At 43.3% G+C, this 72,089-nt stretch overlaps 1 long non-coding RNA gene across 1 annotated transcript; it reads left to right on the plus strand.

The window, feature by feature from the left end:
• Positions 1–1,082: 1,082 nt before the first annotated feature.
• On the plus strand, positions 1,083–56,900 carry LOC124080058 (uncharacterized). Its single transcript, XR_009225159.1, has 4 exons — positions 1,083–1,301; positions 49,830–49,966; positions 54,054–54,154; positions 56,432–56,900. It is a non-coding gene; the product is annotated as an uncharacterized LOC124080058 (long non-coding RNA).
• The last annotated feature ends 15,189 nt before the right edge of the window (positions 56,901–72,089 follow it).

Here is a 72,089-nt window from a genome sequence, read left to right on the forward strand (position 1 = left end):
TGGAGAGGTAATATCTGAATGCAGACTTAGAAAGATGAGCAAGTTGGCTATAAGAGTATTTGGGGAAGGGTGTTCCAGAGAGAAGGTACAGCCAGTGCAAAGGCCCTTAGAGGTATGTCTGGCATGTTTAAGGAAAAGCAAGAAGGCAGAATGGCCAAAGTGAAAGGAGCATTGTAGAGGGAAGTGGAGTTGGAGACAAAACAGGGGACAGATTGCAAAGGCTTTAGGCACTGTCAGGACTTGGACTTTGTTCTGTCCCTACTTGAGTCAATTGATAAAGACCAATATCCTTCATTAATTAGGTTAGACTTCAAGAAATTCAGTATTTCTTGAATTTTCATGCTGCTCCCCAAGGACACAACAATGAGGGCAGTCTCTGCCCTCATGAAGGTCACATGTAAATCCAGGTGTTTGTGGCAGTTTGTGCAGAGGAGAGATCACTAGGCTAGAGGTTAGGAAAGCTGAGGTTCAGTCCTGTCTTTCCGTTTTACCTTTGCCAGTCACTAACTTCAGCTTCCTGTCACTGGAGATAATTACCTATGCCCTGGTCACCTCCCCAGAGCTGTAGTGATTGAATGAAATAAGGAATGTAGAGGCACAGGAGTGGGTTAGGGAATCCAGTTAACATGGCCTTCGTCCTACGCCCCTTTCCTCTGGCAGTAGGCTCAGTCTGTGTTGTCATCTTTGTGATGCCCTCTGCTCTCCCTGTGACCTCATTGCCACTCACTTTGCCTAGTGAGAACCAGTGGCTGCCATTCATTTCATGCCAGCAGGAAAGAAACACATCCAAGGATGTCTGTTTTGCAAAGGAAATTTACCCATTCCTTCTATTCCATGCTTTCCTGATCAGATAACCCTGCATTTGGTGCTAATTTTTAAGTCAAGTATGTAAGGCTCCAACCAACAATAACAAAGACAGGCCCACAGGTTGCCAAGCACAGGGAGCTTTTAAAATGCATTCAGACAGCGTGAGGATATTAATAGGGAGACACGTATCTCATTTCAGGTTCCAAAGCACATCCCGCAGGGGGCCATGGGAACGCTGGGCACTTCAAGGTTAGCTTCAGCTGAAGGGAACTCAGTTGGAATACAGTCAGCCTGAGCCGAGGCCCAGACGCAGTGCTTCCAGCTGTAATGGCACAGTCTGTCAACTCAACTCTGTTTTGAATGGAACTGGGCACTTACCGATGGCCAAAACCAGCAGTTGACTAAAATAATTAAGCTATGTGCAGACAGTGATGGAGGTGGAGAAAGATCAAGCCGGACAAGCCCTTTGGAAATTATTTGCCTTTGTTTTACAGGTGAGCACACCAAGGCCTGCAGGTCACATTGTGACTTGGTGATAATGATGAGACTTAAGTTTAAGTTCCCTGGCTCTCACTCCAATGTCATTTTCATCACAGGCACCTTTGCCTCCTCTGGAGTTTGAGTGCTGTATATGTCCTTCACTCTCCTTCTGATGAGACAGTGGCCCTCTGCACCCAGAATCGGCAGAGTGGACACTTGGAGAATTTTTATGTCCAGTGATGGCAACAAACTGTGTTGGTCTCAGTGGACATTGGATAAAGAATCCAAAGCCTGGGTCTGAGGACTGTCTCTGTACTTATTTACTGGGTAACACTTTTTTTTTTTCTATCTCTTCTCTCAACTGTAAAACATGAAGTGTAGCCAAGAGAAAGTGTGCTATTGGGCTCTGAAAACTAAAACCATGCATGTAGATTTCATGACCGTTATTTTCTATCTCTTTCCCAGATGCCAGCTTGTCATTTGTAAGGATTGAATTCTGATTTAGCGTCCTGGTCTCTGAACAGGGGATGTGGGGAAGCTGGCTGTCCCTAAATGAAGCCACTGGGGAACCCAGGCATGGTCAGAGTACAGGGGCTTACCATCATCAGTGCTTCCCTCACCCCATCCCACTGTCATACCCCAGGGGACAGCCTCCCAGCCTTCTCATCAGTCCCCAAGCACTCCTTGCCCACGAGATTGTCCTCCAGTTTGCAAAGGTCTTCTCTCATTTGGGGATCTCTTCCTGTCCTTTAATATGGCAGCATCATTGCCTCATTAAGACCCTTCCCAGCTCCCCCAGACAGCTCAGTCACAGTCTCCTCGGCTTGGTGGTAATGACAGTGATCACTAGAGCCAGCCTCTTTGGTGTAAATCCCAGCTCTGCCACTTATGGGTATTTGTCTTGGGCAGAGCACAGGGCCTCTCCGTGCCTCAGGATCCACAGTGATAAAAGGGAGATAATAAAAGAATTGATACCATAGGATTATTCTGAGAAGTGAGTTAGCATGAGTTAAAGAATTTAGAGCAATGTCTGATTCATAAGTGCTACCTAAATATTTGGTTGTTAATATTACAAATATTAATATATGTTAGTACTTGATATATAGTACTAAAATAATACTATAATATTATAGTATTATAATATATAGTATGCAGGGAAACAATATATAGTGTGCAGTATAATGGATTATATATCTGTCTCCCTTACTCAGACTGTAAGAGCTGTAGTGGAATCCCATTTTCTCAGTGCTTAACATCATGTCAGGATCATATTAAATGCTCCATAAGTGCTTGTTGAATAAATGACTGGAATAATCTACACAGTCACTTCTGTGACATCATTCATGCCATTCCCCCTCCCCACCTGTAATCTTCACAGGACAAGCAGCTTATTCACACTACCTCTCTGGTCTTCATGTGAATTGTCTTGTGGTTTTAAAAACACTAAGGTCTTGTTTTTGTTTTAATAGCAAAGTTGTCCTGGGATTTTAACCAGCAGAAGTACTATATGAAAACAAGTGCTATTCAATTGATAATAAATATTTCCTCTTGGAGTCCTAATCACACTGTCCTAGACATGGCTTCAAGAACAGAGTCCAATCTGGGTTCTATCTGAAGAGTAATTTTAAAAAATAATTTCCTCATCTCCCATGAGTTTTGGGGGGGGACATATGTGGGACATATGCTCCTTGGGTTTATATGGTGTGACAAACTACATGATTTAGAAAAGTAAGTAGAGCCCTCCAAGAAAGAAACAGACAAGCTAAGGATAGGCATCATGAGGGGAAGGTCAAAGTTAGGTTGGGGTTGTGATTTCCTGGAAGAAGTAAGTTTTAGGGCACTAGTTGGACTCATGGCCCTTGACCTCATTCCTGTGCATTACATCCTGAAACTTATACCCAAGAGACTGTGTCTGCCAATTTTGGTTCAGGGTAAAAGTACCATGAAGGTAAACTATTTTCCTATTGTATTCTTAATTTCCTATTTCCAATCATATTCTGATATACAACAAAATACAATCCCTCCAAGAGATTACAGGGCTAAAACTTGAAAATATCATCTCGTACTGATGGTTACTGGTACAAGCCATAGTCTAATAAATGATACTAATTGGCAACATTTAGATATCAAATAAGGCAATGATATAAATATAGGTATTTGTGAATTGTATGTGTATGTGTGATTATATTAGTAACTTAAATCATTTAAATTAGGGATGGATAACCAGGAATATCAACTTTTCCACTTCAACATTTTCATAATATGATTTTCAGGTGAAAAGATGCACAATAGGATCATCAGATGGGCTGAGTAAGGGATATGGGGAATTGTCTGCCAAGATGGCTACAAACAATCTCCCCCGTCCCTGGATGTGTACTGTTATGGTTTGGATCTGAAATGTCCCCCCCAAAATTCATGTGTTGAGGCTTTGTCCTCAGGCAGTGCTCAGAGGTAGGCCCTTGGAAGGCGACTGGCTCACGAAGGCCCTAACCTCATCAATGGATTCCCCATGTACTTGATGGAGGAAGTGGGTCTTTGGGGGTATTCCCTGGGAGCTTTATCTTTGTCCCCAGCCCCTTCCTCTTTCTCTCTGCTTCCCAGCCAGCAGGAGATGATGAACTTTCTTCCACCATGTCCTTCTGCCCTGATATTCGGCCTCACCACAGGCCCAGAAACGGTGGAGCCCAGCGGCCCTAGAGCGAAACCTCTAAAACTATGAGCCAAAGCAAAGCTCTTCTTCTTTAAGTTGATTTTTTCAGGTATTTTCTCACAACAATAAGCTGATACACACATGTGTGTTGGGCCTTCCATCCAGAAGTGGAATCTATTTCTCCTCCTCTCAAGCCTGGCTGGCCTTGTGACTTGCTTTGGAGAAGGGAACTTTGATTCTCAGAGACCCGTAAGTGGTCTAACAGCTCCCACTTTCTCTCAGAGCCTTGGGGCATCAAGTAAGGAAGTTTGACTCACTTGCTGCATATTCCCAACCCTCTCACCTGCCATTCCAGCTTCCCCCCAACCCAGGCGACAGACATGGGTGTGAAGTCATCTTGGATCCTTCAGAGTTGATCACAAAAAATCCCTGCCTTAACACTACTTGGAAAGAGATGAGCTGTTTTTCAAAAATTCCTGTCCAAATTACACCATCATGAGTTAATGGTGATTGTTTTGATCGACTATGATTTAGAATGTTTAGTTATACAGCAATACACACCTGAAACAAAGAATAGTAACCTTTCTGTATCAGTGTCTGAGATGTCTCCCGTATGATCTTCTTTTTGGATTAGGACAGGTCAGGGAAGATGTCCAGTGCCTGTCTCTCCCCATTGCTCATGGTGACACTGCTGATTGATCTCAGCTCTCTTTCCCATTCAGCCCAGAGATTGCTGTAACGTCACCATGGTGCTTAGCCAGCCACCGCTAAACCATTGATGTAGGTCTCTGCTGTTCTAGGATCAGCCATCATGCTTCCGGGGTGCCTGTCAGTGGAAGGAATAGGAGATGGTACATGTACCCTAGTAATCTATCAGCACCCCCCTAAATCATGGAAATGTACAAGATGATAGAACTATAAAGGTCATCATCACCAGTGGTTCTGAACTCCAGCTGCAGATCAAAATTATCTGGACTGAATTTATCTGAATGATAAATTATCTTGGACACATCTCTGGGCCTTACCCCCAGAGATTCAGATTCAACTGGGCTTCAATATTTAAACACATACATATTCCTTAGAAGTGAAGACATTCACAAACTGGGGCTTGAAGGTATGGGTCACCATCAGCTGAGCCCTGCTGGAGAGGCCAGTTTGGTTGAAGAACTGTGTATGGGGTTCTAGGGATTTCAGGGACAGCCCGTCCAAGGACTTTGAGAACCAGAAGGGAGAGGGGTTCCTAACATGCAAGAGAGGAATCAAGTAAGGAAAAAGGAGAGCCTGGGACCAGGAGAGCCAGCCTCTTGGTCAGGAGAAGCTGGCCGCTGGTCTGAGAGGGCACTCTCTAGAGTCTGACTCCAGATGTAAGTGGAAGGTATGCTCCATGTTTTGGGGGTTTTCCTGTGAGAATTTCTTAAACCTCAGACCTGACTGTCAAAAAGAACTGAGACAAGGTTCGAAGCACAAGAGATGTGTTTGACACAATAGGGTCAGGAAAGTTCAAGGCTCCTTCCCTCTCGGCAAGCTTGGCAGGAACGCTAAAACACAACGAGGGACTGGAGACCTTATGACAGTAAAATTTTAAGGCATCATTTTTGGGTAAAATATGACTTTCTGTCAGGTATATGAGTTGGTAGCTTTGATGCAAATATATAATAAATCTCACCTCTTTACTGAAATCCGAAGAGATTTTCTGCATATAAATAAAACCATGACTGCGATAAGATTGCTTTTGATCACTTCACATGAAAGGTGTTAGGAATTTTCAAACTGTTACCATAATTAAAGTACTGTGGGATGAAAAAAAGAACCACTTTACTTGAATATCTCTTCTCCTGCCCCCGTTTAAAAAGACATTTCTGGAGAAAAGCATGCTCACCCACTTTGGTATTGTTTTGACCTTCACTTTGTAGTTTGAAAAAAAAAGTTACAGCTTTTAGTGACGACAAGAAAGTTGTTTTGCAGTTGAAAACTACACACCAAGAATGACACTGGTCTTTGAGAAGACAAACCAAGTTTCCTCTCTCAAACTTGATATTGGGATTGAACCCAGGGGTGCTGTACCCTGAGCTACTCCCTCATCTCTCTCTCTCTTTTTTAAAAACAGGGTCTTGCTAGGTTGCCTGGTTGAACTTGTAGTCCTCCTGCCTCAGCCTCTCAAGTTGCTGGAATTATAGGGTGTGAACCTCAGTGCCAGCTCAGAAATGGATGACTTCCAAAGAGCTCAGTCTTCTTGGTAAAGCAGTTGCTTGAAGGTCTTCCTTCCCTCTTTTCCTGGGACTATTTCTTGGTCTCCTGTTTGTAGGATCACAGTGAGGAGTCATTTTTGCCTAAGTTGTTCTATTGGTCTTTTTAAAATTACTTTTGCATATGCTTTTTATATTAATCACAGTTTATGTTCTACTATCATAAGCTAAAAATAGTAGAGGTATCATACTCAAGTGCGCATTCCTGTCTCCTCACACCCACTCTGGAGCATCACTGAGGCTGCTGCATTCATTGCCAGGGCTCCAACCCACCAGCTCTCATTCATCTTGGACTGTCTCATTAAATAGTCCATATGCTGCTGCTCCAACTCAAAGTCACTAAGGGCTTCCTGTTGAGTACAGAATAAATAAACCCTTTAAGCTGGTGTTCAAGACTCTATAGAATCTGGTCCAACTTTGTTTCTCAAACCTACCAAACTTGAAACCTCAGATCCAGCCCTACTGATTCATTCCCTGCCTTTCATGCCTTCATGGCTCTGTTTCTAGATTCCCTTTTGTGATCTATTGAGCTGTGTTTTAGCCCATTTCTGGAATTTGACTGTCATCCTGGCAGAGATGTCCTCCTCCCTCTGGTAGGACTCCTGCAAGGCCCAGCTTACTACCACTTCCTCTGAAAATCATTTCCTAGTTACTCCATCCATTTCCCTGAGCTTTAATGGAAATTATTGATACTTAGCCTATTCTGACTTATAATTTCATTTCTATTTAATGTATGTGTTTTATTTTTCTTTCTAGATGGTAATATTTTATTCATTTGTTCAACTAATTTTATTGTGGCTGGGGATATGGCTTAGTGTAAGTGCTCCTGGGTTTAATCCCTAGTACCTGTCCCCCGAAAAAAAATCTCACTATTATTTAATATACAGTAAATGAGCACTGAGCATGACCTTTTTTATTATGCTTAGTACCAACATGTAATTTGTCTTCATGAACTACCAATTCATATATCCCACCCATTTTTCTATTGGGTCACTTGTCTTTTTGTTGAAGGAGTTTCTTACATATTTTGAATACCAATTCTTTGTTTAAAATGAAGCAAATATTTTTTTCCTAATCTGTTTATTTTCTTTTAATATATTTATGGTAATTTCTTTTGATAGTTTTATAATTTGGCAAAGTGAAATTTAGCTGCTTTTTTCTCTATAGGTTTTGCAAAGTTTTTTTCCTATGTCATACTCTGATATTTTCTTCTGCTGTTTTATATTGTATTCAGGTCTTTAATCCTTTTGGAACTCATATATTTTTTGAGAGAGAGAGAGAGAGAATTTTAATATTTATTTTTTAGTTTTCGGCGGACACAACATCTTTGTTTGTATGTGGTGCTGAGGATCGAACACAGGCCGCACGCATGTCACGCGAGCGCGCTACCACTTGAGCCACATCCCCAGCCCCTGGAACTCATATATTTTTGAATAGCTAAGAGTAGTCATGTCAATTAATATTTTCCAAATGAACAAATTGCTGAAGTCAGTGCCATTCTCTGAATAGTCTGTCTATTCTTTCCCATTGATTTGAAAAGCCACATTTATCATATGTTTTCATGTCTTCATGGCTCTGTTTCTAGATTCCCTTTTTGTGATCTATTGAGCTATGTTTTAGTCCTTGATCAAAATGTTTTGTCTCCTGTTACTTTACATTATGTTTTTATAGGCTATGGCCCGTCTTGTCCTGCTCACCTCCTCCTAGTATTAAAAAAACTGACATGCCTGCCTGAAATTTTGAAAAGGGAGTTCTAAAAGGGAGAACGTACCATCCTACCTTTCTGAAGTGGTCCAGCAGAGGATGGGTCTGAGAATGGGCAGTGAGGATAACCAGGCATCTCACATGGCCTGTCAGATTGTCTTAGGTCATCCTGGCATGTGTGGCACGTGGCTGTTATCATTTCATTTGTGTTTATAGCAACATAGCAGAAATTGGACTTGATAACTAATCTGGATAATGTGGTTTGCCAAAAGTGGTTTTGTAACCATTTTGGAGTTCCAAGGTATTGTGCTCCAGAGAAGGCTGCTGAGGACTTCCCACCACCTGGCAGTTTCTCCTGGCAGGCTGACCATGGCCAGCACTCAAGCCTGGTGCTTGAGGTGGAATAAACAGAAACCAGGAAGCTGTGCTCTCCTGCTCAACACAACCTCACGTCCTTCAAGGTCAGGGAGTGACATGCAATTTGCACACGGTATCTGTGCGCCCTTCTCACTCATCCTCAAGGAGGCCTCTCCTGGATTATTTGTGAAATTCAGAACAGTATGTCCTCTTTTTTAGGTCCTCTTTTCCAAAACTTCTTTGAATATTCTTTCACGTATCTCTTCTAGAGGATTTAATAAGTTCTTTGAAAAACCCCAGTGAGAATTTGATTGTGATTTCACTGAAGGTATGGAATGATTTGGGGAATGCATATCTTTGCAAAGACAAATCTTTTCTATAAGATACATGCACATTTTCTTCACTTATTTCAGTTTTCCTTTATATCTTTGAGTACAATTTTATTCATTTTTTTCAGTCATATCTCACATATTTTTTGCTTATTTTAAAATATTTTATAGTTTTAGGGCTTTTGTGAATAGCTCTTTTTCATGAAATTTTTTAGTAGTTATTATAGAATAGAGCAACTATACTTTTCACATGTTAATATTGTGCTTAACTCAACCCCGCGACCAGCACGCTAGCTTCATACTAGAGGTTCTAAGCATAGACGTTAACTAGTGAGATCAAAATAAACACACATGAACTCAATTTAGCTTTTTCTTTGACCAGGTCTGAGATGGCTCCCCCTCTGGCTCCTGCCTCGAGCCACCCGGTGGGGCAGGGAGGTTTACACAAGACTAGCAGGAGAGAGAGAGGCAGGGCTCGCCAGAGAGTGGCCTTTTATTGGGGAACAAGAAATTCAGGGGAAAATTCCATCCAATGAAGGTCGAGGGGGACAGCATTCCAAGGTCAGGGTCAGTGATTGGTCTCAGGGTCAATGGTCAGTCACACCCCCACACGGATGGGCTCTCGCATCTAGAAAGGGTGGGGATTAGTTCTGACACAGTTTAGCCGGAATGTCTCACACCCATTCGGGGAGGTACCCAATCACGTGGGAGAACGGCTTCCCACACTTAACCTCCAAGTTGAACCAACTCTGTGATTCTGATAGTTTTCTTCAAATGATTCTCTTGGATTTTTCTACCTACATGATTCTATTATATGCAAATACTTAAAGGTTTGTTTCTTCCTTTCAAAACTTTATATCTTATTTCCTTGTCATTTAATTGTCTAGGAATTCCAGGCCAATGTGGAGCAATCATGGTGGTCATCATTATCTTATTCCTAATACCATTAGGAATAATTCTCTTATTTCTTATTTAAGTATGATTTTGCTCCAGTTTCCAGCTGGCATTCATTATCAAGGAAAGAAAATTTTTCTTCTATTTCCAACTTTGTAGGAGTTTGTTGAGAATGGGTGTTAAGTTTCATGAATTAATTTTTCTGCTCTGTCAAAATGATCATAGAATTTTTCCCTTTTAGCTCATTGATTTAACACTGTTTTGAAATGTTGATCCAACATTATTTATTCTTAGGGAATAAATTCTATTTGATTTTTGCCTTTATAGTAATGATACTTTTAAATTGCTTATACATCTAGAATAGGCAGTATGATTTGCTTGAAGACTGCTTAGCGGGCTTCTCTGGCTCTTTTTGTTCTGTTATTTTGCTTCTGGTTTTATTAGAGATTATATAAGAGAAACTCAGGGTATTTAGGATATAGTCTTAACTTTTTAAAGTTGACATCATAGAGTACAGTTCAGGCTGGTGATTGGTGCCTGTCAGAAACACAACCATACATTTGAGATGGACTGAGGGGTTGGTAATGGTCTGACCATGACTCATGAGAATACTGAGGAGTTTATACTCACATGAGAAAACAAGGAAAAGTGCAAACAAGGGTAAGAGTGAAGAGACGACAGCGCCGTGGAGTTAGAGAATCCAGAACCCAGGACACAGGCAAGAGGCTAATGAACCTTTGGTTTCCATGACAACTAGAGATGGCTTCTCCATAATGCTAATGAAGCTGATGCTTCCAGGCCTCTCACTTGCACAGACTCCTTCTGAGGCCCTGCTCTTCCTTTTACATTTGTAATTTTGCATAGTTTTCCTTAAAGAGAGATCTTAGGCTTTATAAACTTTAGACCCCACAGAGCTTGAAGTGTCCCCCTCATGACAACTCCAGGTATGGCTCGTATGCCAGTTACCAAGCCTGGAACAGTGCTCTGAGAGTCCCCCCACCCTCCTTTTTTTGGCAGCCCTGATAATTCTCTCAGTTTAACGATTAAAGTGGGGGGCAGATTAAATTACTCTGTTGCTTCCCAGCTGGGTGGGGGAACTGTGGCCTGACATAGAAGCCGGTGGGTGTCACGTGGAGCAAGTGCTCAGCTCGCTCACACTTTTCTCCCCGTGGGGGCACGTGACCAAATTCATTATTAACGCTGAGCTGATCTGGTTACCTTGATTGACACTAAGTGATTTCAGCCTGGGCTATATTTGTCTTCGTGGGGAAAATGAGTGCCGTGGAGCTGAAAGGTTATTTCCCTCTTCAAATACGTTTGGGGCTGTCACTGTGGAGCTCCGCACCCTGACATCAAAATCAGACCCACGGGCTTTGGAAGACAGAAAATGACATCATGGGCAAAAAATGGTGTCAGCTTAGTTTTGTTTTTTCATTCTCTTTCTGAACTCTGACAGAGGAGTAGTTTGTCTAGAATTTGCAAGACTTTCACACAAGGAAAAAGAATTAGTGCTAGCTGTACTTGTTTGCACACACGAAAAATAGTTTCCAGGACATATTTTTTAGCCCTTGTGGTGTCTTTGTTACTACTAAGCTTAATTAATTTTTTATTTGTTAAGGCTTTGGTATCTAATTAAAAAGTCTAATGAATCATTTAGCCTGCTATTGAATAAAATTTTGAGCTCTTAGTAGAATAAAATATTGCTTAATGCAGTACTTTCTTTTGTTTTAGTACCAAAAAGAAAAATATGACTTATAAGAAACTCTACCTTAACCCTTCCCATGGTTGCTAAGCACACAAGACAAGTCTGTGAATGACCTAACAGGATTACAATGCTCTGCTGTGTGCATTCTGAATGTGTGTAAGGTGTACATTAAAGTTAGTAACAGACAAATATTGGATCCTGCCAGCCCATCACTTCAATTAGGAAATTTAAATTAGATGGAAGTGGAATTTTAGTCTAAAGTGTCTATAGTAACTTAAAGTGAACTATTGCCTTGCCTCATAGGATTTAATTTTTGGGCAAAGTAAAAAGTTAAGTCTAACAGGCAGTTGTTTTGATGGAAGATTCTCTGGCTTTGAGAATAAAAGAAAGTGTTAGGAAATAAAAAGTGGGCTGGGAGTATAGCCTAGTGGTAGAGTGTGTGGCTAGCGTGCACAAGGTGCTGGTCAAGCCCCACTACCAAGAGAAGGAAGGAAAGAGAGAAAGAAGGAGAAAATAAAGAAAAAGAGAAGCCCTTCCCTCTGTCATGCTCTGGTTCTAACACATGTATCTGGTTCTCTCCTACTGCTAGTTTAGGGAGAAGGAATCTTCTTGCAGGGCCCACAGGGGCAATTTGGGGGGGTCAGAGATGCGATAAAGCTCATTCCAACAACTACCTGCCTTTGGAAATAGTTCTTATGCCAGATAAGTCTGGGGAGTGGGGAGGCAGAGCCCATGGTTAGCTTCAAGTCAATTCTCAACTACCAAATCGGCTCCACCCTCTTGGATATCTGCCTTCTCTCCAGGGGCCATAATGATGGGTTGGGCTGGTTCAACATTAGCAGAGAAATGGGAGGGAGTGCCCACTGACTGAAGGAGAATATGTCATGAAAACATGGTTTCTTTTATATAGAGAGGCAAATAAAAATGCATGTAAACAAGCATTTTTTATTTGAACATTAAATTTTATTGGTACAGAGCATGTATTTTGTTATACTGGTGACTAATGCCCTTTAAAAATGAGATTTTGAAATGCCGTTCTGCTTATGTAACTGAGATAAAGAGCTTTTGGAACACGGTTCTGGTGTGAACCCCTATAATAATAGCTGATTAGAAATAAGACAACTTGAGATGCCAAAATGTTTTCTGCAGAGCCTTCTATTAAGTCTAAAAAAATTTTTCCAGAAATTTTATCTAAATGGTGTTTGTCTGGGAAAGTTTTCCAACTAGACTTCAAAAGTCATCAGTTTGGATATTTTGGAGTGCAAAAATATTTATTTATATGTAGATACCTTGCTCAGTCCCTATTTCCCTGTCCAATGTGGTTAATAGGGGTCTAATTTATCAAACATCTAGTTAAAAATGAATTAATTTGTGAAAGAAAGAAGAGGGAAAATCCAGGAATGAAAGTTAATAAACATAAATGAAGTTGTTTATTGCAAAAGAAAAAAAAAGTCTTAACCCTGACTGTATCGCAGACTTTGATGATGACCCGTAATCCTAATTTGCCCTGAGTGAGAGAATGCTTTTTAGACTGCAAATGAATTCCTGGATGTTAGCTGTCATGACAACGATGATGCACATCGCACTTATGGGAGTACACTTGTTCGTGGAAATAACAGGAAGAGCCAAAGAGGCAAAGTAAATTTAGTAAATACTTTCTAAAAAGAAAAGAAACAATAAACGTTTTCCAAGTGAATATTTTCCCAGGTTAGTGATTTTCTTGTACCAGAAAACTTAAGGATCGTGGAGCTGCTAGCCACACGTGGAGTCACAGGGGTTGGTGCTCTTGGGCTGCTCTGGGACCCCAGACCTGGCTTCCCTTGCAGAGGCTCATGTCCTAACATCATTCCAGCCCCTGAGAGCTCTGGACCCAGGCCACCAGGGAAAGCCTTCCAAGTTTTAGATTTTCATAAGGGTCCTAGTATCTGCAAAGTATGTGTAGTGAAAATAAAAAGTGATTGGATTCTATTAACACAATGCAAAACCAGCACTAATTTCACAGGAGAAAGAGTCGGATTTTGGTTCAGCTCCATTTTTGAAGTTGATGTCATTCAGGATAATTTTGTTTTCATCAAATTGTTCCTGATTCTGAGTTGAGGTCCAATCGGTGTTCTGTCCCAAAATAAAACAGAACAAAACACTCTCAGTTTATTGTATAATACGAAAGCTCGCGGTCTTTGAAAACAGACAACACTGAGATTGAATCTGGGTTCTGCAACTGCATGTTTGTTTCAGTTTTCTCACTTATGAATGGGCAAAATGATACTTTCTTTCCTCTACATTGTGAGGATTAAATGAGATAATATATGGAAATCATCTGGCACATAGTAGACACCCAATTAATGTTCACCCTTGTCCTTCCACACCTCTTTTGGGGGAGCCCTTTCCTGTTTGGATAAATCAAAATTTTCTAGCATCTGAGGACTCTTAACAGCTCTTATTAACTTACAAAAGATTTTCTCGACTATTTTTGCATTTCTAAGTTGTCAAATCATAAAAATGGTGTTTTGATTTGACATTGCTCTCAGGGTCCCCACAGTCCTTCACAGTCTGAATATCATCCATGGGGAAGACCAAACAGGTTGGGAAGTCTCTGTGTGGCGATGCTCTCACCTTCATTTGCTAAGCTGCTTCCTCTTCTCTACCCATTTGTTTTTCACTCCTGGGTTCCTCCTGGAAGAAGGAAAGAGTTCTATAAACCCAGGCACTCTGAGCTCCTGCCTTAAAAGGATGTGGGACAGAAGGAAGACTGTTAGGGGAAGATGCTTTGGAGAAGCAGGGCATTCCCTGAACCCCAGAATGCCACCACGCAGAAGGTGACCTATTTCCTGCCAGCTCTACCAGAAGGTATAAGAGATGGCTAAGGAGGGATCTTGGCCTGATCAAATTCAAGGTTATTCACGGATTCAACCAATGTTTACTGAGCACTTTTCCCTCCATTGCTGCACGGTAACCACCATGAAGAACCCATTGTTTAAGTCCTACTGCGGCAGGACTCCGTGGATAAGCTGCTGGGAGAAGCTGACGCCCTGAAACTATGTGCAAAACAGACGTGCATCGCATAGGCCTTTGTGCATTTCTGGGGAGAACATCCAGAACTCTCATTAGCTTCTCAGAATGTGAGGAACCACCTGCTGCTTGTGAACTGAATGTTCTCCTTGTACTCTGCTGGGGCCAGTGGGAATCTTGGCTCTCGGAGTCCCTCCTGAGTCTCCAGATGATAAAATACCACCACAGAGGGTGCATTCACCTTTCCATGAAAGCTGTGCCCAGTGACTGTGGCATTTGCTGGACTTCCTTCGAACCCCTGCTCCCTGGACCATCCCCCTGGTAACAGGCTGGCTTGCATTCAGCTAGAGATAAATCATTTTCCAGCCAACTGGTACTAAGCCATATCTGGGTAAACACTGCAGAAAGAGCACGGATGAGGCCCCAGAGGGCCAGGCCTAGCCACCTTAGCCAGGCCGCTCAAGCCTTGCTCTCCAATTGGGATGGGAGCTTCTGCTGGCAGGGCCCTGGCTTCCTCCCTCATTGCACCCTGCACAATGCCTGATACCACGGAGGTGCTCAGTTCACATTTGTGGACTTGAAGTAAAAGGGGCAAGTAATTCTTGCCCCAGGCTGGGGGAGGAATACCATTTAAATAAGCATGAATTGCAAGTCAGGGGCTCAGGGACTGTAGCTCAGAAGATGGCAAAGGATCTTTGGCTCACGGGCCAGGTGAATTGGTGGGGAACCAGAGAAGCCTCTATGGAGGAGAAGCTGTAGAGGTGGGACTTGAAGAGAGGCCGAAGGTAGCCATGGGAATGTGAGAGCAAAGTGCACCTGGGGACGGAGGGGCGGAGCCAGAGCGTTGTTGCCAGGAGAGCCTAGAAGAGAGCAGCCAAGTGGTGGTGTTCAGTCCTTAGACACCCACAGCTCTGCATCCCTCTTGTGCAGCAGAGGAGGGCAGGGTGATGGGCTGTCCGCCTCAGCCACACCACAGAGCTGTGGCTGGACCCAGGTTTTGTGGATTCTTGGGCCGAGGCCCCACAGCAGAGCTGCCCAATGAGGCTCAGTGCTGTGCCGTGTTCTGCCTTTTCCCAGCCAAATGGCCTCAGTGTCAGCAGAAGGTGACAGATCATGGCACTCACACAGATCAGTACGGAAGGCGGGCAGAGAGCAGATCTATAATTACCTAGGCAGCTGACGGGCTTTTCCCAGGGGATCACATTTCAGCTTATGCCGTCATTTATAAGCCCAGTTTGACTCTGGTAATGAAGTCAGGCAGTGTTATTGGGTTTGAGATTAGATTTTGTTTTTTCTCTTCCCACTCCCCCTCTCACCTGCTTTCTCCAAATTTCACTTCATCTGTCTCCATCTGGTCTCTGGCATTTTCCAGGTTGTAACTCTTTATCACAGAGGCTACATTCTGTGGGGAAAGGCTAGTCATTGGAATTGTTGCTGAATAACTTCCATGAGACTCAATGTCTCTTTTAAAAAGTGTCTCTCTTCCTCCAGGGGGTCTTCCTGGATTGTCTGTCCCTAAGATTTTGCTTCCTTTATTATGGCCATGCCGTGGGTGGTTCTCTCCTTTTGTAGATGATTCTAAAGGATCATAGAGAATATTCAGGACCTAGACCTTTTAAAACATCCGTTCTTCAGCCACCCTTTTACATAGGAATGGGGTAGTGGTGGTGGGAATTCTGGAGTACCTTCTCAGAGTCTGTATGGGAACTGTCTCCTCCATCAGCCTGGGTGCTTTGTTTGGTCCTCCCATTCTTTTTCTCCAGAATGCTCGTTCAGGGGTGCAGGGGTGAAGGCTGGGCTGTGCAGTGGGTGGGTGGAGGGCTACATGTGTGTATGCCCGTGTACACATGCATGCAACCCAAGCCCCACAGCCCACTTCCCGGCAGGAATCTAAGCATCACTGATTAAGGCAGTGGGCCCCGGAAGGAAGGGTTTGTGCCTGAAAGCCCTGGGGTCCCTTGGCATGTGTGGACACTGCTGTTGCTGTCCTCAGCTCAGAGGGCACCCTCCTGAGGGAAGGCTTGCAACTCTCCGCTGCTTGGCTCTTGTGGGGTGGGGGCAGCCCAGCACAGGGGACGGAGGCAGAGAATGACCCCTGGAGCCTGCCCCACTTCACCCCTGCCCCAGGAGGTGTCTCCTCTTGAGACCCCTTCACACTGGGCCACATAGTCCCTCTGGGCTGTGCGCTATACTAGCCAGGAGAGGAAGGCTGGTCCAGATAAGGGTAAGTGCTGAGCCAAGGCCCAGAGGCGGCAGCAACACACGGACAATTACATATTTTCTTATCCCAAAATTGAATAGAAATTGCAAAGGGTACAATTTCTTTTTTATACAAATACCTTTATTTTATTTATTTTTTTGTGGTGCTGAGGGTCAAACCCAGTGCTTCATACATGCCAGGCAAATATTCTACCACTGAGATACAACCCCAGCCTTTTGAGAGTGCAATTTCTGCCATATTGAAAATTAAGCAGTTATAAAATAAATCATTTTCAAATGCCATCACTATTTAATGCATTCAATAGAATATAAATACCATAGCAGTTTGACATTCACCATGACCTGTTTAAAAACATAACAGCAAGCTCTTCTTTCGCCTTCAGAAATTTTACGTTGTTCCTATTTCTCCTTGAATCTGCAATTTCCATAAAATTTTATCCTACTCTGTTTATATTCATTCCTCTGTCATTCAAATGTATGCATATTGTGAAATTAATTTTACAAATTTACTGTGAGCATGAGCTCTAATTGTTAAAAATTTTTTTCTAGAGTATCCATTAAAATAATTTTTATTATGTAATTGATCAAAATGCTGCAGATACAATGCAATTTTTAAAAGATAACAAAAATACAATATTATTAGAAACTCACCTCTTAATGACATGGAAGAAACTTTCTTTTCTCCCATGTGCTCTTCTGGTCCTGAATGAATACTACTTATTATTAGAATAACATGGTACAGAGCTTCAATTCTAGTCCTATTTTTTTCTAATAGATATGCTGAGAAAAATGTGCCCACAAAAATATGATGGGCATAATAGGAGTTTTGTTATAGTGTGACACTCAATTCTTTGAACCCCTTTCGAGTTGTATATCAAAATCACACCAAAAATCATTTTTAATGATCTATCAGCTGACAGTCCAATTAGGTACTGAATCAATTTGGTTGTGTGAAAGGGATGGAGAGTTACCTGACTGGGAAAATTTATTAGTCTTTATATTCATTCAGATTTCAAATTTCTGGAAGGTATATCAAAAAGGTTCAGATATGAATTATATCTGGTCACAGTTTCCCCATAACAGTGCCTTATTTAACCTGGTATGTTCTGAAAGAGAAAAATATTTTTGTTAATGTACCTTACAAATGCAAAGTTTTTCTTTTAATAAAAAGTTTCTATAAACACACCCTTGGAGCTGCAGATTAAGCTCATTTGATTTTTGGATTTTGTCTACCTTTTAACTAAATTAGTAAACCTTGCCATCAAACCAAGTGGTCCAATCAGACTGACTCTCAGTCAGATTTCATTTTGTAATCCAAGTAAATGTGTCAACATGCATCCCAGAGATGGTCTCATTTTATGAGTTCTATTTCTGGTAGAGTGAGAGATCAGGCACAGAGGCTTGCCCTGTGTTTGTCACTGTGGGAAATAAGGCCTTGCCACCGTTAGCATTTCTCTAGTGCTCTCTCTGCCCCACTCTTGGGGACTCTCCCACATACACCACTCTTACAAGACAGGGGATGGAAGAGTTGAGATTATTAAATGAATGTGTCTTAAATTGTCACTTAGTTTGATGTACTGGAGGCTTCCGTCTCCTGGGAACAATGTACCATAGTAATTAAGGCTCGGGATGGATTAGAGAAATCCCTTGCTTTTGTGAAGTGCAATTGTGAAAGGGGAGTGGGAAAAGAAACCCCACAGGAGCTTTGACTATGAGGCATTCTCAGGCAGATGTTTTGGAAAAAATAACCATAGAAGTTGAAAATCTAGAATTGGATTCGCTTAAACCTATGTGTCCACATATCTTCTGGAAAGTCTCAAGTTACCGGTAATATACGTCATGCCTTGGTTTGAAGGCCACTAACCTAACCCAAAGAAGCATTGTGGCTGGCCCTGCAGGAAGGTTACATTGGTCCTCACCTCTCATTTCTAATGTCATTCACCAAATATTTGTTGAGAGCCAGACACTAGTCTGGATCTTATGGGGAAAAGTATACTCTGCTCCTGTCCACACATTGAAGGGATTCAGGAAATAAACCCCAAATTTGCCACTTTGTTATATGGATTACTTTGAGCTGAGAGTTCTTGAAAAACAGCAAATGCCAAGAGGTGTCTACTTGTTGGCCTCTTAATTTATTTGGTCTGGAAGTAGGTTGAATAATGCCCTCCCCATTCATGGCTACGTGGAACCCCATAATGCAGTCTTATTTGGAAATAAGTTCTTTGCAAATGTAATTTGTTAAAAGATCTTCAATTGATATCATTGATTTATTGTGAATGGTAATCCAATGGTGGGTGTCCTTATAAGGAAAGGAAAGACTACAGACAGAGAAACACAGAGCAAAAGGTCAAGTGGAGACAGTCAGATCTGAGAGTCACCTGCCACAAACCGAGGATCACCTGGGGCCACTGGAAGCCACAAGAAGCAAGGGAGCCTTCCTCATTAGAGCCTTCAGAGAGCATGGCCCTGCTGACATGTTGACTTTGTACTTGTAGCCCCCAGAACTTGAAAGAACAAATTTCTGGTTTTTTAAGCCTTCCAGTTTGTGGTACTTATTACAGCAGCCATAGGAAACTAATACAGTCTAGAATGCAGTAGTTCTCTCAATTTATAATCTTTTTTACTTTTAGGTTAGAATTTTGATTATTCTTCAAGTTTCTTCTTCACATTACCTATAATTCACAAGTAGAATTTCTTGTCTTTCATTTCTCTGGGGTCTCTCTCATTGTTTTCATCTCTTTGTCCTTTCCCTGTATGTTCAGAGAGAGTTTCTGAAATGTCAGGAAGAATCATTGAAGACTGAAATGGGCAAAAGATTACTGGGTGGAACAGTAATAACGGGACATTGAATATCATGTGGGAGATCTCTTCAAGATTATGTGGTCATATAAGTCCCTGAGAATTTCTTTTCTTTGCTCTAGGTCATGTTATGACTCATAATATGTAGAAAACTGGTAATTTTGGAAATGATTCCTGTTAATGGAAATGGGGAAAGGAAGGAGGAACCCAGTGGGACAAGAAGGAGGCCTGAGTACCTGTGGGTTCCCAAAAAAAAAGTGTCTACAGAATCCTACCTTCCTCCCAAACAACTGCTTCTTTGAGGACTGGCCCCATGCCTACTGGAATCCTTAATTTTCCCCTATCATCTTGACTGTCACTCTTAAATGATTCACTAGGTCTTAATGTAGCTTAAGCATTTGCCAAAGTGCACAAAAAGAAAAAAAAAATGGTTCCTGGAATTTTGGTCTTTTAATCACTGCTCCAGACTGGTTCTGGGAACTGACAGGCACCATCTGCAAAAGGTTTTTGGAGGAAACGGGTGGGAAGAGGGGTGGGTGAGGTCCTCAGGAAGAATATGTCCCCAGATTCATTAGCACAGATGAGTCTGCCGTCCCCTAAACTGAGCAACCGCTGTGAGGAGAAAACCAGGCTGTGGTGTCTTCTCCAAGCCTGGATATTTTAACTTCATTTCCAGACTCAATCTTGCCACTCCTTTCTTGATTTATTTTCTTGCTTTTTTGGCTGTTGTCATAGAAAAATATGTTCTCTTTTCAAACAAACAGCTCTGAAAAAGATAGGACAGGAGAGAGGTCTCATTTTTAGCCTCATCTCTAAGCTTCCAGAAGATAAGCCACTCTTTCCAGTCCCAGGCTCTCAGCTTCACACTATGGTCCTGGCACATGAGGTCCGGCCAAGTTCCATCTTCCTTGTGGGGTCCTCCCTGGCCCCCCTGAACTTCTACTTCACTCTCCCCTTCACGGTTTAATTTAATTCTAGACTTAGGTGAATTAATTAAATAAATTATATAAATCTTCTGGTGATATGGAATTCCCCTTTTTTCCAGCTATAAACACCTAGCAGCAAGAATCGACTCTGGCTTCCTTTCCTTTCACCATGGCCTTTAGCATGACACTGGACTCTGGTAGGAGTTGATAGATGACTTGACCCGAATTCAGGCCTTGCCTGACCTTTTGAAATACTATAGCATGATTTACATTTCCAAGGTTAGGCGAAGGGCACTGGGAAGTGGGCAGACTTCCATCTCCCCAGATGCCCCACAGGATCATATCATAGGGAATTATACCAGAGTGTTACTCCAAAACTCCCAGGTGGGGGCCTGGCACTGAGGCATTAACTATTCTACCCACCGTAGGATAAATTGTTCAACCTACTGTAAGTTTCTGTGCACTTGTAGAAACTTCTTTGTGCTTGGGCATCTGGGGCTGAAATTTCTTCCCCAGTTCTTCAATCCTTCTCTCCGGTTAAGTGAGGGCTCATCATTTCTCATTTTCTCTCTGGCTGTACCCCATTTCTCCTTCCTATGTCTTCTCTGGATTTTAGAGAAAGTATATCCTCACGAGCTTTGCCAATCATCTTTCCTTTCCTTCAAAAAATGCTTTCAAATCTTTTCTTCCCCAGAAAGTCCTTCATGACTGAGCTGAGGGAAGAGAAAATGGTTTTTATTTTTCTTGTGCAAATTTTTCTGCTGTGGTTAGATTGAGAAAACACCAAGCTCAGTCTATAATGCGATCATTCTTTCATAAATAAGGATATTACTTCTTTAATTCTATTTTGCTCTGGGTCTAGGTCTTGGACCTTCCTCAAGTTTCCCTGAGCGTGTGCTTTTCTAGATCAGCTAAGTCTCAGAATGGGCTTTGAGGCTAAGATGTCCCAGTATTTAGGACAGTTTGTTTTCTGTGTCTTCACTTCCTCTACTCTTTGCGCTCCTCCTTCTGTAGGGTCTCTGTCCCTGACTTCTCTCCTCTCCTGTTCATTCTGCCTCTTAAGAAATGAGTTGTACCAAGACCCAAATACATTGTTTACTTGTCAGAGGGCAGGTGATGCAGAGAGGAGCCAGGTGAAATCAATTCACCAAAGCCCATGAAGCCAAACCAGAGACTGAATGGCAGTAAGAGCAGGGCCATTTTGGGGCACAGGGCTTTCCTAGTACCTCACAATGGCACCTACCGGGTCTTTACTCTTTTAGACGCTTTGCCAAACTGAGCTGCCCTGGTCTTGTTTGGAGTGGACTTGGCACCAACTGAATCTAGAATATTTGCACTGACAATCTTATAACAGAATCGATTTGAAAATTATAACAGAATCAAGCAGAAAGTTCTAGAGTTGAAAGGAAGGTTAGACATCCTCTAACCTGGATGGAGTGAGTGGTGCCTCACTCTGCTGATGAGAAACTTCAGCCCCAACAGAAATGAAGAATGGTCCTTCAGTTTGCTAGGGCAGAGCTGGGTCTACAGCTCCAATCTCTTGATTCTCACTCCAAAGCTTGCTTTTTTACTCCACTTTCTCTAGTTCTCGTGGCCATACTTGTTTGTTTAATTTTTCTATATGAACTTTAGAATCAGCTTTTTTAGTTACATACACACACACACACACACACACACACGTCCTGTAGGTATCTCTATTGAGTAGTATTTGATTTAAAAATAACTGAACAGAGAATTGACATTTTCATGATGATGTATCTTCCCATCTAAGAATATGGTACACATTTTCATTTTCAAATCCCCTTTTATATTTTTAAAGTTTTTTATACACTTCTTATACTTTATAAGGATTAATAACAGCTATTTTATATGTTAGTTGCCATTGAAAATAGAGCCTTTCATTCTACTATATCTTTGAACCAGTCCTTACTTATATATATATAAAGATGATTGTTTACAATATTAATTGTATAACTTGTTTCACTATTGAATTCTCTTGTTTCCAACAGTTTTTCAGTAGATTATCTTGGATTTTCAAGAGAGAATCATGTTATCATGATCATTTTGCCTCTGACTTTTATACCATATACAAAAGTTGCTTAAAATGACAGAAAATTAAAAACTTTTTTTGTTTAAAAGGATACCCCTAAGAAAGTGAAAAGACAATACACAGAATGGGGGAAAAATTTTTAAAGCATATATCTAAAGGGAATTTGCATCTAGAATATTAAAGAACTCTTATAACTCAATAATAAAAATACACATAATCAAAAGCAAGTAAAGGATCTAAACAGGTGTGTCTCCAATGCGACTATACCAATGACCAATAAGCACATGAAAAGATGTTTAACTCATTAGCCATCAGGGAAATGCAAATAAAACTACAATAAAATACCATCGTATACCTGCATAATCAAAAACATAGATGATAACTACTGTTGGCAAGCACATGGAGAAATCAAACCCTCTTCTGCTGGTGGTAGAATTTAAAATGGTGGTACTATTTCTGAAAGCAATCTATCAGTTCCTGAAATAGTTAAATATAGGGTTACCATAAGACTCAACAATTCCACTCCTAGGTATCTCCCTCAGAGACGTGAAAACATGTCCATACCAAAACTTCAAAAATAAATGTTCACAGCAGCATTATTTATAATAATCAAAAAGCAGAAGCAATCCAAATATCCATCAACAAATGAATTCATAAATAAAATGTGCTACATGTGTACAACGTAATATTATTCAGCAATAAAAGGAAATGAAGTTCTGATATATCCTATGACAAAGTGGACCTTGAAAACATTATGCTAAGTGGAAGGAGCCAATCACAAGGGACCACATAATATATGATTCTATTTGAATTAAGAGAAGCAGAAAATAGATTAGTGGTTACCTGGAGTTGGAAGGGGGATGAGGGATGGTAAGTTGGGGGATGGTAGCCAAGGGGTGTGAGATTTAGAGGGGTAGTGAAAATGCTATTCTAATATTGATGATAGTGATAGATGCCATTGAAATGCACACTTAAAATGGGTGTAAATTTTGTATTGTGCAAATTATATCTCCGTAAGGTTGTTTGAAATTGTGCCAAGGAAAGCTGGGCACCAATTTTGGATCTACAGTGCATGTATGTATGTGGGGGGGCTGATCCTGGTATTGGCATCATAAGAGATAAGGGTAAAGAACAAGAGCTCCATCTCAGAGAAAGGGGAAGGGCACTAAATGCCAAGTTAAGAAAAATATAGTGTAATGGTTGACATATAGATAGGTGTCCATCCTGGGTCTAATCTATAAATGAGGGAAAGTAAGCTGCCGTTTCCTCAAAATCATGCAGCTGGCTAGTGGCAGTCTCAGGATCAAACTTTAGAAGCCTGACAGCAGAGTCCTCCTTGTTAGGCAACAGTGACCCCTCAGAGCATGAGGACTTATGTTTTAAATCTACCATCTGGTGGCCATCATCCTCAAGCCAAAGGGGTGTGGCCTTAATACTCTCTTCCCTTCACTAAGCCTGTGGTGTGGAGTCCCCAGAGGCTTCCTGTCTTGGGTTGGAGTTAGCTGCTCAGGGTCCCTGAGAGGAGTCACAACTCATCCATGGACATCTTCTGGGGATTCATAGTTACTAGCTGAGCTGGGGGAACAGAAGCCAGAGAAATAAAGGGTAGTGAGAGCAAAGTATGGGGCACATGAAAACCCCCCTCCAGCCCCAACAATGATGAACTTCAGCATCTGGAAATTTTGCCTGAGCTCTTCCTCATGGGTTCTCAGGAACCTCCGAATCTAGGTTGGTAGCTCAGAGGCCTCCACCTGGACAGCAGTGGCATGGGCTGGATGTAGATGTGTTTGGCTTCCCTGGGTGACCTCAATACAAAACACTACATTCCTCAGTAGGCCTGGGGACTTCTCCCTTATTTAAGAGGCAGACGAACTCCCTGCCCTAACTCCTCACATGGGCCTTCCACTGACACTGGGTAAACTAGGAACCCATCAAGGCCCAGTGCCCCATGGAGTCACCCCCAGCGGGGTGCAGGGAAGAGCAGTGACCTGAGCCTCTCTCCACCAGCCCAGCCTCTGAACCCTCCTCCCAACCCCCAAGTCCCACCAGGCTGTCCTACCGTGTGGGGGAGGGATGGGGAGATGTCCAGGCAGAGGTCAGGCAGGGGGAGGGATATCAGCAGAGGACTAGGGCAGGAAGGTGTTGACTGGATGTCGAACAGGAGGGAGAGCATAACCAATGCAGGGAGAAATTTGAGAAAAGGTGAAGGTGGAATTTGTGAAGCTGGTAGGCACAGGTACAGGTGTAGGTGGCCCCTCTCCCTGGTAGCCTCAGCTTGCTCTGAGCTATCTTGGGTTTCCCTCTGCCCTCTCCTCTGGTTTGTTCTAAGTTTTACCTGGGTTTATGTATCAGCTCGGTTGCTTACTGCTTGGGGATACACAATTCAAAGGCATTAAGTACATTCGCAGTGTGGTGCAGCCGTGGCCACGACCCATTTCTAGTACTTTTTCATCATCCCAAATAGAAACTCTGTTCCGATGAAGCAATACCTCCCCATCTGTTGCCCGCCCCCCAGCACCTGCTCACCTTCAGCCTATTCTCTGTCTCTAGGAATTGGGCTGTTTCACATCATGGAAACATACAGTATTTGCTCTTGACTGTGTGGCTTATTTCACTTAGCATGATATCTTCAAGGATCATCCATGTGTCAGACTTTTCATTTTTTAAAGATAAGAATAATAGCCTGTTGAACATATAGACCACGGTTTCTTTTGTTGGGGGATTACTGGGGATTGAACTCAGGGGCATTTGACCACTGAGCCACATCCCCAGCCCTATTTTGTATTTTAAGTAGAGACAGGGTCTCACCGAGTTGCTTAGCATCTTGCTTTTCCTGAGGCTGGCTTTGAACTCGTGATCCTCCTGCCTCAGCCTCCTACGTCTCTGAGATTATAGATATGTGCCACCATGCCTGGCAAGACCGAATCTTGTGCATCCATTAATGCACATTTGGTTTCAGCTTTTGTCTATTATAACTACCAGAGTTATATATGCTCATCTGTTTGTTCTGAGGGTCAGAACCCAGACTCTGGGAACTCCTCTGCCTGAGACCTGTCTTTTGCTTACTACTCTGGATGTTGGTGAACATCTTAACCTCTAAGTGTTTCAGTTTCTCACCTGCAAGATGGAAGTTTCAATTTGTTGCAAGGAGGAAATGAGTTAATATGTATGAAGCAGCTCCAGTAATTTCTGGTGCCTGGTCAGCATTTCAGAAGGTTAACTGTTACTGTGCTGGGAGTTCATGTTTAGGTACCACCTACAGTGAGACCTATTGGGGGACCCAAGTTTCTAACTCTGAGAATTGGTGGTCAAAAATGAAGAATTTAGGAAAAGAAAGTGTTAGAGGTGGAAGTGGCTTTGGGGATCACCTACTCAAACCTCCTCCTTTTATCAGTGGGGAAACTGAGGCCCAGAGAAGAGGCACCCAGAGTGACAGAGGCAAAGCTGCAGCCAGACCCCTGCACCCAACCTCCAGACAGGGCCTCTCTGGGCCTTTGGTCTTATCTGAGACACAAGGCCAGCAGTTTGCTGAGCTCTGCACAACACATGTCCTTTGTCTTCCGACTTCTGCATGCCTGGGGTTGGGGGAGTGTCTCCACCTAGGACGGTCTTTTCTGGTAGGAGCAAGGAATGGACAGGAGGAGCCCAGACCTGGCTGGCCCACTGGTGGCGAGACTTTGGTTATTTTAGGATTAGCAACCTGCTCTGGGTAAGCACATCTGTTGTTGGGGTGTTTGTGTTCTCTTTGTTCATTTCATCGATTTTCTGTGAGGTTATTTTTGGAGAATTCCAACCTGTCTGAGCTTGGCAGAGGGGGACAACAGGATTGTAGCCCACATCTGGGCCAGAGAACAAGGCAGACAAGGTGACCTGGTGCAAGTTAGAACAGCAGGGTAGTGCCAGTGGGGACAAAAGATCGAGGGGAGGAGAAGGGACCAGCTGCCAAAACTGTCACCTCTTCCCGGGAGGCCTGCTCTCTAATGCTCTTTGGTGAAAGAATCATTTGCTTGTTTATTCAGAGAGGAAATGCACCCCCTCCCCATCTCTTCTAAGGGATTCATTTAACATTAGGAAGTTTTCTGATCTTGGAATGGTGAGGGGAACTCTCTGCTGGTGCCCACCATCCATTTGGAGAGGACTATGGAGAGAAGGTGGTTGCAGGGAGGAGAGGGCCAAGGGAAAGGGCAGGAGAAGGGGACACTGCACAAGGAAAGGAGCAGAGGGGAATATGGCCAATTTTGAAAATCTAATGTCTATAACTTTAGCATAAATCTTTGCTTTTTCCTTCTCTATCAATTTCTTTCCCCTTTTTCCCTGATGTGTTAATTAGGAAAACAAAAACAAAAGCCACTCACACCTTTTTTCATCAGTGACCCTGAACTGCTGGTGGCATGGGCTGGACAGTTATGCCTTAGCTCCCTCCTCACCTTTCAATGTACACTCAAACTGGATCATCTGCAACTGGGTCTGGGAGGCAAGAGTCACAGTCCAGCTTTGGAGATGAGCCATGATGACCAGGTGGGTCTGACCAGGGTCTTTACCAGGTCGGGAGACTGTTCTCCTCTGTAGTCCAGGCTATCTTGAAAACAAACCCCGAGTGAGGCAACTGATTGGGAAAGGACGGATCCTTCCCTTGATCCAACAGTGAAAGTGAGAAGCTGATAATATCCAGAGGCCTGAAATGCACCCGTGGTAATGGAGCTGTGCTTGGCATGGGCCCGACCAGAAAGGAGGCCACATCTGGCTTGCCAGGCTGCACTGGGCAAATGTGGGGTGCAGCTGTTTAGAATCAGCAACAATCCTTAACTGTGCCCTGAAGCTGGGAGGCAATGGGACCAATTCCCAGCTCTTAGGGTGAGGCCGGGAATATCCAAGGCCACCTCTTCTTGGCCCCAGGTCTGCACAAGCCCCAGCTTTCCTGGAGATTCAGTCCTTGGAGCTTTTTATTAGTGCATATGGTGGTCTTGAGCTTCATGGGCTCCAAAACACAAGTGGTAGTAACAGCAGACCCTTATAAGGGCACTTACATAGTGCCAGTCACAGACAGCTTTGTCTAACTCATCTCATTGAATCTTCCTAACAACCCTGTATACAAGATAGGAATTAGCTGTATTTTATAGATAAGGAGATTGAGGAAGGAAGAGAGGGAAGAGCACTTTGGCTCCAGAACAGTGTCCTTTACTGCTGGGCAGCACTGCCCTATGCTTCATATAGCACAAGCCAAAGTAGGGTTTTGCCTGAACTGTTCATGAAGGAACCCAAACATCTGTGGGTGCTCAGTGCACAGCTGAGAGCATGTCATCAGCACTGACCATCACTTTACTTAGAGCTGGGAGGGAGTTTGTCCACAGACCCTCCTAAAGTTAGTGTATCCAGGTCTGGAGAGGTCACCTGGGGTTGAAAAGCTAGAAAATAGTGAGACAAGAATGGGATCCAAGGTCTCCTGACAATCTTTTTCATATATTCTAAATTTTTCTTCTTTATCCAGAAAATAAGAGTGCTTAATTCTCCCCACCAACACTCTAGTCCAAGACCCCACAGTGGAAGGCAGGGCTGGTAGGTGGTAGGTGGCAGGTGTCTGCTAGAGGATTCCTGTGAGGGAGGGTTGCCAGCTCCTGCCCTGGTTCTGACTCCCAGAGGAGTCTTGGGCCTGGTTAGGGTTCCCTCTAGACCTGAAGGAGCTTTGCCAGGTAGTCATTGCAGGTAATGGCAGAGCTTTGGAGGGAGTGTCCAAACTGGTTTAACACCCTTTTGGTATTGCTCTCGTTTTGTGGGTTTCTTTCATTCACCTGTTAAGGACCTGCCCTGCATTAATCTGTGTTCCCTGAAGAATGAAAAGCCAGTTTGTTTGTTTGTTTAAGGGCTGTGCTCCTGCCTCTGGCTCTGGGCTCACCTGGTCTGCCCTCTGGCCGCAGCCCATCAGCCCCTGACAGCAGACTAGGTGGAACTCCAGTGACGCAAAGTGCATTTCAGCTGATATAATAGGGGGCCCACACTTAGTCAAGTGACTGGAGGAATCTGGGACAATTCCTTGACTCAGAATATTCCCTCTCGACTATACCTGAGGAACCTAAATGGCACCAAAAGTCTGAGGTGGTATTCCTTCTTCAATCAACATTTTTTTCAATCTTTAATAATTTTTTATTGTGTTAAAAAAGCATGAAAATCTATCTTCTTAACAAATCAACTGTATAGTACAATATTGTTAACTATATGTCTATGGTTTTTGCAGCAGATCTCTAGAATTTTCTCATCCCACGTGACTGAAACTCTAGCTATTAAACAGCAACTCCCTGTGTCCCTCTCCCTTGAGACTCTGGCAACTGCTTTCAGCTTCTAAGAGTTTGACTAATTTAGATCCTTCTTACAAGTGGAATCATGCAGCATTTGGCTTTCCATGACAGGCTTATTTCACTTATGTCCTATTTCTATTTCTATTCTTTCCATTGGTCTACATATGTCTGTCCTTATTCCAGTACTATATTGTTTTGATTACTGTCATTTTGAAATACATTTTGAAGTCAGAAAGTGTAAAGCTCCAGCTTAGCATTTTCTCAGGGATGTTCTTTTTTCCAATTTCATATAAATTATAGGATTGTTTTTTCTTATTTCTGAGAAAAGAATGCCAATGTATTTTTTTTAAGTATTGCATTAAATCTGTAAATTGTTTTGGGCTGTACAGACATTTTAACAATCTTAAGTCTCTAACCCATGGACACATATTGTCTACATTCATTTATATTTTTAAATTTCTTTCAGCAGTGTTTTGTATTTTCCACTGTGTAAGTCTGTAAATTTATTCCTAAGTATTTTATTCTTTATTATGTTATTGAAATGGAATTGTTTTCTTAATTTACTTTTGGATTATTTGTTGTTAGTGTATTAAAATGCAATTGAGTTTTGAATATTCATTTTATATTCTGCAACTTTGCTGAACTTACTAGTCCCCAGAGCTTCTTATGTATAATCTTTAGTACTTTCTACATTTAAGATCATTCCATCTGTGAACAGAGTTAATTTTATTTCCTTCTTTCTTATTTGGATGCTTTTTTCCTTTTTCTTGCCTAATTGCTCTGATCAAGATTCCTTGTACTTTGTTGAAGAGAAGTGGTGGGAATGGACATCTTTGCCTTGTTCCTGATCTTATGGAGAAGCAGACAAAGTCAATCAACGAATACCAAATGCTAACTATGGTCTGAAAGAGCTTGATTTTTATTCTTTCAAGCTTGCTTATCTAATCACTTCATTATTCTGAGCCTCATTTTAACTCCTATAAAAGAGAGAACTGTATTAGATGATAAAGTCCTATCCAATTTCAATGCTCTTTCTAAATTTTATGATCCCAAGAATATTATTTAGCACCTATTAGAAACATTCAACCAACAGAAGGTATAAGAGATGAAATACTCAATTCTTGATCAATTAAGAACAGATAAAAAGCACTTATATATGTGGTACTAGGCAAGAAATATCCTTGTTTCCTGCCCAGGAGGAGTCCACAATCTGTAAGAAAGGTAAGGCATAAATGTGTAAGAAATGCAGTATCAGTAGGAGTGGCACAGGAGTGCCACACCAAAAGGCAGCACATAACTCATTGCCACATGAAGGCACAGGAACAGTTTTATGGGAAAGCTCAGAGTAGGTGTTGTGATGACACTTCTTCCAACAAAAAGATACGGGGAGTGGGGTGGGGGGAGACAGAGAGAGACCCCCAGGATGAATGGCATCTTGAAGAATTAGGTCAGGAGTCCCGGGAGGAGATTTGGCTGGAATTGTTGGGAATGGATATTGGAAAAGATGTGCAAATGGTGGCTATTTGGTGGGGTTTGTGTCTCCTGCATCCATCCTTCTTTATTTTGCAGTCTTCACTGGTTTCATTCTAGGAGACATCCCTTCCTCCCTCTTCAGCCCATTAGATAAGCAAGCTAGAAAGAATAACTGCATGTGATGGGAGTATCTGATTCCTTCTCCTCAACCCATATGATTGGTCCATGGATGAGCTTGTGGCCCAATCACAAAGAAGGAACTTATGCAATGTGTGCTGGGGCTACTAGGAGGAAAAAAGTTCTCTTTCTCATTGGACTTGAACTTGGAGTCCATTTTGCCTACAGATCTCTTGCCACCCAGGAGTACAGAGTCTAACAGTGGAGCCAATGTAGAGGAAGCAAGTTAGAGAGATAAGACCAGGTCCTAAAGACTTCATGTGAGACCCTGCGTCAGGCCATGCCTGAAACCAGCCAGACCTACCCTCTGGACTTTTTAACTATGTAGTCATAACATTTCCTTTCTTCCTATGTGAACTTGAGTTGGTTCTCTTGAAACAGAGAGCATGTTGCAAGGTGAGCCTTGAACTAGATTTGGGTGAATAGAGGTGAACAAAGAAGGCAATCTGGGTGTGCAGTGCCATATGAACTAGGGTATTCATGAGGGGAAGGATGTGGTGTCCATGAAGCTGTCCATGAAGTCACAAACTGACTGCAAAATGCCCTGCAAGAAAACACTTATTTTAATTTATTTGTGTAAATACATCTATTTGGACAAATTCAGTGGGATCCACTAAGGAGTGGACATTTTAGTTTCTAAAAATGATGGAACAACAACAAATGTTTTACTAAACATTTACTACATGCGAGATGTTGTATTGTTTCCACTGAACCCTTTCAATAGCCCATAGGATATCATCTCTCCATTTTATAGTGACAAAACTGAGGCACAAAAAATTTGCCAATGTGATGGCACATACCTGTAATTCCAACAACTCGGAAGGCTGAGGCAGGAGGATTGCAAGTTTGAGATCAGCCTCAGCAACTTAGTAAGGCCCCAAGCAACTTAGTGTGAACCTGTCTCAAAATAAAAACTACAAAAGGGGCTGGGGAATATAGCTAAGTGGTAAGTGCCTCTGGGTTCAATCCCTAGTACCATAGGATTAAAAAAAAAGGCCAAGGTGACCCAGTTAATAAATGACACAGCTGGGGTTTGAACCAGCTATATGACTAGAGCCTACACTCCTATGTACCCTCTTCTGCCTTTGTAATGTGGCCTCTACCTCTACCCTTGCCTTCACCATGGCAAGAGAAGGAAAGGGCCAGCTGTCACCTGGTGGGGTCATGAGGAACACAGAAGGCAAATCATTTTTCCCAGGGTGGCCCTGATCCCCCTGTTCTTTTTCACTGTTTTTCACCCAGTTTGCTCTTGGACAAACACTGAGAGTCTGGCCTGTCTGCCTTTGATTAGCACAGTTGTTGGGACCAGCAGATGCCTCCAGCTCAGGGACAGGCCAGGCTGCCAGCCTTCTGGGCTGATGACACTCAGGGGAAGCCTTTCCTCCAGATGAGCCCCCTTGCTGGCCCCTGGCTGGCTTCCTCCTCCCTCCCTGTCTCTCCGCCTCTATCTCCCATTCTCTTGAATTGCCTCAGGAAAAGGAAAGAAGAACTGTTTTTGTGAAAAGAAGTTTAATGAAACCAAACACTTGTATTTCCAACTATTGACATTGGACTTGTACTTCTCCAGCTCTGCCATTCGGGACAAGTCTTTCTCCGCCTCTCTTTGCCCGACGGTGTAATGCAAACAGACCATAAAAAAAATAAACTTTCCCCCCTAAATATTATCTTAGGCCTCATTTTATCATGCTTCCTTCAACTGTTTCTGTGAAAGGGACCAAGAAAAGAATGTAGGTTTTAGTTTGTGCCGGGCTGGCTGGAGAGGCCCCCTGGTAGGCTCTGCCAGCAGGCACTCTCGGCCTGGGCTTGTGGTTCTCCATGTCTGTCCCATGTTCATCTGTGCCTCCCTGGGCCCTTCACAGCAACTCTCCATTTGTGTCATTCATCTGTAAAGTGGGCTAATGACATTTACGTACAAAGGTGCTCTAAGACCCAGGAGGCGAGTGCAATGGGGACTTAGGATACAGGGTGGGTTTAGCACACCAGTGGATGGGGACTCTGAACTAACTAACTGCAGAGAACATGTCCCCACCTAAATACAGTCTCATCCAGCTTCAAAACACAGCAAGCCAACACACAAGAGGACACTGTGCCGGTGCGCTCACACCAACACCTGCACGCGGGTCTGGGCTTGAGGTGACTTTTCCCCCCAGCCCCAGGAGGATTAAGTGAGAGAATGCTTAAAGACCATTGGGCGGAAATAAGGACCTTTCCTTCTTGAAGGTGGACTGTGATGAAGTGGGGAGAAAACCTGATGATGCACAGGCCCTGGGGTGACTTCTCAGCAAGTCAGAGGACCCAGCGACTGTGGGATGGGTTGATGGAGGCCATCTTGGCCCTGACAAGAGTTTTGCCAAATGCTATAGCAATTACCTGGATGTGACAGAGCTTTGAGTCTTGTGGGAAGGGAATGATCAAGCATTTACCCAAAATTTCCTAATTTAACTGTACCGCTAGTAATCAAATAGTAGAACAGGATGTGTTGAATTGGAATTTCACCATTCTGAAACCTCATATAAATGAACGGATCTATGCAGAATCTTAAAATTGAACATTGGTGATTATTCATATATGTGTATGCATATATATATTCATATATATGAAAGATGATTACATATATGATTCAATATATATATATATATATATATATATACATATGAATGATGATTACATACTTTTTGGTGAGCAAATGTATCATCAGTGTTTTGCAAAAAATAATCAAACCTGAATTGGGTCAACCCTATAGATCCAAATAACAATTTATAGGAAATACAGGGGTCAAAGGAACTTATTGAAAACACCATGGGGATTCAAGTAGCAAAATCTGCACTATGGGAAATTCCACAAATAACCCAACAAATAAATTCATAAAGGAGAAGGGGTAGGGTAGAGGGAGAGTAGATACAGTAAGGTGACTTACAAACACATGAAAAGAAAACTAAGCCACAATGCCAAGTGGTGTGCATGTGAACTGATAATGCTACAAAGACAGGAAGAGGACATTATCATAAGACAAGGTATAACATAAAGCAGACCCAGAGTCGGGTGGGACAGGGCACACTGGGAGCTGGGTTCTGTTTCTTAACTTAGGTGGAAATTACAAGAATATTCCCTCTTTCCAACTTATTGCACTACAAATCTATTTTCTGTATTTGGACTTTTTTTCTTTCTTTTTAAAAATTTTTTACCATATAAAGCTGTTTTGTTTGTTTGAAGTACGTGCCCCTGATTCTTTTTCTACCCTCCCTCCCACTGACTTGGAGTACTTTTGACTGTCAGCTGCCAATTTCTGGGTTCTGAATTCTGCCAGCTGCCCCTCCTCCTTTTCCTAGCTTCTCTCTTAAGTATATTGTGTGTCAATCAGAATGGGCTATTACACTACAGAAACAAACAGACTCAACATCCTTGCGGCTTAAAACAAAGGCTACTTCTTGCTTATGCTGCATGTCTATCATATCTCAGCAGGGGGGCTATCCTCATCTTAGATACTCAGAGACCCAGGTTAACAGAGCAGTGGCCTCTTCAGATGTCCTCATTTAGCCTAGAACCCATATATGCAACTTCTGCTCACAATCCATTGGCCAGGGGGGTGACATGAAATTGCCTAACCACAAGGAGGGTGAAATGCAGTCCTATAAACTTGCTCAGAAATATTTGTTAAGCTACATTAATAAAATGGTTCCTGCTTTGCATGACATTGATATGTAGGAGCTTCAGTTTAAATAATACCACTCCCAACAACCTGGCTCAAATTTCAGACACCACAGTATATTCACTGTAATTGCATGAAGTACCACCTCACTGCAATTTGAACCAGGTTTTTGGGCATTGGTATTGTTGAACTGAAACAAAACTCATGCATGTCAGTGCCTACAAAGCAAAGATTGCTTTATTAACATTGTTTAGCAAAGGCTTCACTGTCAATCTGCACATCACTACATAAGTAACAGATGCACATCAAGGCCTGACAATCATGTCACTTCTTTCAAAATCTGTGATTGGTTGCTGCACGTCTGTTACTCATTTCACACACAGACAGCAAAGTGCTGTGTGGTGTTGTTGCTGTCTTGTCTCCCAGTGATAAACCCATGTGAGATTTTACAGAGATGAATAATCAATGATAAAAGCTAACAAAAATTAAAATGCAACCATGGAAGTGATAGTGCTGACAGTGAAATTGGATGTGATTTGAAGAGTTGAAAATGGTAATAGTAGAGCAAAGATAGAAGAAACCTGGATGGACATGAAGCTATGGTACACCAAGCCATATTGCAAAAGTCCAATGAGTATAAGAAACAAGGTAAAGTGAATTCAGCTTCATTTAGTTTAAATCATGCTAGGAACAGAAAGCCATTTGGGGTTGAAATAGAATATTCTCTTCTTTGGAGCCCGGCACTGTAGCACATGCTTGTAATCCCAGTGGCTTGGGAGGCTGAGACAGGAGGATCTCAAATTCAAAGCCAGAGTCAGCAAAAGAGAGGCGCTAAGCAGCTCAGTGAGACCCTGTCTCTAAATAAAATATAAAATAGGGATGGGGTTGTGGCTCAGTGGTCGCAAGAATGTTCTCTTCTCTGAATGAAAGACTGGTCTTTAAAAATTTTAATTGTTTTGGCCAGTATTCAGACCAATGCATTTAAATTATTTGCCACATTGAGAGAAAATAGCAATTATAAGGAGATTGAAGAAGAGCCTTGTAAATGTTGGTTTCAGCATTTCAGAACCGAGCATGGTGTGACCGATGTTAATACACTGGTAAAGCTGCTAGCACAGTAGCACAGATAAGACTGCACCCGGATCCCTGGAAAATGAAGCAGTTTCAACGGAAGTGATGTCAGCAGAAAACTTTACCTTAAAGGAGCTCTCACAAATATTTTATGATGTTGCAAGAACAAGGAATAAAATATCAGAAACGAATCCAAACTTACAATAGAGTATAACAATCACCAAGGTATAGAAAAGATGTGTGTTCTATATCATATAGAAGCAAGGACTTCTTTTCAAAACTACTTTTTGATAAGCTTTTTACACAGAAATAAAACACTTTAATTATGTTTCTAATGTTTTAAGTTACAGTAAATAAATATTATTTTTACTAATTTTTCATTTCCCTATGCATTTTATAACCATCAGTAAGAGGGTTTTTAATGTTTTGACAAAACCTTTTAAGGGTCACAGAGCAATTTTAATTTTCCCCCTTGATTATTAATTTTCCCCCTTGATTACTTTGTATGGTTTCAACTTTCCCAGTCATTTTTATGGTGCTATACTACTGTGCTAAGCAAGGACTGCCTATATACATACCTGGTTTATGTGGAGTTAGGCTACAATTTCCTCAAATCTGTTTGTGCCAACTTATGTGAAGTATGAGGAAACTTCTGGGGAAAAAAACAAAAACCTTAAACCATGTAGGATTAGGTAGGAATATGGATTCAAGGTATAGTTTGGAGGCTACTATTCAACCCCAATCTGATCCAACCACCTCAATGGTCTTATGTATGACTCTGTGGGGGAAAAGAGATTTGTGGATGAAATGAGATCAACTGCACCCATACAGGCTACCCTTCTGCTGAGGGACCCACTGAAAAGAGTCCGTACTAGACAAAGGCAATGAATTTCTTTACTTGCTTCACAGGTGTCACTACTATATCAAGCAACAACCAAAATAGAAACTCAAACCCTGGTCTGGGCTGAGCTGAGCATCCATGGGGACTCTTGGGGGTTACATGGTCCTTGTGGCAATGGTGAAGTGCCCAAGGTCATTGATACCCAAGAGCTGTAGAGCTGGTGGGAGCCACAGCTCTAGGGAGCAGGGAGGATTGAAACAGGGTTGGAACAGCAGCTTAGAGGTGGGTTGAGCAGAGCTGGGCAAGCAATTTGATCCATTGAGAGTATGCAGGCTCCCTGGGGTCACTCAGGTGTCCTGGGAGGAAGTAGGGTAGGGCCAGTGGATAGAGCCCAGCAAGGGAAGTGAGGTTCCCAAGTTATGCTTATGGAAAGCTACAAACTCAAGAAATTCAATGTGACCACCTTTCCCCCAGTGGCAATGAGGCCTGGGGACAGGAGGCTGGTTTACAGAAAGGGTGGCTATATAATTTATTGATCAAACTGGGAATATTTAGAAAGTAAAAGGCATTGCTAATTAAACTTTTTAGCTTAAAGTAATTAAGCCTTTTAGCAATTAAAAATCACAAATGGCAAACCTGGCCACACAATCACCAGACATAATCTAGGTAATTATAAATTTCAGGTGAAATTAGAATGAATAAAAACAAATTAATTTGCCCTAACTGGTGTCCCATGCCACGTTCCCTGGAAGTGAACTTTGAGATGGAGATAGGGTGCAAGACACTTATTAGGGTGCGCTCCCAGACCCACACCTATGGAACGGAAGGGAAGGGAAGAAAGAGGGTTTGGGTAGTGGGGAGCAGCTGAAGTCTCATCCATGAAGCCATAAAGTCTCATCAAGGGCTTCAGATGACCTCAGGGAACTCTGGGGCTGGACAACCTTCAGAATTGTCCCAAGTTGGGTGAGGGGGACAGGTCTTTGATCGCTACATCCACCAGCCATTGGATTTAGCTGTCCCCAAGAGCTCTCTCCAGCTGAGTGCAGATTTCTAGAATGTGCCAACAGCAGGAAGCACTCCTAGCATCCCTGAAGGAGGGGGGACGGTCAAGGTGGCATGTCAGAGCTTCCACTACCGTACATGAGAGGAGAGCTTGAATTAAAAGTACTACCAAGATAGGCACCTTAAAGTTAGTCACCAGTCATGTCTTGTTGGAGACCCTGCTGCAACTGTTTCAAAGAGCAGAGAGCCAATGAAGTTAGCATACTAAATGCATGCAAACAATATTATCAAAAAGGGCAATTTAGTCTCTCAAATCAATAAAATAGCATCAGTCTTCTTGAGGCTGCTTATAAAAATTTTTCTCTAGGTAAATTTCTACTCAACTCCATTTGATAATGCTTTTATTTAAGACACCTGCATCTGGGCACAGTTGGAGCACTGTGAGAATATAAACCCATTTATTCTCATCACAAAACTATGAAGTGGGCCCAACAGTAAAGAATACAGAGACCTCCCAAGGCTAGACACTGTGCTCAAATGGAAGTGCCAACATTGGATCCAAATATCATGTCTGCAGATACTCTGCTTTTAACCATTACGTATGCTGTTCTCTAGCCTTCCATTTAATTTAGTCGGTACTTTATCATTGCAGTGAAACTTAACAAGCATTTATTAAGCTCCTATCAGTTGAGTCCATGCTCAATACTTAAAGAAAACAAAAATCTCTTCTCTGGGGTGAAGAAGAAGAGTAAAATGATGATGATGGTGATGATGACAAGGACAGTGGCAGTGACAACAGCAATATCTAAAGCTTTTAGTAGGAGCTTTCATTATGTACTAGGCTCTGTCCTGACAGCCTTCCATGCCTCATGTCCTTTAACCACACAGAAGGCTCAATGCCTGGTCCTAAGGAGATTCTGATCTACTGAGAAGCTAAACAGCTACATGACTGCACATGACACGTGATTAAAGGCCCAGATGTGTAGGACAGGCTGTCACTGGACAGACTGGTCAGAGAAGCACAGGCTGGATTTAGTTAGATCCAAGGAACTTGGATCCTGAAGAAATTATAGAGACTCCTTTCTTAACTAAAAAATAAGCAATACTATAAACAATAAAATAAGAGCCAAGAAGTACCAGAAAGTTCATATTTTTCCCATTACGATTATCTCAGTACTTTTAAAAGAAAATTTCTAAAAACAAGTTCTTTCCAAACAATGCTTTTAGTTGCCCATGCTCTGCTTGTGCTAAATCCAGTGGGGTCAGCAGGTAGCACAGGCCTGGAGAAAGACCAGTTTATTATGAACCTGTACAGTCAGAAAGTGCCACGGGTCTTGAAGATGGTAGGATAAGACAGCAGGGAGAAGAGGAAAGGGTGTTCCCAGATGGAGAAGCAATGGGGAGCCAAGAACACTGGCCTTGCTGGAGCTCACTCTGTGTTGCGCAAAAGAGAAACTAGGTGGGGCAAGTGGATTGGGTCCATATTTTAAAGGCCTTGAATTCTTGGTCATTATAGGTTGGCATAATTTCCATAAGTCATGGGGATCTGTGAAAGATGACTGCAATATTGTCCCTATCATTGTCTCCTTCCCTAAATCTGAATGGCAAGCAGCTAAGGTGCTCAAAGCCTTCTTGAGCAGAAGCTCCAAGCACAGAGCCCTGGGATCCCTGGCCACCCTGGTGGCAGCTTGCCTGTGCTGTAAACACCCGCAGCATTCCTCATGGCCCAGCTGCCCTGCCAAAGGGCTTCACCTGTCAGCAAGAGGTTCCTGATGGCTGCCCAAAGATGGGTGCTGACCCTAAGGGACTCTAGGCTTTTCCTTGCCCGGCTGCTCAGTGGTTCTCTGCTCTTGCAAAGAGCAGAGAATTCATCAGGTAGAAGGGCTCCAGCCATGTAGGTTTCATATTTCCCTCCATCCTCTGCTGAACTGTTAAGGCATTTTATTCCACAAGCATATCACAAACCTGATCTTACCACTGCTCTGACCTGAAGCTTGCAGGGGCAGAAGATGAGATCAGTGTTACTGTGGTGCCATGGAAGAGAAGGCCCAGGGCTCAGCTGTAGCATCAAGTACTGCAGGCAGACCCAGCTTCCTATGGCTACTTACCTCCGGCTCTTTCTCCCAGGGACCATGGGAGTACAGGGAGATGCTTCACAGCTTCCCCCTCTGTCGAGTCATCTCAGCTGTTGTCCCAAATAGCTGCCAACATTCCAGGTTACTGGTTGCATTTTTTTTTTTTCTGAAGAAACATTTCAAACATTGTTTTTCCACCTCTTCTTAATGCAGTCAGGTTGAAGCCTCTGGCTCTTCTTTTTGGTAGAATAAAATATCCCACCCGACCTGGCTAATTTCGGGATGGAAATGTTTGGGGAGCTCTTGGCCAGGCACTGGTAAGAAGAGCATGCAACTGGCTCTGAAACCCTGGGGAACTGGCTCCTGACCACCTGCAGGCCTGCTCCTGTGTGCTTTTGTCCAGACTGAAGTTTTCTTTCCCTGGCTTTGGTTCCCTGCTGATTTCACACTATGTTCTTGTCTCTTAAACCTGGCCCAGCCCCTTCCAGGAAACTCCTGTAGGCCACAGTACTCTGTCCCCTGCTTGTATGGCTGTCTCACTGCATGGCACAGCCCAGGAGTTAGCTAGCCACTGTCACTGCTTAGCTATGAGCCAAATGGGTGAGCCAAGGCCTTTCCCCAGGATGCTGATCTAGTATCAGTATCAAGATAGAAAATCTGTATTTACTGGGTTTGTTCCTGACCTTGGGCTCTTGGATACAGAGCTGCAGAAATGCACAATGAACCTGGAAATAATTTAAACCCAGGCGAGGCTTGACTGAGGACTTCTGCTTGAGCCAGAAGAGAAACGGCACCTGGGGGGCAGAAGGCACCTGGGGGACAGAGATCCCACAAAGAACAAAGAGCAAGAGCTCTGATGGCATCTGCTGGATAGGCAGGGGCAACACTCTCAAGTCCCACTTGTGAAGTCATCACAGGTAGAGGTGGGACTTGAGTCCTGCCTGTGCTCTTCTTCCTCAGGCTTCCCCATGAATAGTGTTTCATGACCATCTTAGGTCTCCACCTAAGGTGTGTGCTTTACTATGCTGATAAGGTCAAGGTAACTGTGGATAACTTTGGTGACTATTCTACACAGGCATTTGCCCCTCACCACCTGGACTTGCTCCTCTCACCTGGCAATGTCTCTAATATTATTATTTCCAGAGCTGGCATTTCTGTTGACCACAGAGCCTCAGAAGGCTGAGCCTGTGTGTCCTGGTGAGTTACATCCCTCTCATAGCCTCAGACACTCCTCATTGACTCCTCATTTGCTAGGATAGCTACTCACCTAGTAGGACTGAGAGCTAGCCTTGCTGACTTATTTCCCCTTGAAAGGTGCTCTTCCCTTAGTCCCAAGAGTCCTGTTTCTCCTGGGGGGAGAGGGTGATTCCTGACTGTGTCACGTTCTCAGAGAATGAAGGGCAACCAGCAAGCTTCCTTCTGTCTCATGGGAAGCTGAGTGGGACAGGGAGAGACCCTGGAGTCAGACACCCTTCAACAGAGAGTTAGTTGCTCCACATATTTTTTAGGGGTTTGCAAATTTGGTCCACAGCCAAACTGGTCAAACAGAGGAGAGCCTGGGATACTTCTCCTTCACCAGGCAAAGCTCAACCTGACCTTTCAATTTGTGTGCCCAAAATTGTTTGAGCACTTCTTAGTCTATTCAGGATGTTATAACAAAATGCCACAAAAAGGTGGCTTATGAACAACACACTTATTTCTCATAGTCTTGGAGGCTGGGAGTCCAAGGTCAAGGAATCGGTATGTTTGGTGTCTGATGTGGACCAGCCTTTTTGGTTCATAGAGCCTTCTCCATGTGTCCTCACATGGTGAAAGGGGCAAGGGATCTTTCTCAGGCCTCTTCTATAAGGGCACTAATCCCCTGGATGAGAGCTTGGCCCTCATGACTGTCCCCCATGACCCACCTCCTAACCCCAACACCTGGGATTTCCAGCATATGAATTTTGTGAGGGTGCACTCAGACCATGATAGAAACCAAACGTGAGACTGATCTGTCACTCACAGTTCTCCAACTAACCTGGTGGCTTTTGTAAGGATTCTTAATCGATATTTTTTAAATAAACAAATGCACAGAGAAAAATCAAGTGAAGTAGTTGAGCTTTCCTTTCCAGGAGGTAAATGATCAAAAGACATTGCTCTTGTGGAACTCTCTGTTGGTTGAAAGGGAAGAAACTGCACCTGGGAGTTTATGTTCGCTCTCCTTCCTAGTCACAGTGCATCCAGGGACAGCATCAGCGGTGCTTGGAAGCTTGTTAAAAGTGTGGAGTCCCAACCCCACCTGCAGTAGAGCCTGGATTTCAAAGAGATTTGTGTGTGCTGCTGTATAAAACACAGGGAAGATAATCCAAAGGCCTAGTGTCTGGAGTTTGGAACTACGAATAAATGCCCAATGGGAATAATGATATCCACAAACCATCTCTCAAGCCATGAGTGTTTATCGAAATCCACTATGTACCTAGTCCTGAGTCAGGCACTGCAGGAAAGAAATCAGAGACAGTCAAGGAGTCAGGGCCCACGCTGCCTTAGTTGCAGCCCTTACTGGGGGGAGCCAGCTCTTGCCTAACTGCATTCACTGCAGCGCAACCCCTGGGGTGACACCAGTCACATGGGCAGCCCTTGTTTTCAGCATTAACCAGTCATCGAGATTGAGCTAGCAAATCTTCAGGGAAGACAGACCAGTCATAACCTCCATCATAACATTTTTCTTTGGCGATGAAGCATTGCTGAGACTGTTGAAAGCTCATTCAGTGTTGCTAAAGCTCAAGCATTCAGGCCTTCCCCAGGTCCAGGGGTCTGGTGGGAGTGGGGGTAGGGGGTGTGGCTCAGTGGTAGAGTAACTTAGTGGTTTGGACTGATTTGTCCAATTAGCCCAGAGGCACAGCTGTGCTGTTGAGGTCTTGCTCCCTGCACCATTATCTTGCAAGTGAAGTTGTTCTAGAATTCTGTGCATAAAACTGCAGATTCTGGAATCAGATTGCTCTAGGCTCTGACATTTGCTGGCTGTGTGACCTTGTGTAAGCTTCAATTTACATTGCTTCCTGCTTAATTTGGATGAAGTCCAATTTATCTTTTTTTTTTTTTGGATTGTGTTTTTGGTGTTGTCTTTAAGAAACCTTTGCCAAGGTCATAAAAATTGTCTCCTACGCTTCTATCTAAATTTTGTATACTCTATGATCCATTTTTAGATCTATGATACATTTTTAGTTTTGAATATGCTACAAGATAGGGAGAGTCAAGGGAGGGTTTTTTTCTTTTTTCTCTTCTCTCCCTTCCATCTTTCCTTTCCTTTCTCTTCCCTTCCCTTCCCTCTCCTTCTCCTTCACCTTCCCCTCCTCCTCCTCCCCCTCCTCCTCCTTCCTTTCCTCTTCCTCCTTTTTTTGCATAAGAATATGTAATTGTCTCAGTACCATTTATTGAAAAGACCATACTTTCTCCATTGAATTGCCCCCGGCCTTTGTTGAAAATCAATCAACTGTGTATTTGTGCATTTATTTGTGAACTCTGTTGTACCAGTCTATATGTTTGTCCTTCAGCCATTATCACATTGTCTTGATTACAGTAGGTTTATAGCAAGCCTTGGGAAGTAGAGGACTACTGACATATTGGCAATCCTGGGCCATTTATACTTTCATACACATTGTATAATTAACTTGCTAATTGCTACCAAAAGAGCCTGCTGAAAAATTTCAGTTAGATTTATAGATAAATATGGGGAGAACCAACATCTTGACAGCATGGAGTCTTCTAATCCATCAGTAAAGTATATATTTCTATAATTTATGTCTTCTTTAAATTATCTCAGCAGTATTCTGTAGTTTTCAGTGTATAGGTCTCGTACATCTTTTGTTGAATTTGTAAGTATTTTCATCATGTTTGTAAATTAATTTTTTCAATTTTATTTGTTGCAAATCTAAAAAATATATAATTATTTTTATATAACCTTGTAACATGTGATCTTTCTAAGTAGTTTTGTAGAATCTTTAGAATTTTCTAAGAAATTATGTCATCTACAGATAGAGACGGCGATTCTTCTTCTTCTTCTTCTCCTTCTCCTTCTCCTTCTCCTTCTCCTTCTCCTTCTCCTTCTTCTTCTTCTTCTTCTTCATTTTTAAAACCTTTGTTTCTTTTTCTTACTTTAGTACAATGACTAGGGCCCCCAGTACAATGTTGAATGGAAGTGATGAGAGTGGGTATGCTTGCCTTATTTTCAAACTTCAGAGGCAAATTGCAGTGTTCAATAGTTGTTCATTAAAGATGCCCTTCATCATACCAACAAAGATCTTTGCTAGATTGTTGGCAGTTTTTATCATAAATATATGTCATGTTTTGTCAAATGCTTTTTCTGCATTTATTGAAATAATTGCATGATTTTTCTCCTCATTCTGTAAATGGACTAAAATATATTGATTTTTTAAATATTAAATCAACCTTACATTCCTGGGATAAACACTCCTTGATCATGATATGATTGATCATTCTTTTTTATATATTGTTGAATTTAATCTGATAATATTTTGATAAGGATTTTGTATCTATGTTCATGAGGGATGTTGGTCTGTGATAGTCCTTAATAATGTCTGTCATGTTAGAATTTTGGTGGAACCATAAATCAAATTGGAACGTATATCCTGGTATCCTTTATCTTTGGAAAGAGTTTGATATTATTACTTCTTTGAACGTTGGATAAAATATATCGTGAAAATACCTACGGTTTAGAATTTAGTTTTCCTGTTTCAGATTGTTGTAAATATTACAATATATGTGTATATGTATAGATATATAAAATGTTTCTGTTTTAATCAATTTTAAAGGAATAACTGTTATAATTTCTTTAGAACATTCTTAAGTTCTCTTTTATTATTTTGAGGACTGTAAAATCTGCAATGATATCTTCTCTTTTCTAATATAAGAATCCAAGCCATAGGGGCTGGGGTTATGGCTCAGTGGTAGAGTGCTCACCTAGCAAGGGCGAGGCCCTGGGTTCAATTCCCAGCACCACATAAAAATAAATAAAGATATTGTGTTCAACTACAACTAAAAAATAAATATTAAAAAAAGAATCCAAGCCATAAAATTCTCTTTAACCAGTTTTAGCTGCATTGCACAATTTTTGTTGTGCTTTAACCATTATTAAGTTTTAAATATTTTAAAACTTTGTGTTTCTTTTTCTTTCACTCATGGGTTGCTTACAAGAGTGTGTTTTATTTACCAATATTGGATTTTCCTTACATATTTTATTTTAATTGAAAAGAGGATATTCAAATATATCTCTGTAATTGTACATTTTCTGTTTCTTCTTTTTTTTCTAGAGACCTTTTCTATCTCAAGTATCTAATTTATTAAAGCCTTTCACGATTTAATACATTGAAGCATTAAACACCCAGTAAAGTGCCCAGCATATTGTTTTCACAGAATGTATGCCACTATTATTTCAATCCTTTCCCATTAGGACCTATAGCTTGGGATCTGGTCTCTCTTGGTATAGTTGTGAAACTGAAAATAATGCATATGCTTCACTTGCTAGTTATAGTGTTCTATACATACCAGTTCAGTTAAGGTGTTGATAAAGTTGCAGAGATCTTCTACCACTTGATTAATTTTTTTGTACTGTATTCTACCAAATGCATAGAAAGGGCATTCAAATATCCTACTATAATCATAATTTTTTTTCTTAGCCTTTTATTCTGACAACTTTGCTTGATGTAGCTTCCTTAGGCACATACACATTAATGATTACTGTCTTTTTCATTAATTGGATCTTTATATTTAAAAATATAATTGGTCAGCATATAATTGGTCTTGCTTTTTTAAAAAAAATCTGTTCTAGTGATCTCTGTCCTTTAATTGGAATATTTTTCTCATTTACATTTAATGTAATTATTGCTATTATTATATTATTATTATATTTATTTTCTGTTGTATACTCTGGTTGTATTTTCTCTGATCTCCCTTTCCTGCATTCTTTTGGACTGTTACATATATTTTATGATATTTCTTTAACTTTTTCAATAGATTTTTAGCTGTCCCACTTTGCTTTACTTTTTAAATGGTCATTTTGGTGATTACAACAAACATCCTTAGATTTTTCACAGTGTGTTTAGAATTAGTATTGTATTTTGTTACATAAAATGCAGAAACCTTGAAACAGTATTAGTGGGTTATCTGCTCCCACACTGTGAGTCCACAGCCCTTTGAAGCAACATCACCCTATGTATAATGCATCATTTTCTGTGACTACCTGCAAGATTTTCTTTTTCTTTCTTTTTTTTAAATAACTTTATTTATTCATTTTTTAAAATGCGGAGCTGAGGATTGAACCCAGTGACCCACACATGCTAGGCAAGCACTCTACCACTGAACCATACCCCAGCCCCAAGATTTTCTCATCTTTAGTTTTTGACAGTTTAATTATAATGTACCTAGATGTTATTTTAGTCATAATTGTCCTATTTGGGATTCACTGTGATTCTGGACTTTCTCTTTCAACAAATTTGGGAATTTTTCAGCCAGTGTTTTCTCAAAAATATTTTCTGCCCTGTTATTTTTGTCTTCTCCATCTGGAACTTGAATTAACTACATAAATTTGAATATTATCCCACATATACCTAAATCTTTTTTTTCAATCTTTTTTCTCACCTGTCTTCAGATTAGATAATTTCTATCAATCAATCTTCCAGTTCACTTGTCAGTCGTTCACTAAGAGGAGGTATATCTACCAGGTCTGTTTTATATTTAAGCTTGAGGCTACAGCTTAGGTTTTAAAGTACATCAAACATCCACAATGATAGGTTTATTAATATTATTATCTCAAATGCAACATGTTTAAAAACCTGTTCTCATCTTGACTGCTCTTTTAATGCAAGTGATATAGTAGGTTCTCAATGACTATATGTCAATAAATGGCTATTAGCAACAGTTGTGTTAGAAGAATCACAGGAGGGGAGAGAGAGCCCTGTTGGAAGGGGACATCCCAGTTGCCACTAGCCCACCTGAAAGGAAGCTCCTCATGATCTTGCTATAGGTTATGCTTCTCCTTTGTGAGGAACAGCTTTGCCTGTGAGAATGATGCTTTGGGTAAGACATCTAGCTCCCCTGTTCCCAGGAACACTCTGCTCTGCACACTTCTGAGGTAGGACTTCCACACTCCCCAGCAGGCCACTGTCAGGCATGCTCAGTCCACCCTCCCCTCCTGGTGCCTAGAAGGCCGCAGGATGGGTCTGAAGAGCTTGTCTGCTCCATCCACTTTGCCAGCCTAATCCCTAGGAGAGGAAACCTGTTTTGTGAGAATTTACTTCTCACTCTTGAAGATGAAAATAAGAGAAAAGAAGTCATGCTTGGATAATTTATCAAGTTGCTTTATTAAAAAAAAAAAATTGCTGTGTCTGAAACTAAGTTGGAAGTCTCCAAGTCTCCTGCCTGAAATTCAGGCCAGGATATATCATATAATTAGAAAATATACACTTCACAGGGGTTGGAAGCGAGGGAGAGTGCCTTCACTCATCACAGGCACTGGATAGGGAGGGACATCGGCGGAAGCACAGGGTGTCAGCGGGCTCTTTTGGTGGGTTGTGTTGCTCAGAAAATCTATAGCATGTAGCCAGTGGAAATTCTTTTAGTAACATACATGAACCCATCTAACCCTCTCTCCCCCTTGCTCTTTCTTCTCTCATCTCTCTCTGCTGGGTCAGAGTGGGGTGTCACCTTCTCAGCCCCCTGCGGGCTTGTTTGTAGTGCTTTGCGATTTTCTCTGCTGGTGCACTTGTGACAACAGGATGGGGAAACCACTCTACTCTGGGTCTACTTTGGGGCTCCCTCAGTTTGCAGGGCTCTATTTAAAAGCCAATTCTTTTAGAATATTAAAATGTGACTCAAAGGCCTCTCCCCAGCTTCCCCGTCCTGTTTCCTTTTGCCCTCTTTCCTCTTATCTAAGCAAAACCTATTGGTAAAGAGTCTGCTGCCTGGAGTGGTAAGTTTCTCTGTTCCTGAATGTTTTTTCCTGCTTCAGACTCCCCAGGTCTTTGGCATGAAGAGCACGTGTCAAGAACAGAACAGGGCAGCTGGGTCAGAGTGGTACCATTTCCAAGCCACCAGGACCATGTGGCTGCTCAGACTTCACTCCTAGGGAGTCTCAGAGCAGTGTAGACAATGATGTAGGTCCCCCCCGCCCCCACAAGGGGCTGCAGAGGTCTGGAGACCCTTCTGAAATAGGCCAGGAAGCCCTCCTTGGGTCTCACCCTGGGAAGCAAGGACACAGGCAAACTCATCACTGTGTCAATGTCACAAAAGTCTGCTACTGTGCATAAATCAGTTGCAACAGCTAAAAAACGAACTTTCAGTAGAAGAGCCTCCACTTCCTGGTCCTCACTCCCTCCAGGCAGATGATCAAATGATGCCTCTGAAATCTTAGAAATTCATATCGTCACTAGGGAAATTAAAATAATAATAATAAAAAAAGATCTTCTCTTTCCAGATCCCTCCTCTGTGTGACTGCATGAGGACATGTCTGTAAGAAATTGTGGGTAGATATCTCAGACGGGGGTGGGGAAAAAGTCCTTTAAATGGACAAATCAGTCCAAACCACTAAGTTATAACTCTTTCCCCCCCCCTTTCCAACAGAATAGTAAAACAGATCCGTTATTGGCAACCCCATTAGTGCTAAGGAGAGGTGGCCTCCAACATGACATCAGCCCACCGCTTGACCCAAATCTAGTATTTCACCACAGCCTTCCCCGGCCAGCTTTCCAACTGTGTAGAAGACATTCACGGGGGAGAAGGGAAGAAGGCATAAATAAGATACAGATTGGGGACTTTTTGATGTGTTTAGCACATTTTTGTGACTTCCTTTAATACCACGGTCCCTGCATTCTTCCACCATTAGGAGAACAAAAGACAAGCCTGAGATGGGGGTGGATGGTGGACGGGCAGCAAAGCCATTCAATAAAATGTTCTGTTCGCCTCGTTAGCGTTTTTTAATTCCAATGTGTAAAAAGGGAGGCAAAAATGGAAAGAGAAGAATGGATACTCCTGCCCCGTAACTTCAGATATAAAAAGTCCCTTCATTAAATCAGTTGTTTTTTAATCCATAATTGAACTTAAATAAAGAGTGACCTATGGGCAGCTGTTTCTAATATCGAGTCCCCACTGCACATGAAAGACGCATTTATTCCTCCCTACCCTTGGGTGTTATCAGCTGAACATGTTTTGAACCTACCTAATGCATTTGAGGTAGCTTGGGTTTATTTTTCTTTCAATAAAATAAATGGTTTTGTAATTAAATTTCTGCACTGCCTGTGCTTAATGGTTACATTGACAAGTGCTAATGTATGGCAAGAGAATGAGTTTGAAATGAAACATGCTGTTTTCGAATCTGCAAGCAATTTTGCAGTGGGGCAATCAAACCCCTCGTGCCAGGGAAACATTTTCATTAATCTGCTCAGCGCGCCCCTGCCCACTTGGCCGGACGCGGGAGGACACTTTTTAGCAACCCCAATGCCCACCCCCAACCCTTGCCTTTTTTTAAGAAAAAAACTCTCTCTCTCTCTCTCTCTCTCTCTCTCTCTCTTACACACTCACACACAAATATCATGAAGGAGCCGTTGTTTAAAACCGTTCTGTGGTCTCTGGCAGGCGGGCCTGTGGAAATTCGCTGACTTTCCACCTGAAAAGTTGCAGCTGTCCCCCTCCAAAGGGACTGGCTGCCTCAGTGTTTCAATCCCTGGCATCCAATCAACAAGAAAGTCTGTCCCTCTGTCTTCCTTTTTCTTTTCTTTTTAAACTTTTTCCCCTTAACTAAATTTATTTTTTAATAAATCTTCTCATAGAAAATAGAGAACGGCTATTACCTATCTGAACTTGCCCTGTGCAAACCACTTCAAGCCATGGCAAAGAAGGCGGTGGCCTTCTAGAAGGGTCATGAGTGGGAACCTGGATTGGCCCATGTGATCTGCTGGCTCCACTTCCACCCGCAGCCAGGAAAGGGCCCCCCCCCCCCCCGTGCAGGTACAGGCCTGAGGCCGGAGGTTCTGTCCCTTCTCTGAAGGCCTCTTTCATCTGACCACTGGAGCGATGGCTTCCCAGCTGGCAGCGGCTCTGGAGCCTGCTGGGCCCCGCATCAAAGACCAAGAGTGGGTACGAGGCCCACAAGCTGTCTGGGGCCTGTGGAGCTGCAGGGCAACGGGAGCCGCTGATTCCGCAGCTGCCCACAGGGTGTGCGACTCAGCATTTTCTCCCCAGGCTGGTGGAGAGGAGCCAGAGGGCCACTGCATGAATGCTGACTCACTCCATCCAGGCTGGCCAGACTCAAGCTGTCCTACCCAACTTGGCCCTCTCTAGCTGTGTCCGGGACAGGGCTTAGGGAAAGGTCTGACCTCCCTGGATTTATGGCAGTGGAAGACAGAAGAGTCTACTGCTCATGGGACTCCAGGAACATGAGGAAGGGTCTCAAATCTTCAGAACCCTCCTGCCCGTATCCTAAGTCCATTGCCTTTAGGGGGACACAGCCTTTCATTTCCTCAGTAGAGAAGAGGGCTTGGAAGCACAAGACCTTGGGAAGGAGGTATGGGGAAGGGGATCACCACTGAGATGTCCATGGAGGGCCAAGGCCAAGCCTGCCATGACAAGGAGAGGGAAGGAACTGGAGGTAACTGGTGTCTGAACGGCAGCGAGGAGATCTTAGAAGGGGTGAGGGCAAGGAAATGGGGGACAAGTGTTAGAGCCAACAGACACCTTCCCAGTGGCCCATGAAGAAATAGAAAGATCATTGATGAGGTGACAGCTAGGAGACTCATGGAATAAGTGAAGACTTAACCTTGTCCAGGATAAAGGGGTCCAGAAGCCCATGTCCCAGAAGAAAAATAAAAAGACAATGAGGAAGCGAAGGAGGAAGGCCCCTGGTGTGGGCCTTGGCTGAGTCTGGGCTGGGTCCTGACGAAACTAAGATATGATTATGTGAAAGCTGCCATCTGCACCCAGCCCTCCCATAATGCCACAGTAGCTCCTCCCACGACAGGGGAACACTTCACTCACTCCTTCAGCAAGTGATGAGTTCTCACTGTGTGCTCTCCTGTCGCTAGGCCCAGCGGGTCCAGGCACAGGCCGCCCTCCAGAGGCTGGATGATGTGTGTGGTGGAGTTCCACGCAAAATGCTACAAGCCTTCAGAGGAGGGAGGGGGCTACACCAAGAAGATCAGGGGAAAGCTTCGTGGGAGAGGTGAGCCTTGAAAGATGAGTAGGATTTCAAAAGGGGAGACGGAGGTTCCAAGGTAAGGCATCAGCACAACATGGAGGTGGGATGGTAAAAGTTGTCTCCGGAGAATAATGAGTGGTCCCAAAGGAATGGAGGATACTGTGTGTGTGTGTGTGTGTGTGTGTGTGTGTGTGAGAGAGAGAGAGAGAGAGAGAGAGTGTGTTGGCAGGGATGGGAAAATGATGGGAGATGAAATTAAAGGGTTAAGATAGGGCCACAGTGAGGGCCACAGTGAGGGCAGAAGCTACAGAAGCCATGCTTTACTTTGCAAGCCACAGGCACCCCTTAAAGATATGGGACCTGGGGTGTGGGTGAGGGAGTGGTGCTGTGACCCACTGGTGTATTCATTAACAGACCCTGTGAGCCATATATCAGGACAGATGGGGAAGGAGATACTGGAGGTGGCAGACCAGAGGCAACTGCCATGGCCCAGGCCAGAGAGGAAGAGAGCCACAAGGCAAGAGGCAGGGTGCTGGAGACAGGGCTGGGTGCTGGACAGCAAGTCAGAGTGGTGGGAGGGGACAGCCAGTAGTCTACCTGCAGGGCGCCTGGAAAGATGACCATGGCCGTGACAGAGACGGGGAACTCCAAGAGAGAAGTGGGTCTGGGGGAGGGAGGAAAAAAACATGCCAGTTCCCACTGGACACGTGATTTTTTGTTCCTGGGAGTGACTTTCAATGGGGACAGTGAAGGGAGAAATGGACCCAAATGAGAGGAGTCAATGCGACAGACAAAAGGGAACAGTGGAATTTGGGGATGAGCCAAGAAAAGGGAGGAGAGTCCCCAAAAGAAGACTGCAACACAATTGTGTTTCAAGGAGACCCAAGAAGAGGACCTGGTGAGCTGCTGGGCTCAGCTGCGTGGGATGATGCTCATCCCTGGGAACAGTCTAGGGGAAGGGGACGTGGGGACTGTGAGAGGCAGAGGCAGCACGAGGGGATGTTGGACATGGCTTTCAGGGAATGGCACAGTGATGCATGCAAGAAAAGTATTCCTGGGTGACAGGCCCTTGGCCCATAGTCAAGCAGGTATCAATAGTGAGGGCAAAGGACCCCAGAAAGGGGCCTCTCTGATGGAGCAAAGTCATGGGAAAGGCAGAAAGAATTGGAGAGTTGGCCTTGGAGTGGAAAGAAGGAGTGATGGGCCAGAGAACCACTGAGGCAAAGGCGAGGGGAGGTGGGCGCAACGGTGGCCCCTCAGGAGAGCACAGTGAGACCGTGTGCTGAGGGTGAGGGTCGAGGAAGGCCATGGAAGAATGGGTGGGGGGTAGGGGTGCGCTTGGAGATGTGAGGCAGGCAGGAAAAGGGATGGGAAGTCAAGCAGGAGTGAATTACAGGGCGTCAGCACTGAGAATCCTGCTGAAGTTGGGAGCCTCACTCCTCTGCCGCCTGCCTGGTCACGACATGGCGCCAGCCTTTCGTGTCAATCTGGAAGCAGAGACAGAGCCGAGAAGATGGTGGTGGGATTACTGTGACAGTAAGTTCACAGTGGATGGCACTGTGGCTACCATGGGAAGCTGGAGGCAAAAGACCCAAGGGGCCAACCTGGGAGAAACTGGTTGTTGATATGTATGAGCTTCATCTTTAAGACCTGTGCAGCCTTGACTTGGACTGGAATTTGAAGACTAAATTTGAAAGTTAAAAAAAAAAAAAATCTGCCAGAAAGAATTGTAAACAAGGAGTCAGAAAAACAGCTCCCTCTTCTGCTTCTCCTCCTCCCCCTTGGCTTTCCTGTGCTGTGTGATCCGGGCCACAGCCCCAAACTCTTCACATCTTTACGCCTGTCCTCCTTCCTTGGGGACACATTCTGGTGATGTACCAGCTTCCTGGAATGAAGATGGTGTTTAAAGAAAAGTGACCCCTCCCCCACTGGTTTGGTTCTACAGAATTCTTTAGTTCTTGCCTTCTCCTTACAGCAGTAAAACCAAACAAAACCAATTTAGCTGAAACCTCATTGGTCTTTTGACATGTTCTTGATGTTCAGCAGGGTTGTCAAAGCTAAAAGAAGCTGAACAAATTCGACCCGGTTTAGTTTTGGAAGTTAAACAACATCAGACCCGCCATCAGGTCTGCATTCTCCGTGTGGGTGGAGAATCCTGGCATCAGGTAAAGCTGCTTACTCTTTAGTGAGCAGAGCGTCCTAGCCCCTGTGAGTGGAGAAAGTGTCACAGCAGGGGTGCCATCCACTGTGACCTTACTGTCAAGAAGTAGGGATTCCAAAGGTGCTGTTCTTCCTCATCCCCTTTAAGCATCTCCATCCTCCCCAAAGTCCTGGTAGCCACTCTTGGTGTCCTAGTCACTGTAAGTTCATTTGCTATGGTGCCAGCAGGTCACAGTGGGACCAAGAGGGTCAGAGCCCAGGAAAGGCCTCCATGGGTCAGTAGCTCCAGGTTCTGTCTGGTCTAGCATCTCATGACCACCAAGACACACAGGCATGTCTTAGGAGGGGACTATGACCAGCATCCTCCACAACCTTGGAAGGCCGAACATGGACGGGACATCTACAGAAATGGCTACCTCCATTTACCCAGGGAAGCAGCTGTGACAATATACCCAACATTCCAGCAAGCTCTTTGTATTTTCCATCAGGGCCATATCTAGAAACAGTGCATTTCATAATTTGATTTTCCACTGTCTCTAACAGACACAGCTTTCTCTCTAAAGCTTTCAAAGGAGTCACTTTACCTTCACCCTCTTGAATTTGATGATTAGCCAAAGATAGGAAGAAGGAATGATTCAGATTGTGAATCTATGATATGCTGAATCCTTTGCTAAGTGTCACCTTTGCTGAACTGTTTCACAGCACACCTGTTATTTATCCCCATCTTAGAGATGAGCAGCCAGACTGCAATATCTGAGCCAACACTAAGGCTGCCCCCTGTGTTTCATGCCCAGTCTGTGATACTATTGTATTCTGCCCTGAGCATCCGGGGTCTCTCCAAATCAAAAAATTGCTGCTTCTATTCTGACGTCCCATGCTTGTGTCTGTGAGGAAGAGTGACTAGACATCTAAATATGTTGGCTGGAAACCAATAAATCCCATTGGTATTACTGAGACCTATAACATACGCAGTGCTGTAGAGACCAAGAGGATAGAGATTGCTGTGCACAACCCACCTTGGAATACACAGAAAAACATGTCCACTGGCCTTGTCTTCTTTGCAGCTGAGCTTGGGTGATCACTTGAAGATACAAACAAATATCAAGAAATAACTCTAAGGACCCAGTGAGCTCAAGGGGCCCCTTGCTACAGCCCCCTGTGCCAGTGGGTCTCCGTGCAACCTTCTTCAGTGGTGGTGGGCAGATGTGCCGATGGGAGGCAGGTGTTGCTAGATCCCCCAACCCATGGTCCCTTGCTCTGCTTCCTGGACATCTCCACCTGGGCCTGAAGGAGCACAGCTACAACTGGAAGGGAAAAATGGGAGCCGGCTGGTGGAAAGCACGTCAGCTCAGCACGCTGAGGCGGCGCACACTTTATGTAGCAGAACCGCTGAGGTTATAATTTATCTTCCCTTTGGCTTTGAGCCATCGTTAAGATTTCCAGGAAGGAAGCTTCAGGGAGGAAGGAAGGGAAGAGGGAGGGAGCTGGACAGTTCCCATGGCGAGACCTGGGATGGGGGAGGGCGGGACCTGAAGGCTGGCTGCTGAGAGGGGCAGGGAGGGCCTGATGCTTTGGGGCCAAAGTGCTAGTTATGAGAATTTCCTAATGACCGTGAGTCCTGGGGGAGGCACGTGAGCTGTGCCTGGCGCCAGCCAAGCCTGCACGGGGCCTCCTATCCATATGTTGAGTGTGTGGGGAGTGAGGGAGGAGGGAGAGAAGAGAGTCCTGCGCTGCTGAAGGTGACTGATGGCCTTGGGACAGCAAATCTGGCTCCTGAGGGATCTGGCTTTACTGGATCAAGACACAAAGATTAGTGGCTTTCAGGTGAGGAAGAACCCTCGTTCCTGGCTCCCGGAACAAAGTTTCTTTGTGGTTCGTTGAGAGATTCATTTGTGTCCCCCATGCCCAGAATTTTGCTCATGGCATTTCTGTCTTCTTTCCTTGTGTCCAGAGCCTCCCTGGCCAGGTCTCACAATCCCATGGAGTCCTCCCTGATGGTCTAACAGGAAGCCCCCTCCTCTGGCCTGCTGACTGGCCACAAGCAGAAGTGAGGTTAGCCTGGGGCCCAACAGGGGTATGTGTTTAGGATGACTGCGTTTCTCCTCAGAGCCTTGAAGGTACTCAAAGATCCTGGGGGAACGAGTTTATAAGACTTGACACATTGACAGATTATACCGAGTGAAATACAAAATTGGCAAGAATGTCTAAATAAAAGCTGAGACTCTGAAGAAATTTCATGAGACTAGAGTGCCACTTTGGGCCACACCCAACTGGCTACATGCTTGCTCTTCTCCCCACTGGGGACATTGGGCAGATGAGTTTGAGCAGTGGGTGATGTGACATCAAGTGCCACCTCATGGGAGGGCCCCTGTTTCCCTGCGGAGGCTGAGCAACGGGGAATGGAAGCCTTGCTAATTAGGAGCAAGGGACATGGTTTTATTAAGTATTGAGAATGGTTTTGTAAATATTACTCCATTTTATAGCTAATGAAATTAAGCTATGGTGAGGTAAAATAACTTCCTCAAGTCAGAAAGTAAGAAAGATGTAAGTCCAGGATCCAACCTTGGGCCTAGCAGTCTGTTATGACACCATGCCACTTGGGGTGTCTTAAGGAAGGGACACCATCATGTGTGTCTGCAGCTTACACAGGCCTTCCTGGAAGGTGATCCTTGTGCCGGCCCCAAATGTCAGCCTCCACTGGTACAGACACAGACCCCAGCTGTGACAGCTCAGTTCATTCCAGTGGTTCCTCCCCATCTCAGGATTCCTGGGCCAGGTATATGGAGACTTTGCCCACTATACCAATATCTGGAAGGCCTCATAGGGCCCCAGCTTGACTTATCTAACTAAAGTTAAAGTGGTTGATTTGATCCATCTCTGTACAATTTGGGGAATCACCAAGTCAGATCTAAATGTCCATATGCAAGAGATGAGGATTCGATTAGCGGCTGGCTGGCTGTTAACCTTGCTTTACACAAGGAAAATTGGGGTGTGAAATCAAGGCCGAAGCCCCTTCACTGGGCCAGTTTATCTCTAAGAACTTTCCCATTCAATAAGCATCCTGGTTGATGTTCTTCATTATAGTCACAATGATGAACTCACTCTCGTTATTTTCAATAATACACACTACATCCATTACATTTAGTCTTAGAACATTTTATGATATGTCTAACCCAGAAAAATGTGTGCCCAGTCGAGGAGGAGTGAGGGATGGGCTATCTTTATTTTCGGCCCCTTTTAGCCTTTCCTTGGCACTTCCTGCAGAGGGTGTGGCTTTTGAAGTCCCTCTTTATACCGTCTGTTTGGCTTTGCCCCATCTCCCAAAAGGCCCTTCTAACTTTACACTGCACAAATGCACGTCTCAGGGACTTGCCAAATCTTGTCAAGTCCTCATGTTTTCCTTGGCAGGGACTGTGCCACTCCACTGAAATGGATCAGCTGAGTCTGTCGGGCATTGGTGCCGCTTCTTCAGGCGCTGCAGCTTCTGGGTCCTTTCCCAGGTTCTAAGAGCCCTGATGTATCCCAAGTCCTGCCTCTTCCAGGGCCCATGCCTTCCAGAAGCATCAGCACACTTCAGCACCACCCAGGCCCAGGGCCTGCAGGAATGTGGCTAAGGGTGGCTTCACCTGGCGCCCCTTGCCTTCACTCTTCTGTCTCAGCTGCCCCTGCTGGTAGCTCAAGTTAGAAAGGAAAGCTCATTCACCTATCCAGGGAATATGGATAGAGGACTTATACAGCTCTGAGCATTGCCCAGCACAAAACAGCGACCTTAACAGTGAACAAAATAGACAAAGAGCCCGGTTCTCATGAGCTTCCCTTCCAACTCATCTAATCAACTTCTCAAATGAAGTATTGAACATGTTCCTCCCTGCCAGGATGCCTCCTTCTTAAAAAAAAAAAAAAAAACTGGAGAAATACAGTTTAATCCAAAAGGAAGTACCGGTAATGGAATTCCAAGCATCTGTAGGGGAAATATTTGAGACTGAGAGACTCTTTGTTTTGTTGTTGTTGTTTTTTTAGAATAGGAGGTCACCAAACTAACACCTGTGGGTCAAACCCAGCCCAACACCTGTTTTGTAATGATCCACAAGCTAAGAATGGTGTTTATGTTTTTTAAAGGTTGAAAAAAATCAATGAAAGAATATTTTGTAAAAATCATACGAGATATTCAATTCAGCGTTCATAAAGTGTTATTGGAATGCAGCCATGCCCACGTGTTTCCACACTGTCCGAGGCTGCTTTCACACCTCCAGGGCAGAGTTAAACAGTTGTAATAGATACTGCATATGGCCCCCAAAGCCTAAAACATTACGCTCTGTTCCTTTACAGAAAGTTTGCTGACCCCAGCTCTAGAATCATATGGCAGAGACAGACATTATTTTCCATGTGCATATAAATGGCCCTGTCTGGCAAGCAGGGGTCCCTCTTTCCCGTTTTGCCTCTGGAAGAGAATCGTAAAGTGGACCGAATGTCAGAGACTGAAAACCTGTTCCTGACATCTGTTTTCTCTTTGGAACACCGAGACAGCTTTCCTGGGGAAGTGTTCGGACAAATGCAAGATTCCTTCCCCGTAGGATCTTCAATGTCATTTACCGAATTAGACGCAAACCTTCAACTTGGGAGGTTCTGGGCTTCCTGGTGGTGGTGGCTGGTAGGGTCATCCATGGTCTTGGCTCTGCCAACTTAAACAATAATATTTATGCCTGTGCAAAAAACAAGGGTTCAAATCCCCCCTGTGCCACTTAGCATATTGTATGGTATTGTGCAAGTTATTAAACCTGAATGAAAGAAGCCTCAATTCTCTTATGTGTGAAATGGCTGACCTTGCCTACTTTGAAGGCTGTTAAGAGAAACAAATGCAATCACACATGTAAAGGTGTTGGTAACCTGGACAGCAGCTGCAAGTACACTGTCCTTTCTCTTCTCATGGACAGGCAGCACCGTGAGCTGAATCTTGTGCTGTGTGTGTTCTTCTTTGTGGAGACCAGGTGGCGAGTCAAGGCGAGAGGGAACCTATAACAATATTCTTCTTGCCTTCACTCAGGGTCTCTGCCTGCCCTGAGCCCCCACTCTCCACCCTCACCCAGGTCCCACGACTCTCTGGAGTCAGCTTCAGGAGTTCTCACCCACATGGGGGAACAGGCCTCTCACAAGCAAGAACATGCTGAAGTCCTTCCTCCAGAGTTGTCTTTGGAGGATGCCATTGCTGCCCCAGGTAGGCACCCCAAGCCCTTGATGATGCAGGATGCGGCTACTAGCACAGCTTTCTCTGATTATTTGCTTATTTTCTCCCCAATCTGTAACCCTCTCAAAGTGCAGGAAGTCTATATCCCACTGTGTGCCCCTGATTATCCTAAACGTCATAACCATGTTCCTTAGGATTGGGGAAAGGAGCAGTTTTTAAGGGTTAAAATCTTCCCCCCTTAGGTACAGGGAACAAAACAGATCAAATTATGCTATGTGCATATGTGAACATAGCACAAAGCATCCTACTATTTTGTATGATTATAATGTACCAATAAAATTAATTTAACAAGTCTTCCTCCTTCACTGGACTCTGAGCATCTTAGGGGCAGAGACTGTTTCTATTCCACGGCTCTCTGTTGTGTTACTGACAGCTACATGGTGATGGGCACCTAGTGGAAGCTCAATAAATATTTTTTTGAACGAATACATGCTATCTTGGGATTTTTGACAACACCTGGGTCATTCTACTGATATATTTTATGAGTTAATACACATCTCTTCTATGATATGCACAGCATTCTACACATGGTAGGTGCCCAATGCAGGCATGTCCATGGACGGTGACATCAATGAACTTGAATTTGAAAAATCACTCCCAAATCTCTAAGCCAAATAAATGAACAGAACAGGGCATGTGATTAGAGTCTAAGTTTAATGGTATCTTAAAAAAAAAAAAAAAAAACTTTCATTTGCAAGAGGCTGGTATCTTGTAAGTTATACTCTTTTAAGAGTTTAAGTTTGCTCCATAAGATAATGAAAACTTGGAACTTTGACACATGGTCTGGGAAGTCTAGGGTGGCCGATTTGTTTGCCATGTGTCCTGAGAAAAAAATCTCCAACCATGAGAAAGACTACTCTGACCGTGACACACAAAGGCCGGGACTTATAACTACTGTCCTTAGTGTTTGGGGAAAGAAGTTTTCATTATGGGCTGCAGAACAGATGTCAAATCCCCAGCCATACTTCTGCTGCTTGCTGTTTGTCATGAGTCACCCTGGAGCCCATCCATCCGGGCACTGATTTTCATGGGAAGCACTGACTTGTGGCCAGAAGTTCCTGCTGATGGATGGGCTCACCAGAGCTGGGGGGCCGAGCCTCCGCTTCCCCTTGCTCCTGTCTTCTTTGTACCTTCAGTTGCTTTGTCTCCTTCTCCATTCTCCCCTCCATCACCTTCAGCCCCTCCAGAGCCGGGCTCCCAGTCAGTTCCTGCAGCAATGGCTCATCAGGTGCAGGGGCGGTGCCACCAAACGCCTCTGCTCAGGGCACATATGTCAGCTTTGCTGCCCGTGGGTAGCTGAGTTCTAGAAAGGGAAAGGGCCAGTTCCTGGACAACAGGGCAAAGAGGTGAGTAGCTTTCTCCCTTGAGATCCCACGAGAAAACTTCTAGCCATTCTGATTCACCCACTCACTCCAGAGCTCCCAGGGTCCTTCCCAGGGTTTCCGTCTGGCTCAGCTGTTTCAGCTAGCAGAACTATTTCTCATCTCCCTTAAGTTCCAAACTAAGTATGGGCAACTCCCCTTCCTCACTATAAAAATGTTTTAATTTCTAGGTGCAATGGTCCATGCCTATAATCCCAGCTACTTGGGAGACTGAGGCAGGGGGGTTGCAAGTTTGAGGCTAGCCCAGGAAAGTCCTGTCTCAAAAAAAAAATTACTAATAATAATCTAAAGGGCTGGGGATGTAGTTCAGTGATAAAGCACCCCTAGATTTATTCCCCAATACTACACCAAAAAAAATTTTTGACAAGTAAAAGTTGTACATATTTATCATGTACAACATGTTTTGATATTTTATATATATATATATATATATATATATACACATACATGTATACATATATATATATATTTAGCCATTCCACTATATATATATATATATATATATATATATATTAAGTTATTTTACACATTATCTCACATCCTTGTCTCTTTGTGTGCATAGTGAAAACACTTAAAATCTACTCTCTTAGTAATTTTCAAGTTTACAATATGTTGTTATTAACTATAGTCACCATGATGTACAATAGATCTCTTTCCTCTTCTCCTTTAATCCAGCCAAGATAATGGTAGGGTTTTGCATAAGGAACTTTTCTAGAAACCTAAGGAAAAACCCGAACACTTGGAATAGGGCTTCCCAAGCCTTTCAGACCTCACAAGACAAGACCCCTGTCCTTTTCTCTGTTCTTATTTAACTCCGTTCCTAGACCAGCCAGCAGAGCTGACAGGCACATGTTTAGCTTTGGTGTCAACAGCTGGCTTGCAGTTTAGCTGTGCCACTTTGCACTCCCTGTCAGCAGAGCAGGAGAGTTCCACTGTTCAGGATGCTTGCCATCTTAGGTGTTGTCGGTCTTGCTCATTTCAGTCATTTTCATGGGTGTGTATTAGTATCAGCTTGCAACCTTAATTTGCATTTCCTTAAAGAGTAACAAAGTTAAACAACTTTCCTATACTTATTGTCCATTGGGTTATTCTCTCTTACAAAGAGCATTTCAAATCCTCTGCACCTTTTAAACTGGCTACGCGCTGTTTCTCAGCCATATCTATTGTAAACATCTTCTGCCGGTTTGTAGCTCTCCCCTTGCATCTCTTCCAGTTCTCATGGTCCAAGCGAAATCTTTTTGTAACATAAAACCAGAGTCAGGAGGGACTCTATAGTATGACTGGCTGCTTTTACTTGATTGCATTTCCAAATCACTTTTCAGAAAGTCAATAATATTTATAATTTAGCACCACAGAAGGTGCCCTTGTGTCCCCTCCTAATCAGTACCTCCCCCTCCACCTCCGTGAAAGTAAATTCTATCCTGACCTCTGTCACCATAGATTTGTTCTGCCTGCTCTAGTCCTTCACGTGAACGCGGGAATGGAGTATACTCTTTAGTGTCCGGCTCCTTCTGCTCTGCATTGTATCTATGAGATTCACCCACTTTGTGTATAGCAGTCATTTGCTCTTTTTCACTGCTATATGATATTCCATTGCACATATATACTGCAATTTGGGTTGTTTGCGAGTTGGTGATATAATGAATAGAGAAATATATATATATATATATATATATATATACATATATATATATATATATATATATATATATACACATATATATGATATATAAATATATAAATGAATTTCTCATCCTCGTCCCCAGTCTGCTGTCAGCAGCCAGTACTCCTTCTCAACTACCTCTGCAGTGCAGAGCCCAGCCTGAGTCCCCCACCTCTGACTCATTCACCAACCAGAAGAAGTTCACACGTGCTTATCAAGTCCTTCCCTGGCTCTGGTTACCACTTCAAGACAGGTAATCTTGACACCTTCTTCAGTGTCCTTTCAGCTATGGAATGCTTCTGAAGATCTCAACTCTCCAGGCTTACAATATAAAGTTACTCTTGGCCTCAGGAACAAAATCTTATGTCACAGGCTCAATGTTTACACTCCAAATTTGGGTCTAGCATGATTCAATCCAAAGGCAGCACCATCTCATTGTATATCTCTAAAGTGCTACTCGGCCTGCCCCTCTTCTTCCTCCTAAGAGGGTCTTCACTTGGAAACGCAGTCAAGTAAGAGCCAAAGTCCTTGTGGAAATTGTACATCTTCCTTTCTACTATTTGAAAAACTAACATTTCTTTTAATTAAGAATGTAGATAACAAACTACAAGCACACAGCAATATCAATAACTTTACCATCAATAGAAATCACTGATACCTTCCTATCACATTGTTAATGGTATTTTGAATTATTATCTAGACTTACCTTTATTTCAATGTTTCAGAAGTCTGAACCACCACCAGATCTTGCTTTAGATGTGCTACAAATATAGTACAGGCACTATATCCACAAACTTGCCTCTTAGAAGTATCTTGGTAATTTTATTTCAATATAATTTATGCACTGAAACACATTATTCTGAGAAGTAGTCCATAGAGTTGTAGGTACAAGAAAGTTTAAAAAAAAAAAAAACTTTTAACTTGGAGATCCTCTTAAACCCTTAACAATTTAAACTCATCCAGGGACTCATGCTGGTGAATTGGAAGTTCTGCATCTGGGCCGGGCCGTGCTGAAATCTGCTCCGTCTTTGTCAATGTTCCTCTGGCACACGGGGCAGGGATGGGGGATCTCAGTGGGCCCAGGCATGTGGCTTCAGTTTTCCCAATGTTCTGGCATTCCAAGGATTCTGGAAGAATAGGGCATCTCTTTTGCAGGTCAGAGGAAATGGGTAGCTAGCCAGCTAAATAGATTTCATGCTTGACTTCAGAGGAATAGCCCAAATGATCATCTGTTTGGGAGAGTAAATTAAAGAGGTAAGCAGGGAGGCGGGTTTTATTTGGTTTAAATTCTGATGGTTTAGTTGCTGCCCTAAACATCTCCAAAGAAGAATATAGTTTGTCAGACCTCTTCTCCCAGCATCCCTCCCCCCCACCCCCAATTCCAGCCAGATCCTGCTTCTCAAAGGGCACTGACCTTGAATTAGTGTGAAGGGAAACCTTGCCAGGATCTCCCCTCCCTCCAGGCCAGTCAAAACATAGCTCTTCTTTCCTCGCTACTCCAAATACTGGATCCCGATTCCACCCACTCCTCCCGCTTCCATCTCTCCTAATTGTTAACTTGCCTTGCATTTCTTGGACCGGGATGCTCCTGAAGAGACAAAGAGTTGTATTCCCCTCCCAGAAGTAAACGCTTCTATGTTCTCATTTGATGCTGAACAAATATTCAATGGAAGAAGTTTGGTTACATTACATAGGAGTCCATTTCCTTGGCTCATGCCATGAAGGACAGTCAGATTCCCTGGTCCTTAAAATTGGGAACGTACACTCCATATTGCCATCTAAATATTCTTAAACGAAGTCTCTCTCTCTGACCCACCTGCCCCTGTCCTTCACTCTCTGCCTTCTTCGGGCACCCTACCCTTCCATCTCATTATAGAGGCCACTCGAGTACTGAGGGGAGATGGCTGAGGTGGGTGAATGACCATGGACACCTCTGTCTTTTGTAGAGAGTGGAGTTGACAGGGCTTCAGCTTCCTCCTCCTCCCTCTCCCCACGAGAGTCACTGGTTTTGAATGTTTGGATGTGATATCTTCTGAGGAGAGAGACTGTAGCCGACTCTTGCACATGACAGTCCTCCAAGGTGCTTTAAGTTCTCTATAAAAGCTATCATTTGCCGTTATCAGGACCTCCTGCCAAGTTGTTGAAGATGACAGAGTTTTATTAGCTCTGTTTTTGCAATCGTCTGTCTTACTCTGGAGACAAATGGGGGAAACTGTGCCTTCACCCTGGCTTTGTCTTACAGCTCGGAGCTGTGTAACACAAATGAATGGTTTGGAGCTATTTCCAACCCGTAGTGATGGGTGTCAGTTTCTTGGACACTACCAGGAAATCTGTAACTCTGAGCAGTATTGAATTAATTTGAAGGCAAGCTGTTCTGGAAAGAGAGCTGGACTCTGAGTCACAGTTGGAACTCAGCAGTTCTACTTCTGACCCTTCCTGGAACTCATGTGTGGCCATGGATAGGTCCTTTCGTATTCTTGGTCCCCAGCTTACTCATCTATAAAAGAAGAGGCCTGGATGAGCACGCTATGTCCCTTCTAGCTCTGTCATTTTATTATTCTAATAAATGCATGACAAAAAAGTCATGAAACATCCAATTAAGGCAATCCTGAAAAATGTGATTCTGTTTTATATGGTGTTAAAGATTCCCACTTGACTTGTGTCTCTTAACTACTTAGTATGTGTACCCCTGAAATTCTACTACCTTCCCATAAACTATTTTTTTTAAATTGATTTTGGGCCAGTATAAAAGCCTGTGTCTTATTATCCAAAGCTCAGGTTCTAAATTATAAGAGGGCCTCTTTTCAAATGGTATGCTTTCCTTGAACATTTGTTAAGTGGTAGTTTTATGAAGTTTTAACGTTCATTGTATTCATTATCTAAACACTGTCCTAAATCCAGCGAGTGTGAGGTGTGTAGGTAGACTGGAATTCACCCTGGGTTTGCTTTCATCTGCTGATTCTAGTGGAAGGCTTCTCCCATCTCTCCCTTCCTTCTCAACATGGTTAATTCAAAGAGACTTGGAGAAGCTCTACTCTGCTAGTGACCTGAAATCTCCATGACTCCAAGGAAAGAAAAGAATGTTGCTGTGTCATCATCCAGAAGTTTAACAATTGTAAAATGTGGTGATATTTCACACAAAGAGGAATATATTGTCATTACTCTGTTTTGTGAATGATTAAAATATTCACCCTATTGCTCTCTTACTTTGGAAATACATAGCCCACCTCCCCACCCCCAACTTGATTCTTAATCATCTTTGAATCCTATCTTACATTCATCTGTTGGATTTGAGAATGCTCCGAGAAGGAAGAGTAGGAGAAAAGAGTGTCAGAGCACTCAATGACACCCCACGGTCTAGCTGCATCAGGGCAAAAGGTAGACCCGTCCAAGCTGCTAAATGCTAAGCTTCACCTATTTAAGCTTATTTGATGGCATTTTTAGCCAAGTTCTCCCGTTGAACAAGGCTCGCTCTCTCACCTTCCCAATCTGTTCCACCACCACCACCCCTCCTAAGCATACAGGAACACTTGTACTTGAACTACATTTACCAAAACATATACTTAAGAGTTTCATTTACTGATTGTTTTGCTGCACTCCAAATGGCCTAGCATTCTGTAGCTGACAGAGTGTAAATCATGCTTTACGTGGGTTACGGTAGGATGTGATGTTTAGAGAAAGGAAAATATGCTTCCTTGTAGAAGCACCAGACACTGAACCATCTGGATCGTAGAGGGAAAAAAAAAAATTCAGTCATTCATTCTGATGTTTTGTCTACGTAGTACCAAACATCTGGAAGCTGGGTGACAGACTGGACTTTTCACTTCACATCCAGATGTTTTTGCATCATGCTGAAACAACATAAAGAAGTCAGCTGTATTTTAAAGAGTTGAAATAGTAAAAGCATAAAAGTTGTACCAGTTTCATTTGTTTTGAGGTAGAAGAGATAAATGAAACAGAAGCAAATTCATCAATGTTTTTACTCAACATGCTAGTTTTTTTTAAAAAAAGCCATACTTTTTGCAACTAAAAAAATTACAAGCATCATGAAGAAGTATCCCCAGAAATACTGACTGACTGTCACTGAAAATACAATTTGGAATGTTGTTTAATAATTGAAATGCTCACATTTTGCAAATTCAGGTTAACACTTGGACAGTTATAAGCAATCATTTGAAAAATAGCTGCTTAACAATGACTTCTTCGCAAGTACATTTATTCCTTAAACACAAATGTGAATGCAGATCAACAGGTTATCAACGTTCTAATGGGATTTGCAAGGAGACTTTTAGGACCTTTTAAAGATGCATTTTTGAAGAAATGGTCTTATTGGTGCAAAACAAAAACCTAAGATTCAATTCACTGGAGTCACTTTGGATGCATGTCACAAGACCTTAGGCAGAAAGGATTGTTTTAACTTTCTGCAACACGACCATTTGAAAAAAACATTTTGTTTTGAGAATTGTATTTCTCATTTGCTCCCATGTTAAGTGTTGTGAGATCTAACCCTTGTTAGGAAAGATGTCCAGAATGTATTTCCGTATATTAGAAGACACACCACTTAACTCAACCTGGCCTCTCAACTGCCAACAGGTTTTGTGGGTATTTTTTAATGCCATGAAAATTCCAATATATTTTTCATTATTTCCACAAAGGCGTATAGAGTGTGTACATTACACATACCGGTATTATTGAACTGAACTGGCCTAGTGCCGCGTTTTTGCTGACTCAGCACATGGTTTCTCTTTCCCAGATTACTAAAACAACTTTTCTCTGGGGTAAAAGCTTTGCAGAAAAGCAAAGGGTAATAGAAAAACAGAAGGGCCTTATTTTCACCCTTAATTATATCAAATCCAAAAGCAAATGCAAAATCAGACTGGATTTGGGGGGACTCAGAGAATCCAAAGTCTCCCCTGTCATTTGCTCCCAACCACCCTCAAGAGATTCACAGTAAGCTGGAACCCAACTTGTTTTTCAAGGATGAATTTGCACCCGGCTTCTATCGCTTGGGGTGGCGTCTCCCATGAAAGTTACCGGTGTCTTTTTTACGCTTTATGTGCAGTATTTTAAGCGAGGCATGTCAATTTCAATTTTTTTTTCTGGATTTGCACCGGAAACTCTTTCTTAAGAGTTTCATACGGAGAAAGCTGCATATACACTTTAGGACCTGGGGTGACAGCACTTGTTCACTTCTGCGTGATTCGGCGCGGGAGCCGGCAGAGATTCTGCGATGTCTGGGCACACCTGACCACAACGTATTAAGTGACAACGGTCAGTTCCCATGCACATGGAATGTTCTCGAAGTTCGGGTCTCTGGACGCACTCAGCCATCTGGTGAGTGTGAATCGCTGGGCTCTAGGCTAGCTGGAGCGATGGGGGCAGGTAGAATATTGTGAATCTCCGGCCTCCTCTATGCCCCCACTACTTCCATAACGGCTCACTAATCAATGCGAATGTCGTAGGAGGCCAGGCCCGCAACTGGCATTCCAGAGAGCGAGGACCACCAGCCGAGCTTTAAATAAATGCAGATGTGACAGGCAGGAGAGAGATCCAGGGAGGGAGGCCTCTGCTCCCGCCCGCACCTCCCTCCGTTTGCAGGCCGGTGCGCCCACGGGCAGTAACTTCGCCGAGGATGGTGAGCGCACCAAGTGACAGCAGAGGGCAGGAAGGCCCAGAGTTTCAGGGCAGCACGGCAAAGACGTGAACTCCGTTGCTCACAACCTTGTTGGCCTCTCTGCCGCTTCTGTAAAGAAGTTGAGCTACCATCCTCCCTTTCTGCCCGCTCAGGCCTCCACTGGCCCGACCGTCGGGCTGTTCCTGGGAAATCGCGATCCCGGTTGGTCCGGATGGCAGGAGAAACTTCGCTTTCCCGCCGCTGGTCTGATCCCACTGCTAATAACCGATTCAACCCACTGCAGGCGGACACACACCTTCTCGGTCCCCGCTGGGTACTGGGGTCTAGGCGCGAGAACCCAGCGCTGGGCGCGCAGACAGGAGAACATCGTGGAGACATCCCGGCCCGCGGGCCGCGGTGTGCGCTGCTGTGCATGCGGGCAGAGGCAGCGGAGAGGTCAAGCCCCAGGCAGGCCCGGCGCCGCTGGGAGGTGGAAAGCCGTACCCCGGATAAGGAACTGCCCGCGGACCCCGACACCCTCAGCCTCCTTTGCTAGATGACCTGGGGGAAAGCAGGGGGTTGGAAGGAAACACAGTCTAGCGCACTTTCAGTGTTAGGTCTGCCCGAGCCCAATTTCGATTGGATTCACAACCTTCCTCCCTCTCCTAGCTCGGGGCGCTCCCTTCGCCCCATCCGGAGCCGGGACTTCCAGCCCTCGCGGCCACCCTCTCCTATTCTCGCCCTCCAACACCGGCCCTTTGGGTGCCAGCAACCCCCCTTGCGCCCATCCCCGGGGTTCTCCGCGGGTGCCACTCCAGCGTCCACGAGGGTGGCAGAGGTCGTAGCTGCAGACCACTTGGTGGCGGCCCATGTCCGCCACCTCACTAGACGACAGGCCGGGCCCCCATGCCATCCCCGCCCCAGGGAGCCTGGCCGGGGCGTTCCCTTCTGTCCAGGCACCAACCACGCCAGCCCGCAGCTCCAGCTGCGGGAGCGGCTCCCTTTGGAAACGTGAAGGCCGGAGAGGCCTCCGCCACTGAGCGCCCTGACAGTCCCGGGCCCGCCGGTCGCCTTCCAGAGCATCGGGGGACACCAGTTTCGAAGCCTACCCTCCATCCCGCGGCGCCTCTGGACAACCCTTCGGTCGCGGAGGAGGCCTCGGGAGCTTGGCAGGGCACCGCGCAGGGCCCGCCCTCCCGAGCCGCAGGGCTGGGAGCGTTACTCCGAGTCTCCGGCCAACCTCCGGCATTCCTCTCTCCCTCCCGGCCGGGCGCGGCTTGTAAGGACTCCAGGCCGGAGCCGCCGACAGTGGAGGACGCCCGAGCTCTCTGCTCCGGCTGCCGCGGGGCCGTGAGCCACGTGCGGCGAACAGGCGCCGAGTAGCCCCCGGCGCCGGAAGGAGCCGCCGCGCCACCACCGCCAGCCAGCCAGCCGCACCCGCAGCAGCCACTCGCACCTGCACCCACCTCTGCCACTTGCCTTTTCATCTCCACGCGGAAATGCCACCGGCTTTAAACGAAAAATTCAGAGACTTGCTCGAAAGAGATGAGGAGGATAGGAGTGGACGAGAGCCGAGGCGCGGAGGCGCGGGAGCGCGAACTGGCCCTGAGCAACCTGGGTTGGCGCAGAGACTCTCGTACCGAGCCCGAGGGGAGGCAGCAATGGGTGTGCGGAAAGGGGAGCGATTCTTAAACGATGAGACGATAAACAGCTTCAAATTATATCGAAAAACTATCCAAACCCTTAATTCCTTTCTGCAGATCTGACCAGGACCTGGAAATTCCGGTTGTAAGCAAGAACAGACATTCGAATTTACTGATGTAAGTCCTGTTGAAAGGGACCAAAGCAGAGTCACATGGCAATAAATGCAGGGGTGATGACACCAGTGCACTAGACTATTCATTCGGGAGAGGTTCTCATAAAATTTCCAGCTATCTTTTAAAATGCAAAATTTAGCTGAACAAGTTTGCCTACAATAAAATCCCAGATAATATGGTTACTTCCCTAATGTAAGAATTCTTGGTGATGTCTCTCCTAAAACAGTATTCACAAGGTCAGTGATTTTGTAACAAACAGCTGGACAGAACCAAGCTAAAGAACTGCTAAGTCCCCTGGTGTAAATACTTAATTCCATCATCCAAAAATAGTTGTTGCATAGTAAATCTAAATCACACAGGGCCAAACATAGCTGCCCTTTTCTGAATAATATCTCAGCTTTCCTGGGACCCCAAAGAAGACAAACTGCAATGTCAGTGTTTTGTTCATTAGGGGGAATAAATTATCCTTTCCAGCCTCCTGAAGTGCTCAGGAATGAGATGTGCTAAGCATATATATGAGGTTATTTTGGAAGACGGTGCAGGTGTGGGCTGATTTAAATTACTTGGTTTTGTGTTTTTCTAAAGGGTCAAAGGTAGGGTCTGGTTTTGGGGAAGGCAGGGAGAATAAGATTTCCTGAGTGAAAATGCCTATGTGCCTAGTCTCAGATGGAGGAGATAATACAAACCTGACAAGGCATTAGCTGCTGCAGCCTGGGAAATGATGTACTTATCAGCATGCATGTCATCAATCAAAAATTATTTAATATTTGCATTCAACTAATCAGATGACACCACCATTTTGAGAATTTCCACAAGTAAGCAATTAGTGAAATAATCAGTAAATCCTTCTACAATTTCTCACTCATTTAATGGTAAATTATCCTTATTTAACTCGTAGGAATAGTAATAGTTAGGGAATTCAGAGTATGATTAAAGATGAAATGCAAGAATTTCAGTTACTTTTTAAAACTAGTAGAAAAATACTAACAATTACTCCAGGATTTTTAGAAATCATTTTGGAACAAAGAATTAAATTTAAGAGACAAAATCAGAACAAGTCTAACATTTGAAAATATTGGTGAGTTGAATATATGGTTTTTTTAAAAAATGATTTTATACATAAAAACTGTGACTGTTTAAAGTCTTTGCAAGAACACATAAAATGAATTGTACTCAGATAGACATTTTGTCTTATGTAACTAGAACTCCTTATTTACCAACATAAGAAACTAACAGCTATGTTGGTTTTATTCCCCAAATATCAGTGATTAAATTCCCTGTCCTCATGAAGTTGAATCACAGGACATAAAAACTACTGAGAAAACTATGTACAATTATATAAATCAGTTGTATTTTTTAAGTTGTTAGTAATAAGACATAAATTTTCTGAATTGAAAGAGAGAGAGTCTATCTTCCATAATTTTTTACTCATTTTTTAATATTTAGCATGATATAAATTGTAACATATAAACATCCTTGGGATCTGTTTTATTATAAGGAAATAATTTTTTTTTTTGCTATCAGAGATACTATGAGGGCAAAATTTTTAAATATTTTTGAGAGTTGTTAAATGTGATTATTAAGCAAATAACTTCCAACCATTTCTCAGACCATCGATAACATTTTACTTCTGAGAAATGCATTTAAAAATACAAAATTAGTGACATTAATATTGAGCTTTCAAACCAAGAATCTATACATAGAACAGGAAATACAGAGAAGGACATTAAAAATTATGCTTGACCAAAAAGAATCTATTTTGCCAATAATTCTTAAGGATTGCTCTTTAGGATGATGAAGCTTCTCAAGGGTGCCTTTCACCAACCCCACACAGTTTCAGCTGTGTCTATGTGTTGCGTGCGTGTGTGTGTGTGTGTGTGTGTGTGTTTTCTCTTCTAATTTCCATTTAGCCTTTGCAAGACAAAGAAATAAAGGGAAGATGGAAATCTCGAGCTACTCTGACACACAGAAGGACTTATAGTTTATTAATCAAAGAATTTAGCTTATCCCCCTCACTATTCATCTGAAATTAATTAAGTGTGTAGAATTACAAGGTGGGTGTATCCGAGACAGCAGGCCCTGCTCGGACTAATCAAAAGGGCACATGTTGAATGAGCACAATTTAGTTAAGGTTAATCCAGTGAAGATGATACCTCCCTGGTCTTAATTACTCTAGGTGATAGATTGTGGAATGGGAAAATAGGAAGGAAGGGAAATTCTGCCCTACTGAATACCAGGATTTTCTAATTTAATTTAGTTCTGTTTTCACAAATGCAAACAGTTTCCATTCACAGAGCAGAACCACACTCTTTGGGTTCTTGTTCAGGGTGGTTAAAAGAAAGAAAATAATAATTGCATATGCATTTTTAGGAAACATAAATGGGAACCAAATATGATTTTAAAGGTGTTTGTGATCATCGTCTTTCACTGCACACTTGTCGGCTTGAAAGTTTTATCACAGTTCAGTGCATTCTTTGTGATTTCTGTTGATGGTTGGTTACTTTTTTGAATTCTCCTCTGAGTGAGGAGACCAGTCCCCTTCTGAAATAAATAGAGATATTGCTGCACCTACAAGATGAAATGAATACATCTGTATTATTCAAAACAATATAATTTAAATTGTATGCAGCCAACTTCCGTGGATGAATTGCACAGACTTAATATTGAGCGAAAGAATCCAGATGCAAGAATACTTGCTTTATGATTCGATTTACATTGAGCTCCAACAGACAACTCTATAGTGTTACCAGACAGGATAGTGGTTATCCTCAAAGGAGCAGTGGACGGTGAGTTTCTGGGCACTGGTAATATTCTGTTTCTTAGGCTGGGCACTAGTTAGAGAGCTATGTCCACTTATAAAGACTTCATGAGCTTACCAATTTTTTAAAATTTATGCTTTATGCTTTTTCTGCGTGTGTGCTTTTATTTCAATAAAATATTTACAAAAGGAAAATGAGCAAGGAAAAAATATGAGGTGAAAGATCGAATTGGGACAATACATTTTTAAAAGGCAGCTGAAGGCTGAGGATATCATTCTGAAAGAGAAAAAGCTCAGGATTGTCTAGCAAAATAGCCTTAGTGAGGTTTGAATGTATCCACTTTGCCATTTTAGTATTGCACACCCACAAGTGTTTGGAGTATGCCTCAATTTCCATTCTTCACCAAATATCTGGATCTTTCTTGTTTCTTTTGTATGTATTAAAGCTGAAGTATGATTAGGACACTTAGGAATATTATTCTTTGTCCCTGATTATGGTACAGCGTGCCCCCCCCCATGTTTTCTTCATGCACATGCATTAAAAATCATCAGATTATTTCCTCGTTTTCAGTTTTGTGATATATTTTCTGCTCAAGAGGGGGTATCTGTTTCTGATTTATTAGCATTTGATCCCCTAGTTTCCTGCCATTGATCAAGCCTAATACTTAACTCAGCTGATGAGTTTTATATGAAATCTGATATTTTAGGAAGACGGAAGGTTGAACCCATTTTTAATTTTTTTTCCTTTTTCTTTTTCTTTCTTTTTTCCCCTTCGTTTCTTTCAGAGTTTGATGTGCACACGAGACCCCTAGTGAAGCTTGAAACTATACTTATTTTTCACTACATCTCCCTGGTAGAAAACTTTTTGGAAGTAAACATGTATTTATCAATAAAACAGATGTTTGTCAAGTGTCATCCACATCCTGTCCTTGTATATACATTTACACTCTCTGGCCAAAACATGCCTTCACCCCACTACTGGCCTGCTGTCTGCTCTGCAATATCCAGTGACGTCTCGGTCCATAAGGTCAACCCCCTGGAAACATCTGTATTTGATCAGTTTGCACAAAACGGGGGCCTTGCTAATGCTGGACTTCCCTGAAGTCAGCTGCGACAATAGTTGATTCACCATTACTGCCCGCCGGAGTCTCCCTTAAGAAAACTCTTTTTTCCCCTCTGAGTCTATGCAATGCCCAGATTAACTTCTACTCTTATGAGCCCAGAGGCATTTGGTGTTCTACAGCTTCCCAGCTGCTACCACACTGGCAGAAGACTTTCCCATCAACGGGGAAAATGTCATTCTAATAATTGCTAAAGCTAGGACCATTTGTTGTCCTGTATCCACTAAAAAATAGCAAATGGAATCTGATGAGAAAGTCATGTCAGTGTTTCAGCCACTGCAGACCCTGATGGGTCAGTTCTGTGCTCCCAGGGCCACCTCATCGGAGGAGAGTCATTATCCCATGTGTGTGACTTTTCCTTTCTCCCTCCCCATATTCCTGCTCTCT

The sequence above is a fragment of the Marmota monax genome, unplaced genomic scaffold, assembly GCF_021218885.2.
Source record: "Marmota monax isolate L192 unplaced genomic scaffold, Marmota_monax_Labrador192_F-V1.1 WCK01_AAM20220418_F8-fsc00015, whole genome shotgun sequence".
Classification (NCBI taxonomy): Eukaryota; Metazoa; Chordata; class Mammalia; order Rodentia; family Sciuridae; genus Marmota; species Marmota monax.